This window comes from Mustela nivalis (genome assembly GCF_964662115.1).
Source record: "Mustela nivalis genome assembly, chromosome: 12".
Lineage (NCBI taxonomy): Eukaryota > Metazoa > Chordata > Mammalia > Carnivora > Mustelidae > Mustela > Mustela nivalis.
The window spans coordinates 65,419,628-65,491,716 of NC_139031.1; the positions used below are offsets into that span (position 1 = coordinate 65,419,628).

Consider the following 72,089-nt stretch of genomic DNA (forward strand, 5'->3'; position numbering starts at 1 on the left):
GGACTGACTTTAGACCCCTTGTACTGGAGGCCAAACTACATGGCATCTAGCCTGCATAGCTGGTAACCAGGGGTTGGAGTGATAAATAAGGGGCCTGAAGGTGAGGGAGAGGGGTCTGTGATCTACTGAGCAGAAAGCAGCCCCCTCCACTTCGTGCTGCTGCTGGATTCCCTCCCACCATGCAATGGTAGCAACTTAAAATCTGGTGATTGGTGAACGGCAGGTTTCTACCTCCTCTCCTCCTATCCCAGCCTAAGAGGTCTGGGATAATGCTTTTAACTTCTCTCATAGGACCCTGAAGGTAGCACAGTGTCTGCTCTGAAGGGATGAAAAGTGGGGGGCAAAACAACATAAAGAAGGGAAAAGGCCCAGCATGAGAAACCCAGGTGGGCAAGCCCAGAGGACTGTGGGACCATGAGAGTAAGCATTAGGCCTGTGCCAAGCAGCAGATATCCTTAGAAATGCCCATCTCCACAGTCACAGGTGAGTGAATGTGGTTTTGAGAACAAGGGGTTACATCCCCAGAAGGCAAGGAAGTTGAAAAACAACTTTTCAAGTCCTTGACACTAGGCTCTGAAACTAGAGATGAACAATATTATATTCTCCACTGTGACCTTTCCATCTGCTATTTTCCTTTCTGGCTTCCCTGGTTCACCTGTAATGATTTGTTTAGGGTAAAATGTTATGCAGTTTATGACAGAAGTTTCACCTCAAAAACTCGGGTGGGTCTGGTTGGCTGGATAATGCCCCCTGAAAATATTTATGTCCTAATCCCCAGAAACAATGTTGTGACAGATTTTGCTGATTTAAGTTAAGGGTATGGGGCTGAGTAAATCTTTAGTTGCTGCTTCAGTCACTTCCTGCTCTTTTCCCTTTCTTTGCTTTTCCTATTTGCTGGCACATTTTGGTCTGAAGATGAATCCTTTCCTGCTGCTTCTTATGGAGCTGTTTCCACCTTTGCAGGAGTAGGTTTAACTGACAATTTTGTTGATCTCCTTTTGGGCTTCTCCGTGCCTTCGGTGGAGCTGATCTTCCTCTTTGGCATCATGGTGGCAGCGAGTGCATGGACTGGTTCCTGTGGGCTGCAGCACACGACAGCCCATGTGAAGCTGGATGGCCTGGTGTCTGCCACCCCTTGCACTATTGGACGGATGCCTCTAAGAGGGAGGCGGGAGAACCAGAGTGAGTAGGAGATACTGTGAGGTTGGACTGACGCACTAAAGGACCTCTAGAAGCTGAAAAGGCAAGGAAACAATTTCTCCCCTGAAGGCTTGAGGAGGAGTGCAGTCCCGCTCACACCTTTATTTTAGATTTCTGATGTCCATGTGAAAAAATGCTCACTACCACTCCACATCAAGGAAATACAAATCAAAACCACAATGAGGTACCACCTCGCACTGGTCAGAATGGCTGCAATTAACAAGTCAGGAAATGACAGATGCTGGCGAGGATGCGGAGAAAGGGGAACCCTCCTACACTGTTGGTGGGAATGCAAGCTGGTGCAGCCACTCTGGAAAACAGCATGGAGGTTCCTCAAAAAGTTAAAAATACAACTATTGCTCTATTGTAATTGCAATATTAGCTATTTATCCAAAGGATATGAACATAGTGATTTGAAGGGGTACATATACCCCAATATTTATAGCAGCAGTGTCCGCATAGCCAAACTAGGGAAAGACCCCAATGTCCACAGATGAATGGATAAATATGTGGTATATATATATATAAATATATATATAAAGTAATATTCTAAAATTATTTTAGAATTTAGAATATTAGAATTTAGAATATTTAAAATTTAGAATTTTAGAATTTAGAATATTAAAATTCTAATATTCTAAAATATATATAAAGTAATATTCTATGGTATATACATATGTATATACGTATATATACATGTATATATGTGTGTATACATATATACATGTATATACATACATATACATATGTATATACATATGTACATATATATACATGTATATGTATATGTATATACATATATATATACCATAGAATATTACTAAGCCATCAAAAAGAATGAAATCTTGCCATTTGCAGTGACATGGATGGAACTAGAAGGTATAATGCTAAGCAAAATAAGTCAGTGAGAGAAAGACAACTACCATATGATTTCACTCATGTGTGGAATTTAAAAAACAAAACAGATGAATATAAGGGAAGGGAAGATAAAGTAAGATAAAAACAGAGAGGGAAGCAAACCAGACTCTTAACTGGAGGATACAAACTACATCTGCTGGAGCAGAGGAAGTGGGGGGATGGGGTAACTGGGTGATGGGCATTAAGGAGGACCTGAGGTGTGATGAGTACTGAGTGTTATATAGAAGTGGTGAGTCACTAAATTCTACTTCTAAAACCAATACTACACTAGCTATTAATGAACTTGAATTTAAATAAAATCTTGGAAAAACAAACAAACCTATTCTTTAAAAAAAAAAAAAGAAAGAAAGGAAACTCTCATACATCTCAAATGCCTTCTGCTGTGTATAACACTGTCCCTTGAATTTTATTTCTGGATTTTTATTTATGTAATTGCTTTGACTGGTGACTTAGATTTAATTCCTGCTGAACTCACTATAATGAAAACAAGATCCTTCCTCCAGCTCTGAGTGTATGAACTTCCATGACAGGGCAACAAGTGACTATAGTATTTAAAGAATGCAGAAGTTACCGGTGTAAATTAACCAGTAACTTCTGTTTTATCAGCAAAGCAGGATCCAAGACTGTATATAAGGCATATTCTCATATGTGAAATCAGAGTATAGGAAATAACTGGAAGGAAATGTTCTAAAATGTTAGCAATAGCTTATCCCGGAGAGTCTGATCATGGCTAATGTATACAGAACCTTCCTTAGACCTGTTTGAGAGTGGTCCACATACCACAGTCACACACAAACTTATTAAAAGCAGGTGTGTGCCCCTGTCACTCAGGATCTGGTGCTCAGAACTGGTACAGCACAGCCCATAACTCTTGACATTCACCTTCATGGCCGCACTGTTCAGACCCCAGGGAAATGCATTTTCACATCCTTCACCCCGTATCCTTGAAAGAAAAGGTGACAGGATGTGAAAGCAGTGAAGGATGGTGGGTTATGATGATGACATTGCTCTGGAATGCTTGCAGGATCTGAGAGGAAAAGAGTGCTGGGTTAAGAGAAAAGTCAGACTTGTGGAATTCATCCTCTAAGGTAAAAAATACCATTTCTCAATAATGTCAAGAATTCTTTTTTGTCTTCTGCTGTAATTTCTGGTTCCCGTGGTATTCACTTGGCACAGTATTTCATAGAAGTTGCAAATGGTGGCTTAAGAACATTTTGCAATTTTTTAAAAAAGATTGTATTTATTTATTTGACAGAGAGAGTGAGAGAGAACGTGAGAGGGGAAAGGATCAGAGTGAGAAGCAGATTACCCCCTGAGCAGGGATCCTGAGGACTTGATCCTGGGATTCCGGGATCATGACCTGAGCCAAAGACAGTCATTTGACCAACTGAGCCACCCAGGCACCCCAAGAACATTTTGCAATTTTAACATTTAACATTACTTCTCAACTTTGCATTTGTGTATCATACATGTATCCTGGTACCAATTCTTTATATTGGCAATTAGATGAACAATAGAATGTTTAAAATGTGAATGGTTTTATTTTTATAAAAATAATCAGATTGACTCTAAATGTTAATATGTTCAGTACAATTTTGGCATCTATTAATTATAAATTGTATTTTACCCTTTAAAGGTAATAGACAATTTTAAAAATACATATATATTTATATATTATATTATTTAAAATATTTTTATACAATACATATTATATAATATATATTATATACTATATATATATATATATATATATATATATATATATTTTTTTTTTTTTTTTTTTTTTTGGAAGTAGGCTCTACACCTAGCATGGAGTCCAACACAGGGCTTGAACTCATGATCCTGAGATCAAGCCCTGAGGTAAAATCAAGAGTTGATTGCTTACCAACTGAGCAACCCAGGCACCACTACAAATTTTGAAAATTTTAAAAGAAAACTTTTAAAAAACATATAAAATAAATTTTATAATTGATTTATATGTTCTCATAAATATATGTTTAATTTTGTGTACTTTGAATACAATGATTTTTAAAATACTTTAGATCATTGCTATGAGTTGGAAATTATCTTGAATTTGACAAATTAGTGATTTTGCTGAAATAAAAGCAAGAAAATTAATTTTGTGGAACAAATACATAATTCAGGAGTTATATAAACCTTCATCACTCCTTCAGGTATCACCAACCCATTGACAGATGAGCTGGATATGTACAATAATAATTTAATTTAACAGACTGATATTTTGCCAGACCTCAGATACATCAAAACCATTGATATATACATATGCTTTTGTTTTTATCATTATGAGAGTATATTTGTCAAGCTAGGAAGTTATAATACATTTTATTTACCAGTTTCTATGAAATCCCATCCAAGGTGCCAGTGGCAATAATTCCCTTGGGTCTGTGGTTGATGGAGTGTCCATTCATTCTCTCATGCCATACAGAATACAGATTAAAGCCATGATGGATTGTCCCCAGTGGGAATATCCCTGGCCTGTGGCAGAACAGGAAGAAGGTGGCCTGGAGGAAGTGACCGATTCACCCTGAAACAGTGGTTTCCCCGAAACAGAGACTTCCCAGCAGCTCCAGACCAGGATTATCAAGTAGGTTAGGAGCCAGACCCACTGGGAGAGGGCCAATTATTTCCCCAGACTGACATGGTAAGAAAGATTAGCTGAAAGATAAGAACCTGGGGGAAATTGAGCCCCCGCAAATAATGTCTCTTGTGGTGAGCTTCTTTCAGTTGTTTCCCTCAGCCCCAACACTCTGATATGTTTAAGATAAAAAGTGCTTGAACTTGACAGACAGCTAGGAGAGTACCGATTGTCTCAAGAGCATAGATTCTTTGGAAATGATAAGGTGCAAACACTGTCAAATGGCTCCCTTTGCATCGCACTGCAATCTCCAGCCATAAAGGCTGCCAGGACCAGCGGGGGCAAAGCTCCCGGCCATCCCCCAAACACCAGGCTCCAGCTGGCTGAGGGCTCCCTGGACTACATAATGACCTAGGCCTAGGAAACAGCCTGGCCCCGGGATGTGTCTGTTGGGGGAATCTCTGGCCCCGTGAATCAGAGGGAGAAGTGGCCCTAAAAGGATGTTGTGTGGTCCTGGTGGGGAAGGCTACTAAGCAGGGAAGGTCCAAGACGAAGCCACCCCTCCTTTCCTGTTCAGCCGGGTGGCAGGTTCACTGCTGCAACCCACTGGGGGTCCGGGGATTTGTATCTTTTTCTGGGACCATGCTGCTGGGAAATGCATCTCTTGACAGGAATGATGGATTTTCTAGACTCTTCAGGATTCCAGATTGTATGTAAGGTGGAGTACAACCTGAGGAGGTTCTCATCTCTTGCATTCGACAGCATGTGGCTTGAGAGGCTGGCATTAGTTAAGGTAGAGGACGGGAGTGTGGGACAAAGGACTAGATGCTTCTTGTACCTCACGAAGGCTCACACACTGGAGAAAGCCTATCATATTCCACCTGGAAGCACCATATACACATATTCATAAAATATCTGGGTTTTGGTACCATCATTGTTAAAATTCTTCATGCCTGTACCTGTTTAACAAATAATTTATTTAGAGCTAGCTATGTGCCAGAGGATTAAAATGCAGTAATGTGAATAATCCCAATTGGGTTGAGCCCTTGGATTTCTTCAGAAGTGTCATTCTCATCCAGTTGGACTAGTTAAAGTGTCATTCAGTTCAAAGAGGGCCTGGGGCACTTCAACAACCTCTCTATGCCCCAGCTCATCAAACCTATTAATTCAGTATTCTAAATTTTAATATGGAAATATGGTCTGGCTGGGTGCTCTAACTTGTGTTCCTGTTGCAATCCAATCCTGGAGCACCAGTCCCCAGCATAGGAGGCCTTCGCAAGTGAGGGTGTTTGAGAAGTATGTCAGCGGAAAGAAAGGGACTGAGAAGGTAAAGTGTCAGCAGACCCACTTTTGATGATGTATTTTCTTGGACAGATTTAACTAAGAAATAAAACTACTTCTCTGTGAGCATCCTCAGTTTTTGATGTTACAAAACGCATTCTACACGCAATTTTTCCACAGAAAGACTTGCTCTGGGCCCATGCATCCGTTTCTATGCCTTTGCTCACATGTTTGCACTACTTGCTATGAAATCTCCTTTCCCTGCTCAGCCCCATTTCTTGCTCTGGATACCCTACATACACCCGAAACCAGTAGAGTTTCCCAGTGGGACTGCTTTCTGATACTAATGATATAATAAATAAGTAAAAATGTGTAGCTAATTTTTACTTTGCTTTTATGTACCAAGTAATTTTCTGCCTCATTTATCTTTGCAATTTGTCAGTTTCCTGATGAGACGCTGTACCAGGAGACTGGTCCAGAGTCATGCTGCTAGAATGCAGTGCATCTGGAACTTGGTGAGGTCATCTCTCACCCCTTTCCAACGCTGTCTCCAGCATGTCCCCTTTTTTATTCCTTATATCATTGACTGTCTCCTCTTTTTGTTTCTTGAGGAAGCCAGTCACAATTTTTATCCATTTTCCAACTTTCTTCACAGAAGCAACCTTGACGTTGTTGATTTTTGTGTTATTTTCTTAATTTTCTCCCTGCCTTATTTCCTTCCAGCTATTTTCTTTTCTGTTTCGCTGTACTTTTTAACGTCTCCTGTTTGATGATGATGAGTTCATGAATCTTTAGCTTTTGTCATTTTGAACACTTAGGGAATACATTTCTAAGCACAGTTTTTCTACAAGGTTTGATATTAGTATTTTAAACAATTCTCTTCTGAGTAGCTTCTCGTTTCCATTATATTAATTCTTTGATTCTGTGAATTGCTTTTTAACTTACAGGTGTGCATTTTCAGTTTTCTTTCCTATGTCAACTTCTAACTTCGTTGTACCATGATCAAAGAGTACAGAATGTCTGATACTGGACCTTCCTGTCCCAGCTTACCTCATGGTCACTTTTCATACATTTTCTGTGTATTTCAAAAGAACGTGTATTTGCCAGTTGAGGAGTGCGGCGTTCTATGTAAATTCATCGTATCAAACGTGCCGATTGTGTTGGTCAGTTCTTCTACACACTTTGTGATTTTTTTTTTAATCTGTCGGTCTGTTGGTTGCTGAAATAGTTGTATTATTAAATCACTTACTGTAGTGGTAAATTTAACAATATCTCCTTTTTGTTTTATAAAATTTCCTTTCAACAAAATGAATCTATATTTCTAGGTTTAGATATATCTTAAATGGGTAGACCTTCCTAGTGAATTGCATCAGTAATCATTATATAGCAAATACCTCCAATAATACCTTTTTAAAATACTTACAGTTTATGTCTAATCTTAATATAATTACACCAGCTTTCTCTTAAGTGGTATTTGCCTGGCATATTTTTTTCTATCCCTTAACTCTCAACATTTTTGGTGAAATGTCTCTATGTTTTAGATGTGCTTTTGGGAGTGCATTACTGAACTGGGTTTTATTTTCAAATTCAGCATAATAGGAGAGTCTAACCTATTTACACTTATTTTGAATCGTAGTATGTTTAGACCATCTTCTCATTTGTTCCATCTTGTTATTTGGATTTACTTCTCCTTTTTCAAATGTTGCTTTCTGCGTTTCTGTCCGAATTTAAATTTTTGTTTCTTTTATTTTTTCTATTAGTATAAAAAATATACATTCTAGGGGCATCTGGGTATCTCAGTCGTCAAGCATGTGCCTTCGGCGCAGGTCATGATCCAAGGGTCCTGGGATCGAGCCCCGCATCAGGCTCCTTGCTCAGCGGGAAGGCTGCTTCTCCCTCTCCCACTCCCCCTGCTTGCATTCCCTCTCTCTCTCTCTGTCTCTCTCTGTGTCAAATAAATAAATAAAATCTTTAAAAATATATGTACACATTCTAGTTATATTATTTTAGTAATTTTAACAATATTAACATGAATAATTCAAGTCAAATTAAACTAATATCTTTATGTTTTTTCAGAATACAAGGTCCTTAAAATGCTTCCTTTCCTGACTCCCATTGCCTCATAAGCAAATGATATGCAATTGCTGTTTATTACTTTATTTCTTTAGCTTTACATGTTAAACATTTATCATCATTTTATATAGTTGACGTTTATTTAAATATATTGACAAGTTTGCATTTTCTCTGCTTCCCATGTCTTCTGACATTTTAGGCTTTCCTTATGGGATCATATTTTTTTCTTCTTGGAGTATCTTTTCTAGACAATTCTTTTTTTTTTTTTTTAAAGATTTTATTTATTTATTCGACAGAGAGAAATTACAAGTACACTGAGAGGCAGGCAGAGAGAGAGAGAGGAGGAAGCAGGCTCCCTGCTGAGCAGAGAGCCCGACGCGGGACTCGATCCCAGGACCCTGAGATCATGACCTGAGCCGAAGGCAGCGGCTTAACCCACTGAGCCACCCAGGCGCCCCTAGACAATTCTTTAGTAAGATGTTGATGGTAATTTTTTTCCATCTTACAATGATTTTACTTCCACTTTGTTTGTGAAAGATAATTTTACCAGTTACACAGTTGTTTCCTTCTTAAAAGATAATTTTGACTTTCTTCTTGAAAGGTAATTTTACTATGTTTTTGAAAGTTAATTTTATTGGATGTACAACTATTTTCTTTTAGAAATTTGTGAGCAGTATTTCATTCCCCTCTGACTTTATTGTTGTACTTGAAAAGTACCCCCTGTGTGAGTACTAGTAATAATAAGGATAACAAATAAGAGCTAAAGATTATAGTATTACAACATGGCAAAGACAATTTTCAGCTGTATTTATGTACACTATCATTCAATTCTCCTGTCTTTACTGTGAGGTATGCCCCACCTTTTTATAGGTGAGGACATCGAGGTAGACAGCTTATTTGCTATAGAGTCTAGGTTTGAACCGAGGTAGCCCCGTTCCAGAGTCTGTATTCCTCGATTACACCATGCAGACTCTGTGTTAGTTCTTCTCTTTGCCTTTGATTTTTTATCGTTCCACTGAAATATGTCAAAAAGTAGAACTTTTTATTTATACTGCTTGGTACTTGTGTAAACTCTGCATGTTACATGACCTGTTATTCCACAATTCTCGAAGATTCTCAGATGTTGTCACTTTAAATATTGCCTCTTCTCCATCCTCTGAAACACACAGTAGATATATGCCAAAACCTTTTGCTCAGTGCCCATACTTTTGATATTTTTTAATGTCTAAGATGTATAATAAATGTCTTTTCAGCTGGAGTTTTTATTTAGTAACTTTACCTTCATTTCTCTTCCTAACATAGTGTTTATTCTACTCTGCATCTAATTTAATTATTATATTCTTAGTGCCTAGAAATTTCATTTCATTCTTTTTTAAATTGGCCTACTACTTTTTATAGTATCTTGTGTTTTGGGTCATATTTTAATAGTCTCTTTCATGTATTTAAAATGTATTCCACACAGTTATTTTAAGTTATTTTACTGCATGACATAACAGTAAAATATGTGGTAATTTTAATATCTGTAGTCTTCATTGTTTCTGCTAACTTTCTAATACTGACTTATTTCCTCATATATTTTTTAGTCTTAATGTGAGCTCTTGTTTCTTAGAATGGTCATTCTTTGAAGCCTAGTTTAAAGGGAGTTTCTTCGTAGTTCACACTGACTTCTGCCCCTGCACATGTGCACCATTTTAAACTAAATTTGCATCTAGAACAATGCAAATGTCCCCAAATCCACTTGAGGGCAGGCTGCTGGTTATGAATTTTTAGAAGACATCTTTTACGACTTCTACCTAGAACAGAGAAAAAGATAAGCAAGTTTACTCACTTTCTTCTTCTAAGGAGTGTTTCCTCCACTCTTTACCCAATTTTAAGGGGTCTAGGCTTTACACAGTTAGTATCTGATCATAACTTCTGCCTTAGGTGTGCCCTTGATTTTGTCCCTTGTCCCCCATTACAGCCCTTGGAAAACTTAAGCTTTAGCCTCCCAAGCAACTACCAACATCCCTCTCCTCTCTGGACTTCTATTCTCCTCCATGAATTTCCTTTATGGTTTAGCCAGTTTAGCTACGCATTTAAAATAATTTTCTTTTTTAATAATGGCCAGGAGAGATGGGTAATGATCAGGTTACAGATGGAGAAATTACAGTACAAAAAAGAGATCCAGTTAGATTTAGGATCACAAAACATATCTGTGTCATGATTCTTATAATTCCCCATGTTGTGCTATTCCTGATACATTCCGGGTTGTCTCAGCAGTACCTGTGAAATGGGAGCCCATCTGACATTGGTTGGGGACTTTCTCTGGTGAAGTTGTATCACTTGCTACAAATCAATAAATTAGGATGAAAGGGTTTTTTTTTTTTTTGGAGGTGGGGGGTGCGCACGCTATTGGCAATATCCTAGAGATCCTTCTTAACACTTCGTTTACTGACCAGTGTTTGATGTAACAGGCAAGCGCAATTTTCAATTTGTAAATAAAGCTTTCACTCAACATTTATAAGCACTCAATTTACAAAATTGGCTAAAACTTTTTTTTCCTTTGAGATGTTCATAGTGTACTGAAAGAGAACATGTTAACGATTATATGGCAATGATATTAGAGCTAGAATATTAAAATATATCAAGGACCTTGTTATTAGAGTAAAGTGGACAAAGAATTAGAGTGGAGTGGGAAGGAAATCCAGAAGTCTTGAGAGTGCTAGAGGCCACGTGGATCCAAATGGGGATGGGGAGGGAATCAGGGTAGAAAGCTTGGGAGGATGCGGTACATATTGCAAATGCTATATGGCTTAGGCAGAAAGGAAAATGGAAGGCACTTGGTAAAGAACAGTTCTTGTGGAAAGCACCACAGACAGAAAAGCTTAAGTTTTGGTTAGGAGATGGTAAGAAAAATCAGTCCACCTGGAGAAGATGGTTTGGGAAGGGAAGTAGAAACAAAAGATGTTAGAAAGATAGAAGATACCTATATAGTACCTATATGGCGCATGATTCTTGAAAAAGAACAAAGATGCAGAATCTCCAGTGTCACAGGTTTATGATTTAGACCAATGCCTCCAAATATTATTGGGCATACATATTTGCCTTGGGATTTGTTAAAGTGCAGATTCTGATTGAGTAGGCCTGGGATGGGCCTGAGATCCTATCTCTAACAAGCTCTCAAGTGATGTCAATGCTGCTAATCCACACACGACACTTTGAATAGCAAACATTTAGAATTTACCAGTGTTTGTTCCAAGTCACTTATTAATTTTAAAGGTGGGTTCTAATGCTATCCACCAAAACTTATAGCATAGTACTAATACTTTCAAAGAACCTATATTTTAAAGCTTCATATGGGATGTTCCATATATATTTTATTGCATTTAAATCCTAGAATTCAGAGGAGGAAGAAAACAACTCCTTTATATCTTTCTCTTCTTTCAGGATGCATATGCTTCTGGGATCTCATTTCTCCTTTGCCAAATACAGCATCCCTTCCAAAAGAACATTTATTAACTTCTCATTTTATGAACATTTTATGTCTACCCACATAGTCCCTTTAACTACCCACATAGTCCCTTTAACTAGAAATTTTTTTAAAAAAAACTAACTAGAAATTATTTGAAATCTGTCACTAGATTTCAGAGACTTATGTCCTATAGTACCTAGCATAGGATTTTGAGCACAGTGAGTGCTCGTATCCATCTATTGAATAACCCACATATATCCCAAGTTGTTTCACAAGAATTTCATGACTATACGGAAATAGATTGTACACATAATCTTTTTGCCTCATGTTCATGTAAATTTTGCATTTCAAAATACTGGGCTTCCTTCATTTCCAGTGGGAGTTTTGCACACAGTCTATAAATTGTGCCGTTAAGACATTTTCCTTCATTATCCTAAATTTATCTTAATTTCAATCCAATTAAAAACTGTTTACTAGCATTTCCCCCATATAATTGAGCACAGTATAGTTGATTTTTTTAACTGTAAACATACATCTGTGAATAATTCCTAAATGCTGCAGTATATGGGAGATCTTGCAGCATAATGGAAGTAATTTATTTCCAAATTGCTCCCATTTCTCTTATGACTTGCTTGCAAACCTTTAATAAAATCAAGTCCAGCAGGTATGACAAGAGGTTGACCCCATTTCCTAAGCATTATGCATGCTGCCCACACAAAAGACTCCTAAGGCTTTTACATAGCCCATAAATCCATCCATCCCAAAATCTATGTCCCTATTTAGTTATCACAGCAGAGAGTAGTGGCCATACAGCATGGTATTTAGAAGCATGGAATCCAAAGTCAGACTTGGGAGGTTCCCATTCCATTTCTACCACTCCTCAGTCGCTTGACTTTAAGCAAGTTATTGAAACTTTCTCAGTCTTAGTTATCTTATCTGTCAAGTAGAGTGAGAACAATATCTACTTCACAGCATTATTGTGAGGATTAAATGAGTTGATGCATGTAAATAATGATAAATGTCTATTACTAGTTATGATTATAATCACTATTATGGGCAGTCTTAATTTCTATCAACCCCTATAGCAGCCAATTCCCAGGTAGTAGATGGAGTTACCACACAACAAAAATCAAACACAAGCATCTGCCAAATGATTATAGAAATCATTTCAGGGTCTGGCTACTCCAATCATCTTAGTGGTCATATGTCATTGATCAGCAGAGTCCAACAAACCCATTTTTCAGCAAATAACTTTTTAATAGTTCCTTAACCAGCTAACTGTGGTACTCTGTCTCAGACTTGCATTTTCTATACACATTTGAGCATGTGCCATTTGACCTGATTCATCAAATTGGTATTGAGCATTCATTTTGTGCAAGGGGCTAAGTTAAGCTGTGTGGAAGGATACAGAGATGAACATTGATGGCTATTAAAATGCCTTTCTATGTGCCAGGCACTGAGCTAGGTAATAAAGGTATAAAAGAGAGCAAGGTATGTATAGTTTTCGTCCTTGAGGAGTTTCTAGCTTAGAGGTGGAAAACCACAATTATAAACCACAATTATAATGATGTGTATATGCCATACTGGGGAAGACAAAGTGTTATGTGAGGGAAGAGCTAGATAAGGAGGAGGTCAAGATAAGGTCCAGATGAAAGTGGCATCTAGGGGCACCTGGGTGGCTCAGTTGGGTAAGCGACCACCTTCAGTTCAGGTCATGATCCTGGAATTCTGGGGTCGAGTCCCACATTGGGCTCCCAACTCCATGGGGACTCTGATTCTACCTCTGACCTTCTCCCCCTCATGCTTACTCTCACCCTCTCTTTCAAATAAATAAATAAAATCTTTTTAAAGAGAGAGAGAGAAAGAAAGGAAGGAAGGAAGGAAGGGGCATCTAAGCTGCGTAGGAGTTTGCCAGGTGAAGAGATAGGGAGATTACCAGCAAACAGCATAGGCAAAGGCTCAGAGGCGAAGGGCCCAGCAGTCTCCGCCAGAAAAACTAAACGGAGCTAAGTTTCTCTGGAGTGTATAATGAATGCATGGGTTAGAAGGGAGAGATGCTGGCAGAGACTTGTAAACCATGGTAAGGAGCTTGGATTTTATATCAGGGACAATGGAAAAATATTAACCGTTTTAAGCAGGGAAATGAGATGTTCAGATAAATCGGCATTTTAGGAAAAGCCCTCTGGCTGCCGGGGGGAGGAATGAATGGGCATGGCTTGAGTCAGGAAAACCTACTAAATTGTTGTGATGATAAAAGCAAGACCTGGAGGTGGCCTAGACTCAGACTGGGCAGTGGGAAGTATAAAGAGGTGAATGGTTTCAGGGGATAGCAAGACGAGAGAAACAGTAAGAGTTCATGATTGATGAGATATAAAGAGTGTGAGAGAAGAAAGAAGCAAAGATGACTTAGACGGGAGATGGGGGACTCGATCAAAGCCTCCTGTTCCCTATTGTGTGGAATAGGAGGTAGGATGGAATGTGATCACCGCCATAACAGAAATGCAGACATTTAAGAAAAGCGTGAGGGAATAAGTCCTTAGGCACAAGGGGCTTGGAAACATCTTCAAGGTTAGGAGGTATTGGAGCTGGATTAAATTTAGCAGGGACAGTTAGTTTGGAAAGCTGAAAGGATATTTCCATTCTTCAGTGATGTCAGTCCTGTAGTTTGGATCCTTTTCCGTGGCCGGAGTCCTCGGGGCAGGCCAGGCTTTCAGGAAAAAGCACTGATGGTCAAAAGTCAGAGGTACCTTGATCTCTTCATCAGGACCTGGAATTCCTGCCTGAAAATGTCTGTGGCTCCATGTAACATTTCTCAAGCTGCAGATATTTGAGGTCATGTCCAGGTCTTTGTCAGCTGGGGAATTGTTGCTCTAAAAGCGTACTTAGTGAAAGCCTTGCCAAAGTTGTCAGAAACAAATCATTCTTCCTACCCCCTTAACATTTCCTTTTTAAAAAGAGAGAGAGAGAGAGAGAGAAGCCAAATTTTGATGTAATTTTTCAAAGCTTTGCATACCAGATTTTGTCTTGGAGTGGAGTTTGATGTAACATCAGATCTCCAAGAAATAAGTGTTGCTCTCAGCCTGGAATCTAAACACTGACCCTTTCCGCTTCAGCCCTGCTAACCTGAGCCCTGCAATCAGAACTTTCAGCAGTGCTGTGAGGGCTCAGGGAAGAGTTATCCGGCTTTTTAAATTGCTAGACCGGCACATGTGGGATACATCTTTAACCACAAAATGTGTTTTCTTTAAGGCCTTTCCTCAATTGTGAAAACTTAAATTTAATAAGGACTGAGGAAGCCTATAAATCAAACACAATAAATTATTAAATTATGCACCTTAGTCCAAGTGGGGTACATATATTTTATCATTGAAAAGTGTGGGTCTGGGTATTCTGGAAATTCTGATTTCTCGGGCAGTCTGGGGGTTGGGAAACAAAGCTGCATTAGTTTTCAATTTATAGAACATGATGTTAGTGATTACATTAACTTAATCTAATATTATTTCCCATATTTAAAGACAGAATGAGAACCTTGTGTTTAGATTGTTGTTGGCTTTAAAATATAAATGTGCATGTACATGTGTGAGTGTGTGTGTATGTGTGTACATACATAAAGAAATAAGGGCCCGGCTGGCTTTCCATATAATAGGCTGAGTTATTAGTCCAGCTGCACATTCTGTGTCTCAGGGGATTAGAAGCGCAGCCTGAAATCTCATTTAATTACAGAGCATTGACTACCATGGACCTCTTGCATCTGGACCCAGGAATAATAGAGAGCATTTTCTTTGAATGGTTTGTAGTGTTCAGGATAGAAACACATGTAGCTCAATTTCTAACATTTGGTTAGGAACAAAAAGCAAAAGTTCACAGATAGTTAGCTCAGCTTATTAAATAATTTTACAAAAGTTCCTTGACTCTCTTCTTTTGGAAGCTTAAAAATATGGGATTCTATTCTCTCTTACATGTGGAGGTAGAAGGGCACAGAATTCCTCAGTTGACCTGTAAATGAACATAACGATAATGCCTACATCACAGGTTATCACGGGATGCCACCAGCTAATGAAAGGGAAAGGACACCACAAAATATCAAGTGCTATTCAGTGTTGGTTAAACACTATTTTTACTCATTCATTCCTTTGTGTATTCAATAAGAACTTTTGAGCACCTACTAGTTACCAAGCACTACTTCAGATGAGAGAAATAGAGTAGTGAATAAGAAAGACATGATTTCAACTCTAAAGCACTTTACATTCTGATGAGGGTAACAGATGATATGATTCCCGAGAGTAATAAATGCTGTGAAAAACCTGGAGCAGGATAAAGTGATAGACAGTGGCTGGGGTTTCTTTGGAAAAGTCCCTTTGAAAAAGTAACATTTAAACTGGAGACTGAATGAATTAAATAACAAGAAGCCAGCCAGAATGGTGAACCATGAGAGACTATGGACTCTGAAAACAATCTGAGGGTTTTGAAGGGGCGGGGGGTGGGAGGTTGGGGTACCAGGTGATGGGTATTATAGAGGGCACGGAGTGCATGGAGCACTGGGTATGGTGCAAAAATAATGAATACTGTTATGCTGAAAATAAATAAAAATAAATTAAAGAAAAAAAAAAAAAAAGCCAGCCAGAATGAACGAAACAACAAGAAACCAGCCATTGGAACAACATTCCAGAAACAGAGAAAAACACACACAGTGGCCCTACACTGGGCCTTTTTGAGGACAAAAGAAGACTACAGTGGCCAGAGGGTAAGAAAGTGGTACAGAGTAAGTCTTGAGGGAAAGGCCACTGCCAGCCTTGTAGGCCTTGCTAGAGTTTGGACTTTATCATCAGGCTTTTGGGAAGGCATTAGATGATTATAAGCAGATAAGGGACATGTTTTGGATTACATTTTAAAAAGAAAATCATTCTGGCTCCTGTGTGGAAAATGAATGAGAGGTGGGGTGGGTGAGTGGCCAGAGTTGTAAAGGAGACACCAATTAATAGGCTGTTAAAATAGCTGATGTGAGAAGAATGATGGCTGTATGTGGAGGGTTGCATGGAGACAGAGAAAAACCAGCATCCCAGTGGACATCAAGCAAGAAGCTACATCTGTGACTGGAGTTCAGGGGAGTGATTTCTATCAGAATTGTGAATATGAGGGTTCTCAGCAAACCAAAGGTCAATAAAGTCTTGGAAGGGCTGACTGTCACATGGGGAGATTATAGAGGGAGGAGAAGGGGGCCAAGACCCCACTTGGGAGTACCCAAAAATGTAGTGGAGGAGGAAAAGTCCGCAATGGAGCAACCAATAAATAAGATGGGGGGGGGGGTGGGAATTCAGGAAAAGTGTGGTGTTCTGATAGCCAGGAGAAGAAAGTATCATGAGAAGAAAGGCATGGTCTGTGAATCTAACGCAGTTGAAATGAAGAAGAAGTTGAGTAGGGAAGGAGCTCAATAGATGTGATGACCTTGACAAGGGGACACAAGCCTGATTACAGTAACCTACAAGCGGACTTGAACCTGAGGGATGCAGAGAATAATTTTAGGCAATTCTTCTGCAAGATTTTATTGGAAGGATCAAAGAAATGAGACTTGGATCAAAAAAAAAAATGGTTCTTTCAATAACTAATAGTAGGTACTAGCTACCATGTTTTGCTCACTGTGTACCAAGCACTGTGTACTTTATCTCATGGACATTTTTTTTTTTTTTTTTTTTTTTTAGATTTTATTTTATTTATTTGTCATAGAGAGAGAAGCGAGAGCAAGCACAGGCAGACAGAGAGGCAGGCAGAGGCAGAGGGAGAAGCAGGCTCCCCGCCAAGCTAGGAGCCCGATGTGGGACTCGATCCCAGGACGCTGGGATCATGACCTGAGCCGAAGGCAGCCGTTTAACCCACTGAGCCACCCAGGCGTCCCTATCTCATGGACATTTTAATCCTTAAAAAATCCATCAGATATTATAATTTCCTTTTACATGAGTCAACTGAGGCAAAGAGATAGATAACTGGCCCAAGACCTTGCAACTAATAACTAGAAGAGCTAATGTTGGAACTCACATCTCTCCCATTTTAAGGTCCCTGGTTTCTTCCATGAAACTGCAATCAATGGCTAAGTGCCTAGTCTCACCCACATTCTCCCTTGGAATGTGGTAAACCTGAAGATGAGGATATTGACTCAATGTGTTAGTTCATATTTCTTTATATGTATTTAACCATGCCATATGCTCCATTGTTTAAATCCAGAACAGACAGAAAACCTCTTGAGGCATAGAGTATAACCACAGTCTGCTTGAGTCAACTAGGACCATGTCCACCCCTTTATCAGTCACTGGGAAATTGTCAAACATGGATTTGTCTAGATGAACCAGAGCATTTCTTGGGAGTGCAGGCTCAAGGGATAAATTGTCAAAATCTGGTTCTATTGGGAAGGGGTAGGAGATAGATGTTGGACAGAGAATGCCCAGGATCTGACTGTGGCTACAAACCTATATAAGTCATCCATGAAGGGTCACTTTACAGATGCCGTCCCTGCAAGATCTTAGAGACTATATTAACATAAGCTTGGAAGTTACTCAAAACTTTGTCATATTCCTTTATAAGGTCTCTGGAAAAGGAATTCTGCCACATATGCCTAAGTTTGTTTTTATTTGCTATTTTCTCCCACTCTGAGATCTACAAAATTAATGAAATCTACTCTTGCCATTTTTTTCTTTTCTGTCTCAGTGGAATAGTTTCCCCTCCCAAGGCTAGTCCTTAAAGTTATGCTTTGACCTCCAACTAAGTGTTCTAACAAATCCACTACACCTCCCCTTACCAGCTACCAATGACCTCCCTTGCTGCTCTTCAGTGGATAGGTTCTGTTCTTAGCTTATTTGATCTCCATGAATATCTTCCCTTTTCTTAAAATACTTTCTTCCTTTGATTTCCATATGACTACTCTCCCCTGGCTTTCCTAGTGCACCCCTGTGCTTTCCTCAGTGTCTTCTTCTACCTACCCTGTAAGTATCCTATCAATCTCCATCTTTGGTTCTCTTCTTGCTTTACACATATTTGCTGAGTAATTCACCCATTCCTGTAACTTCAACCACTATAAATATCAGTGTTCCTTAAACTCTTTTGTGTTATGCACCCCTTTGAGAATCTGCGGAAAATTCTGGACCTTGTCACTAAGAAAAAATGTGCAAAAGCACAATTTTTTCTAAACCATTTTAAGAGGCTCATGCTTCAGACCCTTAATGGATTTTTCAAAAGGTATTCCTGATCTATACTGCCAACAATTCCCAAACCTTTGTCTCTATCTACCACTCTTGGTCAAGACTCATATATCAAATTGCCTAGTTGATATCTCTAATTGAATATTCCACCAGCACCATATACTCAACATGTTTAACACCTATGATCTTCTTCTTAAGACTGACCCTTACAGATTTAATATTTTTATCCTAAATAAGATTTGGTATTTTTCCTTATTGGGTCTTGCGCAATTCTTGTTAAGTTTATTCCCAGATATTTTGAAAGTGTGTAAGTTAGGAATGATATATATTTATACCATTTCTATTTCTAGGTGCTTACTGCTAGCACAAAATAAAAGCTATTTTTGTATATTTATCAAATATTCAGATACCTTATTAAGTTTTACTAGCTTTTTTACTATAGTTTCTTGAGTATTCTAAATAAAAATTCAAAGAATTATCAAAGAGCTCAGTTTTTTTCATTTTCTAATGTTCATCTGATTATTTGATGTTCTTATCTAACTGTATTTCCTAATCTTACTACTGAAAGTGTGGAATCAACAGCATGGGCATCCTCTAGGAGCCTGTGAAAATGAAGCATCTCAGCCCCATCCCTGGACCTACTGAATCAGAAGCTGCATTTTTAAAAGATCCCTAGATGATTCATGTACAGTACAGTTTGAGCAACATTATTACTATTATTGAGTAATAATGAGGATAGTAGGTAGCATTATCCAGTTCCTGATTTTAACTGAAATAGTTTCTATGTTTCACCAGTTATCATTTTGGTAAATACTTTTTATAACACAGAAGTAAGTTCCTTCTCTTGCTATCTTAGAATTTTTCATTTAGAATGATTGCTTAATGTTATCAAGTTTTATATATATGATGAGAGTCTAATTCAATTAGTTTAATATAATTCATCATACCATCAAGGAGTACAATTCATTATACTGACAAAGCATCTTTGAGAATTACTGGATCCTATTCCTAATACTTTATTTTTTTTCTATCCATAAGCAATAAGTCTCTAGCTTTCTTTATTAGCTTAAGGTATTAAATTATAGCTGGTTTTATATAATAATTTGGGGACTATCTTTATAATCTTTTTCAGGAGACTGGAACAGTGGTTGACAAACCTAGTTTGCACAAGAGAATTACCTGAGGAGCTTTAGAGATGTGTTAAAGTTTAGGCCCTGGTTTCTAGAGATTCTGTTTTGGGTAGTCTAGGACTCACCAGAAAACAATATTTTTTAATTAATATAACAACAACAATAATAATAAAAACAGCTCCACAGGTGATCCTAATGAATTTCCAGGACTGAGGAATACTGGTCTAAAATCCTCTAAATAACTTCAGAAGATTAAATGCAATTTAAGCATTCTCTATTTAGTTACCTTCTCAACGTCTTCTATGGTAATTGTTCCATTAAAGTTTCCCATTTCTTTTCGAATGAATTTTAATAAACTATATCTTGCTCTTTATGAGGTTAAGGACATTTCCTTCTATTCCCATTTTGCTGAGTCTTTATTATGAATGGCTATGCCATTTTGTCAAATGCTGTTTCTGCGTCCATTGAGATAATGATGAAGTTTTTCTTCTTCGGTCTATTAATATGGTGAACTGCATTGATTGATTGTGAACTGTTGAAGCAGCCTCCAATGCCTAAGATAAATCCCACTTAATTATGATATATTATCCTTTTTATATATTGCTGGATTCTATTTGTTAATATTTTGTTGAGGGGAAAAAGGGTGGAAACTTACCTTTGCTGGTCATTCTTCCCTTTCCTTCCCATATGCCTGTTATTGTTTACTTCTCAAATTCTTCAGATAGTTGCTTCATTGCTTTCTGTACTCTATCCAAATTTTCAGTTGGAATCAGTGGAAGAGATGGGTCATGGTAGGTTTCCTCCACCTTCATTAGCATCTGAAATCTGCTACTCTTTTTGTGTGTTTTTTATAAACAGCACATCAATCTATTAGTCTGTTTTTAAATGGGTGAATTCAGTCTATGCAGTCACACAGTTCACATTCTTGATTTTGTTTCATCTTACTTTATGTCTATTTTTTTTGTACTTTCTTTTTTGTTTTATGCTTTATTTCTGTTGTTTAATTATTCCCTGCCCCCATCTCCTGTTACTTAGGAATACTACTGCAATTTTTCTATTTTTCAAGTAAATAAATATTCACCTTTCCTTTCCTGGGACTCACAAGCAAGCATCTTTCACTCACTACTACCTGAAAAGTAGATACCAAGTGTTTTTTTCTCCAATAAGGCATTGGATTTTCATTTCTTTATTCCTTTATCCAGTAAGAAGAGCTCTTGAGAATATTCTTTCAAGAAGTCTTCCCCAAACCAAAAGAATCTTTTCCCATGTTTTTATGCCTCTTCTTTTCCTCCTGTTTTACACAGGTTGTAAAGAGATTTGATCCTTCATTTCTTTCCAGACTAGCATTATTTGTTTGTGGTATATGAGCTCTTTCCCCACATCATTGTCTTAGCCTTGGCAGTATAGGTAATGATATTCTTTTAGATAGATAGGAAGATACTTTATACTCCTTTGCTTTTCTCCATGTCCTCTTTCTTCATCTACTCTTATCTTGAATCTTCAATTCTCTGTTCTGCCTGATTTCATTTAGTTATAGCTCACAATTTTTTGGCTATTGTCTCTTTCCAAGTTTCCTTAGACTTTCATTAGACTATTTTCCTTAGACTTGATGGAAAGATAATATATTCAGTAATTCTTTGTACATTTGCAAACAACCTTTTATATATCCCAATAGATGAATCTCAGAAACCTAATGAGCAAAAGAAGTCAGACACAAATGAGTACATGCTGGATGATTCCACCTATAAATTTTAAGAATAAATAAAACTGATATATATATATAGAGAGAGAGAGAGACAGAGACAGAGAGAAAGGGAGGTAGATAGATATAAATATAGATATAGATATAGATATAGATATAGATATAGATAGGTAGATTTGTATATATACCTATATGTAAAAGTGGTTAGAATTATCGTTACTTTGGGGAGAGGAATGAAAAAGTCTACTGGAAATGTCTGTTTCTTATTCTATGGGGTGGTTATATGTGTTTATACATATGTAAAAATCACCAAGCAATATGCTTAAGATTTTTGTACTTTATTATATATGACATATACCTCAATTTAAAAAAATAGGTTTAAAGAAGATGAAAAACATTAATTAATTAACTAATAACTTAAGTATTAAAGAAATTTGAAAAGGAGAACCAAGAAGGTCTTTCCTCCATAAAAGGCCCCAGACCAAAAATTGCTAAGGGCAGTTTCTAGCAAAACTCTCAGGAACAAATAGATTTAATGCTATTTAAAATGTTCTGATTTTTAAAAATAAATAAAATAAATTAAAATGTTCTGATTTTTAAAAATAAAGAAACGAAAGATTCCCAGATCATTCTGCAACATGAAAAGATGACCTCATATTTTTGCCCTTAAATTGGACAGAACAAAGAAGCATCAAGCACTCACATTCTGAAGAAAGCTGCAAATAGTTGGAGACATCTGGGCTTGTTAGGAGTGGCTGAACTAGTCCTCCTAAAACAATCCTATCTCCTTCCATTTAATAGTGGTCAAACAAGGGAAAAGCTGACAAGGCAGATACGCCTCCTTCTCCCAACCCCGTCCTCACCTTCCCACTCTCCGCCACCCACCCCAGGACCCTTCAGCTACAGGTTAAGCTTGATCTGGAGGGAAACAGATTCAAACAATTAAGAATGGACATAGCTGACATCTATCCTGTGAGCTCAAGTTACTAGGATCTAAAATACCCAATTAGAATTTCCATCAAAGACTGGTCATCGTGTAAGTCAGTCAATAATCCATGAAAAGATTTTTTTTAATCTATTTAAAAGCCAGAAGTCAGTTGGGAAGCATGACATACTACTCTTTTACAGACGATAAACATGAATTTTAAGGAAAAGATCAGTGGAGACAAAACCAGTTTACGTCTATCCGGTTTCCTCCTATTAAAGAAAAAGCATCTTCTGTAACACGCTTACATTTCTTCACTAAGGGCCCGGTTTCATTCTTTCTTTTTGAACTCTGTGCAAATGAAATTTGTGAAGCAATCATTGCATTTGCTGGAGCTGAGGGTCTGTTTGCATTTCCATTCATCTCCTCATTGCTGGGTTCTGCATTCAGGCACAGAGAGAAAAAAAGCTAATAGAGCAGCAGGCCTTGGTCTGAAATCAGCACTGAGAGTATCAACCCACGTAGAAATAGATCTTTTTGTAAGGTTGAATGGGGCTGATAAAATAATAGATTGTCCTGCTGTGTAGAAGCTATGGGGATGCAGCTAATGGGACTGACACAGGTCCCCAGAAGCCACCTAGCAGTTGCAGCAAGAATCTGACAAAAAAAAGCAAGCTCTAAGTAAGGTGCTATGGGTAAATTAACCCAATAGGTAAAGTGTGTGTGTGAGAGAGAGAGAGTTGGGAGGCAAAATTAACCATTAACACACACTGGTCTGCATATCCAGCTTCTGTTGCAAGTTCTAGCAATGTTTTAGCAGTCCTTATAGAAACATGCCCCATGTTTCAACCCTACTTCTGCGGAGAGAACAGGTTCCCAGGGACATAGGGGTGTATATGCCATTAAAACCAATCAACTGCATTGTTAAATTATACAAATATTTCCATGCAGTTGTCAACAGAAATGTAATTTTCTTTTTTTTTTTTTTTAAAGATTTTATTTATTTATTTGACAGAGAGAAATCACAAGTAGTCGGAGAGGCAGGCAGAGAGAGGAAATGTAATTTTCTGAACAGTATCACACAAACAAAACATTTCTGGAGACGCTACAGAACTCAAAATGTTCATTTGGAGTCCCCAGTACTTGGACTCTTCTTTGTTATTTCTAACTCATTCAACATTGCAGGAGCCAAGCAGACATATTTTGCAGCTGGACAGTATCAGGGCAACTTCAGCATGTCCCCCAGGCTGACCTGTGGCTCTTGGCTCTGTCCCTCCTAGCCTGACAGACAGAAAGAATGCACAGGGAATGTCTCCTTTGGATTTGGGGGATCAAAGTGGTGGTAAAAAGAGTTGGAAACCATAAGATGAGTACATCAGCCAAATTAAATTGGGGGGGGGCAGGCACCTGCTCTAAGAGGAAAGAGCAAATCACTCTTGCTAAGGTATAAATAACTAAGAAATAATTCTCACAGTAAAGCCGAGTATGCACATGTTATTTTCCTTTTGTAGGATTTGTATCTACTTCCTTCAGCTCTTTTCATTTTTACCAAGAGTAGAATCTTAAGTTAAATGGAAAGAGCAAAAATGTTAGAATATGGAATCTTGGTCTTACTGAGCTAGCAAGGGGCACTGCCCTTCTGGGACCCTGAGGTGGGTATACTGTGTGACTTTCTTTACAGCCCTGAAAGTACAGCTACTGACTCTACCTTATTTCACAATCTTTCCAGGATACAGGGCTATGTGTGCTTCTCTGGTCCCTGTGTGAAGAATTAGAGTATTAGGACATAATGCAACTCCCCAGTGTAACTCCATGTAAGGTTCTGAAAAAGTCAAACGTTGAGGTATTTAGGAGGTAACTGGGGAAAACCCAGAAATACTGTCCTGTAGGTAAATATAAATTTTCTCTCATTCCTTGTATTTATCCATTTTCAAGACCACTTTCCATTTATTTAGTTCTCTTTTCTGAAGTGTTTCTGAGAAAAAATAAAAGCACATTTCCCTTGAGGTAGTCTGTTTGGAATGAATTATTCAAAGGGCAACCCAGCAATGTGTGGGCTTCCATAGGTAACATGGCCATTCACCACTTTAAGGAAACACAATATAAATAGATAAAGCAGTTAGCAGGTAATTACATGCATTAAAGAAAAAGTTTCCACTTTCCAGAGAATTACTGCAAGCTCTCACGTTGTACTGAACATGAATTTCAACTTTTAAATTCTGATTTGCCTAAAACTTTTCATAAAAGAGGCATACCTATAACAAGAATTTCTCCACTACCAGGATTTGGCACTGGCCTCCACAGACTCCCCAACTGGCTGCAGATATGCATTTCAAAGCCTTTTGGGAAATGCCAGTCCTACACTGAAAAACCTGTGTGAACTGCAATTAGAAAAGCCAGACCTAAGGACGGACATTATCGGCTAATTATAATGAGGAGGAGCCTGAGGGAGAATCTTCTAATCCGGAGAGATTGTATCTGCATTTGAAAAAGTGATGTCAGACCTCTCTATAGCTGTGACCCTCAGGTCTAACCCAATCAAAGGCTCCGTGATGCAGCTGGGCTTGCTCATTTGTTCTCCTAGATCTTATCAGGCTTGACGCCTTCTCCCATTAGAACTCCCCTTTCTCACTTGCTGCCTCAATTTTCCTCTCTTCACAAATACTCAGAATAGAAAGGAGCTTAAAGGTCTTCTAATCCACTAATTTTGAAACTTGGTTTTTGTTTTGTTTTGTTTTTTGTTTTTAAATCAAGGAATCCTTTCCTCAAATGAAGGCTCTCCCATAAACCCCAGGTGTAAAACAGAGCCACCTGCATGTGAGTTGCGAGGGGAGGGGAGCTGGGCCAGCGGCCCAACTGCAGCACTGATCTGCCCCCTCCCACTAAAGACTTCAAAGATAGCAATGCCACTTCCTCCCCAGAGGCGTGAAGAAACCGGAAGTTGGATTCCGTGTTTCTCCAGAGGGGCACTATTGGCATTCCAGGACAGAAGCAGCCTTCCTGTGTAGGGCTGATTCTGCATGGGAGTCCCTGAGCTTCCCTAGCTCAGTGTCCGTAGTGCCCTCCCATACTTGAGTTGACCGAAATCAGCTAGCTACTGAGGGGGAGTGATCTGGTTCCACCTGGGCTGAGAATCACATGACCCAGGCGTGATTGGCCCAGGGTTAGCCCGAGGGCAAGGCCAGGGTTAACCCAGGTTCTCTGACTCCCAGCCTAGTGCTTCCTCTTCAGTTCATGGACCTTCCTGCCTGCTACAGGTTTTCCTTTTTGAGCTTCGCCCTAACGGTGCGGCCCCTGTCTACTGACATTGGCTTCTACTTGTCCATGAGGCTGCCTTACGGTACCACTGCTGTTGCTGCTTCTGGTGTGGAAGCCAAGTAGGCTTTCCCACCTGAGACTAGTAGTAGACACACACACAAAAATATCCCCAGCACTTCCTCAGTTTATTGTTAGCACAAACTTAACCCCTGGCCCCATGGCAAATGCAGCTTCTCAGTGAGAGGTGCTTTTCAATTAACTAGCCCAGAAGAACTGATTTTTTTTTTTCCCTTCATCCCAAATTGTAGTGTTTGATTCTGAATCATGTATATATTCTCTATGACCTTGATTCTAGTAAATTATTTCTTGGCTGCCATCCTCAGCAAACAGCAAAGGTTTGGGAGCCAAAGAGCTCCTGGTTAGATTCCTGCCTCCTCCATTCATCAGCTGGGTGGCTTCCTAGAGGTCACCCCAGTTTTCTGAGCCTCAGTTTCCTCATTTGTAGACTGGGGAGAAAATTCCTCTTGCAGGATCCTTGTATGGATTCAATGTGATAATGCACATATGGTACTTAGTGCTCTTAGTTCCTTGCTTAGTGGCTGGCATCACTGTTAAGATGATCACCTTCACCATTTGTTCACCTTGGTAGAATTGGTTGAACAAAGTAAGTTCCCCTAAGGTGAGTTTCATAAGGTTGTCACATGGAAGTAGCTAAGGACACTCATTCTAGATTCCCTGCTCAGTTTCCCCTTGGCTTTAGAGCTTGCCCAGTAATGTGGGCTTATATTGGAGGAGAGTGGTAGACTCCCCTCTTCTTCCTACAATAAGACATCTCTGTAGTCATCCAAGAGATCTTATTTCCCACTGATAGAGGGGTCGGCAAATTTCCAGACCTTTTCAAATGGGTTTTTACCAACAGTCTATCAAGTCTCCAGAGGGAACTATCATGTCTGAGACAGCCAGGATCCTTTTATTACTGACAGTTTGAGCTATGTGGTTGAAATCATTTCTGACAAGAAAAAAACAGGCTCAAGTACAACGAAAGCACAGACCGTCCACAGTGACCAATTTTCAAAGTTCAAAATCTGCACGAGTGCTTAATTATGCCACACAAAAATTTCCATCGAAGTTTCATGTAAATTTTTGTCTTTTGCACTCAGTGCTCAAAAACCAGTTGAACAATTTCAAAAATCACAGCTATTAAGTCATCTAAACCAAGCACATTGTTCTGAGATATTTGCCAAAAGTTGTTTCCGCACACAATTTGCAATTAGTTTTTGCAAAGTTATATTTGTGTAGAGCATTTGTTAGATGCCTGTTTAAAACCTACCCATATGGTTAGTGTTTTAAACAATATGTACAGATGTTAAGTGTGTATATGAAAAAGTATGCATTATTGAAAATAGTTAAGACCCAATAAATCATAACAAATTCAATATTACATTCCATGTAGGGATTCTATTGATGAACAGATTAAGCAGCTCTTCTTAACAGACAGGCTGCATGTGTTTCTGAGGAAATTTTGCCCAAGGAAAGACGGACACAGATTTCCCAGCTACATTTCCTTGTTCTTTTTATTCTCAATGAAACAATAATTATTCAATTAATCTTGTCAACAAGTAGAGGCTGGTTTCATTTCAGTTGTTTACTAATTATTATTGGGTAGATCTTTAGATCCTTGAAAATGTTGTCCAATTGTGACAAACTACTAATGAAGCAAGACTTGGTTAATTAGAGAATAAGAGCAATTAGCTTGTCAGCAGTTAATTCCAACAGTCCCTAGAGAAATGCTACATTTAGGGATACGTACCACAGGAGCTATTGACCTCTAAACCTTCCTCCTTTTCTGTCACCGCTGTTTAATGGGAAGTCACTTATTTTGTCAGGCTAATAACTGAGATAATGAAGTAGCCTATGGCTCCAGCTTTCTACTCTGTTTGTCTCTTGCTAATTTTAGAAAGTTTAAAAATAGATGAATGGATCTATTTTGGACATCATTTAAAAAGAGGAAAACCAAGGTGGGACTTCACAGAATCCAATGAGGCCTGCTGACCACCCCCAAAGTTATCTGGATCTCATTAGTCCTCACAGAGGTTTCTCTGCCAAGAAAAGTTGGTTGTGAAATTTTTAAATTAAAAGGCTTTTATGATCCAAACCAGTTTTATTTGAAAGTTTGATTTGGTAGGATGATGGAGGATGATTCTGAAAGATATTCTCTTGTTTCCACATTTACTGACAAAAACTATCCTTAAAAAACAATGGTATTAGGTAATACATTTGTAGCCTTTTGTGTATGTCTGTGAGGGACAGGTGGGTGAGGTTTACTTATCATGATCATTAAAAATATCTTAGGATAACTTGACAAACTTGACTTTACTGAAGAATAATCCTTTTTTTTTTTTTTTGAAGATTTACTTATTTAGATTAGAGGGAGAGAGCACATGCAGGAGGGGCAGAGGTAGCAGAAGAAAGTGAATCCCAAGTAGACTCCATGCTCCATGCAGAGCCTGACTCAGAGCCCTTTCCCATTACCCCAAAGATCACAATCTGGGCAGAAATCAAGTGTTGGGCACTCAACCAACTGCGTCACCCAAGTGCCCTTCAAAGAGTAATAATTTAAGTTGGGTTGATTGTTCTAATCTTGGACCTCCCAGTTTCCGGGTAAATTCTCTGAGGAATATTCCCTCCACATCTAGACTGGTTGAATCTGGCTTAGACTCAGACTGAGATATGTCACTGAATCAGTTGTTTCCCGTTTCCCCGTTCTATCAAAAGGCTAGGATGGGAAAGTGTTAACCCTGCCTCTTGGAAGACCAGTCACTAGCCATGCTCTGTTTTCCCCATGGCATGTTTCAGAACTTCACTTAACTCATTTTTACTTTTCTCCTTTGGAGTGAAGGAAATGACAGTAACATGGAAATGGAAATGAAAATGAAAATGAGAGCAACCAATACCATCTTGACATGTAGTTTTGCTGAAGTTGTCACCAATTCTAAAGATAATGGTGTTGACCTTGTTGGAATTTCAGGGGCCCAATAAATAGCACCCCCTTTTCCCATCCTGAGTTTTGAAACAAGTAAGAAGTAAGACAAAGGGGTAAGATGGATAGGAGCCCATTTTATCTTGATTTTAAATTAACAGAGTTCAATTCAGATTGTAGTACATTCTCAAGGGAAATTACCTCAGTATTTTAAAGAAATTAACAAAATGCAATACTATTTTAAACATCAGATTAGAGATGTGGTTGCTATCAGAATATGGGTTTTATCACTGACAGGAAGTCTTCCTTGTTAGGAAGGCCCCAGACTAGGCCCCAGAATTAGAAAGAATTGCCCACCCAGTGTTTGGACCGGCAAACCATATCATGTGGTAAACCCACCTGTATGAGCAGAGCTGTGCTCCTGCTGGTGGCTGCACCCTGCAGAGGAAGAAGCTGACTGTGTATGTTCCAGCTTCCCTTTCCAAACTCAGTCATCAGATTAAGTCACTCCTCCTCCAAGGGAGCAGTAGGGAAAAGCAAGAGTAAAAGTGTGTTTCCTGAGTAGGATTTCCTCCATCTAAGTAGGGAAGAACTCTTCCTTTCAACAGCTATTATAGACATTGGTGTTCCACATGGTGAGATTGTAAATTTCATTACAAAACTAAGAGCTCAGTAAAATTTGAATTAAATGTCATTAATTTAAACATTAAGGTGATTAGAACTTCTGCATTGTCAATGAACAAAGAATATAACAGTGTCCATAGAAGTTTCACGGGATTATTTTGATTTCTTAAGAGAGTGTACTAATTTTAATATATTTCAAAATGCTCTAATAAAAAAAGGACCATGATAATTATAAAATATTGTTATGTGTTGATGTATCTCACATAACATATGTATTTTGTTCTTGTTAGAACAGTGGGTATGCAGAACAAAACTAACTCAATTATTTTTATTTTACTTCTTGATATGCATATTTTCTACCAATATGCTCTACCCTTCAGTACACCAATGAGTAAAGAAAGACTGAAAGGAAAAGGAGTTATGGGCTGCCTTATCTTTTCCTTTCCTTTGGTCATTTTCAGCATGAGTGATTGACATATACGGGGATAGTACAAGTAAGAGAAAATGTGATAGGGTTCCCTATCCCTATGTATGTCTTAGAACACTATTGCTTTCCTCCTGAATTTGAAACAAATTATGGTGGTTTTTTTGGTTGGTTGGTTTGTTCATTTGTTTGTTCATTTTAGAGAGAGCTTGCACTCGAGTGGGAGGGGCAGAGGGAGAATAAGAGAGAAAATCTTACAACCCTGAGATCATGACCTTAGTCAAAATCAGGAGTTGGATGCTTAACCAACTGAACCACCTAGGTGCCCCAAAACAAATTCTGGTTTGAACAGAAAGCATGGTCTTTGGGGGCTGTTTTTAGTACTCTGAATAACTTTTTATTCAGTACTAGATGCAACATGCTTCCTTTGTACTTGCTTTCAGTGTTGCTCAACTCTCATGCATTGTGGTTTCACCCAAATTCCACGCTCCTGAGGATATTGTGCATGCTATCTGCAAATGGGGCAGCTGGGAGAAGAGGGAGCTATAGTACACATACCTTAGCTACTCAAATGCATGCTTTGTTGTTTCATCAGACATCATGTATGAAACACAAGTTCAAAGACAAAATTACTAAGAATTTCAAAATAGAGACAGCAGAGAGACAAACCAAGTGTGGGGCACTTTTTAGCATAGGGTTCTGGGCAGTGGCACAGGTCACATGCCCAGGAAGCCAGTTCTGGGTAGAAGGTTAGACCTAAGGGAATTCAAGCCACAGAAGGGAAGGCTGAATTCCAGGATAGTGAACTGAAAATGAGGAACAGGAGGTGGAACAACCCCCAATTCTTGCTGTAAGCAATTGCTCTCACTTTTGCAAGCAAGTAAGAGTACTAGCAACAAATGAGCCCTGTACCAACAGAACACCAGGCTGCAGGCTATTGCTGGAAAGAGTATTAGAGGTGACTTACCCCTCAATAAATACAAAGTAATTCTTCTTAAGTTGTTATTCAGCATTTTATGGACCCAATTTAGCTTTTGTGCTAAATTACCTTCCACTAAGCACAAAAGTATGTGAATTTTTGTTTCATTTTTGTGGGCATCTGGCAACAACCAGTCTGGTTAAATAAAAGTTTATTATAATTTTTCAACTGACTTAGTAAAATTGGTATAAATATGTAGGTTTGGTAAATTAAACAGCTTTCAAAGTCCTTTAAACTCATTACATTTGCAACCACTTTAGAATTTACAAAGTGCTTTTTACCTACAGAATCCCCGTTTAACCCCCATAATAACACTGTGAGGTAGAAGAGGCAGACATTATTATCCCTGTGTATGGGTATGTTTACCAGACCTCTGAATTGAATTCCATGGACCTACATCTCTCCATGGCCTCGGCTGATTGGAAGGTGGAAGCATTTAATACAAGGAAATCAGATGTTAGCTAGACAGCAAAGGACCTTGTGCTACCGGACTCTAGAGGTGAACTGAGTCAGTTGGGTATATCTCAGCAGAGGTAAGGCAATTTGTCCAATGCAGACCCCTTTATACAGCTCATAATTTGTCTCAACATTTCTAAAACAGATTTGTTGAGACATTTTCTCAAATTGCCCCTTTCTCATTCTTTTCCATCTTCGTAAAAGGCACTTCCATCCAATATTTGCTTGGCCAACCCTTAGGAGTTAGCCTTGAGTGCTCCTTTTCCTTGCATCCAACCTATCAGCAAGCTCTACCAGTTCTGTTGATAAATTTGGTCTATCTGCTTTTCATCACTGCTACCCACCCCCTGGTCCAAGCTACATTTAATTCTTACCTAACTTTGCAATAGCCACAAAGCAGGTCTCCCTGCTTTGTTCTTGATCCATTGTAATCCATTTTCCACACAATAACCATTTATAGAGCTTTATAAAATGTAATTCAAACCATTTACATGCTTAAAAATTTTTAGAGCTCCTTCGTAGTTCAGGAACTCATTTCCCTGGCTTCCAAGGGTCTGTGTGATCTGGAATTTGCATCCCTCTGCAAACCTGACTCCCAGCAATCTCTTCAGCCACACTCGCCTTCTGTTAGTAGCTGGAGTCCATTGAGCTCTCTCCCCCTCAGGGCTTTTGTACTTGCTAGTCCCTCCGCCTGGAATGTTCTTCTGCCAACCCTTTGCAGTGCTTATTTTTGAAATTATTGGGGGTGTGAGGGGGGCGTGTTAAATGCCACCTCTGCAGGGAGGCCCTTCAATGATCTCCACATCTGAAGTGATTCTCCTCCCCCAGTTCTGTATGCCCTATCCAGCTCCTATTTATTCCCATCACAGAATGTTTGCAGTCTTTCCTATTTATTAATGACTTAGTTTATTTATTGAACTTTCCCCCACCAAAATGTAAGTTCCATGAGGGTAAGAACTTGTCTCAACTGTTTATCCTTGTGTCCCTAGCACATAGAACAGTATCTGGAACCTAATAGGCACTTAACAATTTTTTTTTTAATTTAAATGAAGAATAGGAGGAAGCCAAATAGATTATGTCAAAGTTGCCTGAGGTAGTGGAGACTGGGGCAACCTGACATACATCGAAGTCTATGTACACATGGAGGAAATAAAAATTATGCGTAAGTAAAAGAGAAAGGGACATGAACAGGACTGCAGAAATGAGCCAAAATCTGAAAAAGAATGAATACAGGCCCTAGAACTGCCTTCAGTGAGAGCAATGTCCAAGTTTTTAACTCAGCACAGGCGTGTTCTGACAATAAACTCTTTTTACCAGACACCAACCAAAGTCCCAAGTTTTTTAAAATTAGAAAACTGAAGGCAATTCTGTAGTCTTGTCTTCTACTGCTGTGGTTTTCGTCAATATTCTTTTAGCTACAAGTACCAGACATAAAATACAAGCTAGCTTGAAGAAAAAGGGGACTTTTATTGACTCATAAAACTAGGAAGTCTAGGGACATAGTTGGTTTAGTCATGGCTGAACCTAGAAGCTCAAATTATATCATCTTCTTTCTCTCTTTCTTTTTTGATCTCCTCTTTGGATATACAGATCAGATAGGTAGATAAATTGAGGTAGATATCCATCCCCATTTCTTAAACTTGCTTCCCTCCGTGCTACAGACTCACTCTTAGACAAATTCTCACCTTTTGGAAGAAAACCAGCCACAGTCACACCCAAGCCCACATTCTTACAACTCTTGATCAAGAAGGGAGGGATACTCTCCCTCTCCCAAAGAATTTCACAGGGATCTTTTACCTGACTCAGTTTGTATGAGTCCAGAAGGCTACCTCACTGTGAATGGTCATCCTGGATGACATGTCAAATCTTTTGGCCAGTAAGCCAGACAGAGTGACAAACAACCCACGAAGACCCCATGGCATGGGTGATGTGGGCTTCCCCAAGGAGGAGACGCTGTCAGACAAAAATGGCACATCTACTTCTGTACTCCCCCCACCTCCCAAATACCTTACAATTCCATGCCCATGCCATGCTCTTCTATATGACAGGGGTTTGCCTGTGCCCCTGCCTTCGATTACCTTCTTTCTCAGCTGCCTGCTCAACTCAGGATGAAATGTTTATTCTAAGAGTACTCCATGCACACCTCCATGATAGCCAGCTCACTGCCTTGTGTTCTCGATCTTTGTTTACATGTGACTTTCTTTGTCAGACTCTGAGAGTCTCAACTTCAGGGACAGTGAATCTTTGCTCAACATAATAGGGGCTCCATAAACAAATGAATGTGAGACTACTTCACATTCAAAGGTCACACAACTAATGAATTCTTCAAAACTAGTGTGGCATTATAATTGTAAAAGACATAGGGAGCTATGACTTTTTCAGCTATTGCAGAAATGCCTTAGTTTGGGAATTAATGTTGAAGAGAAGCAAAACTGTTCTCTGCTGAATAAATACAAAAGGCCTTAGATTGCTCCCATGAAGTAACTTGTACCACTGGAGTTTTGGCAACTCAGGGAACTTTTCGATTCTTGAGTTCTTTTCACGGTCTTTCCAACAATCGATAGCCCAAGCAAATATTTGTCCAGCGTGCACTTAGTGGATACTAAATAGGAGTCTGACTACACCAGTGACTAGAGACAGAAAGATAAGTGAAACATGTCCCCTGACATTGAGGAGATATAGTCAATAAAGGGGTCAGACACAGTAGTCTATGTGATCCTTTAAGATCAGGTAAATCCTGCCACCCTTCTGTTCAAGACCCCCAGTGGTTTCCCTTCCCCATTGTAATCTCCAGACTTCTCACAATGACCTACAGACCCTCATGGTGTGTCTTTCTCCTACCTTTCTGACCCCATCTTCCACCACTTCAGTACAACCAGGTTTCTGCCTGAAGCCCTTGAACTATTTCTCTGCCTGAAATGTTCTTCCCCAGATAGCCATAGTCCAATCCCTCACTTCCTTTAGATCTCAGCTTAAATGCTTTCTTAACAAAAATTGAATTAAATGGAATTAAAATATAAATAAATGCTTTCTTTTTTAAAAAGACTCTTTTGAATATTTATTTGAGCAAACAAGAGAGCACATGCACAACACAGGAAGGGCAGAGTAAGGAGAAGCAGATTCCCTGCTGAGCAGGGTCTCCATCCCAGGACCCCCAAGATCATGAGCTGAGCCCAAAGCAGTCTTTTAACTGACTGAACCAGCCAGACACATCAGATAAATGCTTTCTTAACAAAAAGGACTTTCCTGTCCAGACTATCCACTACTCAGTTCCCAGCACCATTCCCAAATCCCTCCACCTGACTTTCTTTTTTTTCAAGCACTTACTGCTAACTGATATATGTTGTGTCCCTCTCTCTCTTACACACACAATCACAAGCTCCATGAAGCAGGAATTTGCAGTTTTATTCATATTCAACAAGTAGATGTTGAGTTAATGAGTGAATGAATGAGGACTTTAATAAACTTTTTCAAGGTATACTGTACACACTATAACATTTATTCTCTTAAACTGCACTGATGATACCTTTTACTAAAGAGAACTGAATCCCGGGGCCTAGCTCTAGCTGGTAAGGCTATTTCTCATTTCTAGAGAACCATGAAAACCAAGACAGCGAACTAGATGATGTGAAGGGCTCATATAGGGTTAAAATAAGACTCAGATTGTAAGGAGACTTTGACCTAGTAGAAGGAAGAAAATTCACACCTAATCATACAAATGTAGTTAGCAGCAGGAGTCCAAAGACACAGCACATCATGAAGTCTCAGAATAGAGAATTCTTGCAGGGAGGATCAGAGATTTGAAGGTTGAACTGTTAGGAAGTAAAGAATAAGTAGACACGTGGGAAAGAAAATTACCCACAGAGGAGACTTAGAAAACAATGTTATGAGGCCACAGGAGAAAGTCCAACCTTGACTAACACTACTGGGTATACAGGAGGAAAAGATAGGATGATTCATTGAAGACATAGGAGCCTGTGAATATACTGGGTCGTTTAGGCTGAGGGAGGCAGGTGTGTAAACCTGTGTTCAAATCCACACTGGTTCTTTAGCAAAATTCAAATATCAGTACCTCCTTATCAGTTTCCAACAAAATAACGTATCTAAAAGCACTGCCAAATGTTATATTTCACTAATACAGTTTCTTGTTTGCTTATTGTTGAGAAGATACTGCCTAGTTGTTGAAGTAGTTTGAATGAAGGAATGACACAATTAGAGCTTTTCCTTATCAAATTACCCGACAGATCTGGTGTGATTTGATTTTCATTTGGTGTGTCTGAAATGCCAAAGATAATTTTGGTACAACACTATTACCCTATATGTCAACCAAAGACATAATGACAACATTAGCCTTTTTCTTACTACATATGCCACAAGACAGAGCATCTAAACTTAAACGTTCAGACAAAATCTGAAAAAGCTGTGAAGTGGTAGAGCCCGACAGCAGGTTTGACACTGCCTGTGCAATGGCTGTGTGACTTTGCATGGGACACTTTACTTCTCTGGGTCTCGTGGTTTGGTGCCATGAGACTTAAATAAGATAATGTGTTTAAAATACTTAGTATAGAGCCTGGCATATAGGAAGTACTCAATAAATACTAGCTATCATGATGTCATTGAAGTTCTCTTAGATCCCAACCTGATGAAAATATAAAACTTTGTAATTTGGTTTTCCTGCTCTTTGTTAACTATACAACCTCTAAAAGTTGGAGTTTTGAACAGTAGTAAACTTTCATAAGTTTGATAGATATGAAAAATTGGACTTCAGGAATGCCTGGGTAGCTTGGTCAGTTCAGCATCTGCCTTTGGCTCAGGTCATGATCCCAGGTTCCTGGGATCGAGTCCTGCATCAGGTTCCGTGTTTGGGGGCGGCAGGGGAGCTGCTTTTCCCTTTGCCTGCCACTACCCCTGCTTGTGCTCTCTCTCTCCGACAAATAAATAAAATCTTAAAAAAAAGAAAAGAGAAAAATTGGACTTCATCCAATTAAAGACTTTTGGGTATCAAAGGACATTGTGAAGAAAGTGAAAAGACAACCCATAAATTAAGAAAAAATGTTTGCAAACCATACATCTGATAAGGGCTTAATATCTAAAATATATAATGAACTCTTACAATTTAATGACAAAAGACAAATAACCTAATTTCAAACTGGACAGAAGACTTGAATAGATATTCCAGAGAAGATATACAAATGGCCTACAAGCACATGAAAAAATATTCAATGTCGTTAGTCATTAGAGAAATGGTAAATCAAAACCACAATGAGATACCACTTCATACCCACTAGGATGGCTATAAAAATTAAAACAAACACACACACAATTCCCAGAAGATAAGTGTTGGAGAGGATATGTATCTTGCTAGTAAGAATTTAAAATGTTTCATCTGTTGTGGAACACAATTTGGTGATTTCCCATGAAATTAAGCATAGAATTACCATAGGATCCATCAATTATACTCCTAGGTACATACCCCCCAAAGAATTGAAAACAGGGGGCACCTGGGTGGCTCAGTCGGTTAAGTGTCTGCCTTCAGCTCAGGTCATGATCCCAGGGTCCTGGGATCAAGACCCGCATTAAGCTCCCTGCTCGGTAGGGAGCCTGCTTCTCCCTCTCCCCTGCTCGTGCTCTCTCTCTAATAAATGAATAAAATATTTTTTTAAAAAAGAATGGAAAACAAATACTCATATAAATGCATGTACATACATGTTGATAGCAATACTATTCTCAATAACCAAAAGATGGAAACAGCCCAAATAGCCATCAGATGATGGTTAGATAAACAAATCGTGGTATATATATGTAATGGAGTATAATTTGGTCATAAAAAAGAATTAAAATATGGTATGTACTACAATGTACTACAGTAGTAGCAGTAGTATGTACTATACTGTGGTTGAACCTAGAAAACATGCTAAAGTGAAAGAGGCCAGACACAAAAGATCACGTAGTGTATGATTCCATGTATATGAAATTCCCAGAATAGGTAAATTCATAACAGAGACAGAAAAGAGATGGGTGGTTGCCAAGCCTGGGAGGAGAGGGAAATGGGGAGCAGATGTTTATGGGTATGGGGTTGTGAAAATGTTTTGGAAGTAGATTAAGATGGTAGCAGAGCAACCCTGTGTATAATCTAAATACCACTCAATTGTTAATTTTTTTAAAAAGATTTTATTTATTTATTTGACAGACAGCGATCACAAGTAGGCAGAGAAGAAGGCAGAGAGAGAGAGAGAGGGAAGCAGGCTCCCCGCCGAGCAGAGAGCCCAATGTGAGGCTCCATCCCAGGGCCCTGGGATCAAGACCTGAGCAGAAGGCAGAGGCTTTAACCCACTGAGCCATCCAGGTACCCCAATTGTTAATTTTTAAGTAGTTAATTTTATGTTATGTAAATCTTATTTCAAAAATATATGAAAATACAAAGCTTCTTTCTGTAATGATTTTAGCAATACAGCCTTTCCTAATGAATCGCTCCTGTTTTATACACCCATAGCATCTGTCTCCTCCATCATAGCGTGCTGGTCCATGTGTTCTATTGATTTACATACATATCTACTACAGGGGTCCATAAACTGTGGCCCACAGGCCAGATTCAGCCCCCTGCCTGCTTTTGTGTGGCCCACAAGCTTAACATTTTTAAATAGTTGGGAAAAAAGTCAAAGATAACATCTTATAACACATAAAAATTATGTGAAATTCAAATGCTAGTGTCCATTCATAAGGTTGTATTAGAACATGGTCACTCTTACTCTTTTATGTATGTCTATGGCTGCCTTCATTCTACAATAGCAAGGTTTAAAAGTTACAACAGAGATTATGTGGCCAACAGAGTGGAAATATTTACCATTTGCTCCTTTACAGAAAACGCTGTTGACCCCTAACCTACTAGATTATAAACTTCTAAGGGGGAGGGGGTATCTCCCAAGCACCCAGCCTTATAGGAATCTATTCTAGAGGTTTGATAAATGTCTCTTACTTTAACACCTCTGTAAATGTTTTAGTATTCAAATGTGTGCCATGTGATTCTCTATATGCTAATAAAATTGAAAGCACTAATTTCTTTTTATTTCTACAAAATTTGACACTTACTTAGTTTGATATTTAGCATATGAATTCTACAAAAGATTTTTTAACAGAAACTCCATGCTTCAATAAGAATTTATCATTCCCAAAAAGAGAAGTAATTTTGCAATCTTTTAAAAAATATATAAAATAGATGTTCATGTTGAAATCTTGAAAATTACACTAATGTACCATTCAAACTTTAAATGTCAGTACATAAAACTATGTTAGTTTTTCTAGCACAAAAATAAATTAAGGATTAAAAAGTTCTGATCCTTAGCATTGCTTCTCTTGGGGATAAGTTCAGAACTAGTATAATGCTAGTTTTTTAAAACTTCTATATTTAATATTTAACTTATTGGGACAAATGGAATTTTATAATCAGTTTTACAAAGTGAGACTATAGGTAAAGTAAGAATATAGGTTAAGATGTAACCATCAAACATTCCTGGAGTAGATTTGGGGGGAAAAAGAAAAAAACAAAAAAACACAAACTAAGTTTTTCTCCTTGATTGTAGGTGACAAATGAGCCAGATCTTCGTAAGATGAAGTGGTACTAAGCAGAACTTACATTTCTCAGACTTTTTTTTTTCTGTCTCTGACTTTTAATATCCTTCCTTACTTGTATCTTTCTGCTTTGCTCAGAAGATTCTCTGGGTTTCATGGAACAGTCAGTCTAATCAATCAAGCAATCAATTCAGTAACATCGATGTCATATGAAGAGTAGCTTCTTGGGAGTTCAGAGATCTCAACTGAAGCCAAGTGACCTTGGGTCTGTTCTTTGAAACTTTCATCATCCATGACAAAAAAGGTCACTCCATGGTCTCTGAGAGTCTTCCATTCTAACATTCTAGGAGGCTAAATAATAAGTTACATTTATTTTTGACATTCGTGATTGACAAGTTATCCAGTGGATTTGGTCAGTCACATTTTTATAGCAATATATAGATTTAGGCCTTTGTATTTCTTATTTCTCAAATATTCTACATGCACCTATAATTGAAGTAAGTTAGCATTAAATAAAATCTCACGTTAGAGCTAGAAGGGTCTAGAATTCACCTATGTGACTTTTTTTCATTTCACAGATGAGAACACTGAAGGAGGTCCAAAGAGAGGAAGTGCTTTTCCATTAATCCATGTTGCCCTATTTATGGTGAGGAATTGCATTCCAAATCCTTGCAGTTCCTGCAATATTTGCCTATATTGGTTTTCTCAATTATAACTTTTCAGGCAATCGTCTATTTTCCCACACTCTTAACTTTCCTGTTCCCATGGCTTGATTTCAACCTAGTCTGTCTGTCTGAAAACATTGCCTTCTCTGTTTGGGCTTATCAAATAGTGACATCTAAGTAGTGTATTTATATTTCATCCAAGCAAGAAGTATATAACTGATTAGAATTCAGGGCTAATAACTAAGATGAAGAAAAAGAAACAAAGATGAAGTAAGGGGAAAACCTTTGCCTTATTTGGACCATTTTGATGTAAGATTTTTCTTCAAAACTATGGTTTTGTATAAAGGGACATAAATTAACCTGTCAAATATCTTGTTGACCAAAAAGAAAATCAGCAACAGTAGTACGATACTCCTGCAAAATCCATTCGTTCAGACATTCAACAAATATTATCAACCTGTATAAATAGCAAGGCATGGTAAGAAATTCTGGAAAACACAAACAAGAGCCCCTTCCTTCCTAGGAAGGAATTGAAGAAATAATGATAATGACCCACCCTTATTGAGTTCTTACTATATGCCTTGTGCTAAGTGTCTTATATGAATTATCTCCTCTGATTAATCTTTTATATCCTATTTGATTGATGTCAAGTTTAAATGAGATCCTGGATAAAGCTTCTAGGACAGTGTCTACAGCATATTAGATTCCCACAAAATATTAATTACTTCCCTGTCCTCCTCTTATTTTACAGAAGACATCACCATTTTTCCTTCTAAAAAATATACAGTGGATTTGAGCTGAATGAATGATACAGCCAGAAAGAACTAACTAACTGATCATAAGAAAAACCCCCAAATCCAAGGTGCAGCTTGAGCAGTGGAATGAAGTTTGGCTGAAGGCAGAAATGGATGTTCATCTGAAGGAGACAAAGGCTGATCCCCCAAGAGATGCTTGGAAATGGAAGGTAAACATAGTGGCTGTTCCGTAGAGAGTTGAGACAAGAAGAAGCCTGGGCTCTGCTTAGTCATGGAAAGGCTCCTGCAATCGGGGGAGGCCCAAGTCCAAGGAACACACTGAAGAAAGTGTGGGCAGAGGCACAAATGACAGATTAAAGTCTGTCTCATGATGCCCTAGCCTAGAGCCTTTACAGCATGGCTTCCAGAACCACAGCAGACCAACACTTTCCACAGAGATGGGGAGGAAGTTGCTAGAACAAACACTACCCTGAAACTTGCCCCAAATCTGAACCTAATCAAACCCCAATGTTTTCTTGAGGTCAGAAAAAGCCTGGCTTAGCATTTTTAAAACAATATCTATTTGCCTTTTGTCTCCTATTTGCAGCCAGAAGTGGAAGTTCTAAAAACCCATTAAAAACTTTGGGTTATTTTGTATTTATTTCTTTACAATACGCATTGCCTAGCCAAAACCAGAAAATGCTGGAATGGCACAAGTTCATTCTCCTGAGATATCTAGATCAAAGTCATTTGGAACTGCCTTGGCTAAGCAACTGAATTTTTCCATTCTCATCCAAACCAATGCTTTAATCCCTCACAATTTACTCATATGCACCCACCTTCTCAAGTGTTCTGAGGTATTTCTTTCAGCACACACGTTGGCCTTCAAAGGGTAACAAGCAATTGTGTGCTGGCAAAAGCTACATTTTCAAGTTCATACCTCCTTACTATTGTCCAACAAAGAGAACAGAAACTTCTGGCAACTTTGTCCACTCTCTCTAAATTCCATATAGAGTGAAAATATAAAAAAGGGAATGTCGAAGACCGTCTTGCATAGAGATTTATTATGTTTACAGTACGTTTTACACTGCTTAATTATCCTCCCTCTCATGTTTAGAAATCACTTTGACCAAGTAAAATTTTAAGACAGGTCATGTCATTCGACCAGCAAGTTTACCAGAAAACTGGTCTTGTTTTTTTTCTCAAGGTCTTAGAGCAATATCTCTTGGGTGGCATCCAAATCTGCCTTATTTGAAAAGTATCGTTTTTGTTGGGTAATCAGCAATTTACATTTATTTCCCCACAGGTCACCTTAATTCTAAGTGACTTTGATCTATAGATGCATTATCTTTCAGGAATTATTGAGAAAATAATGTGTTACATGTCACAATCTTAATCCTGCCTACATTAAAAATTTTTCAGTTTATTCACGGTAGGATTTTGCTATGTGAAATGTTTTTCCCCATGCACTATAAGAGCAAACTAGAGTTTGTCTAACCAGAATTCAATTCTTGGGATTCCTGGGTGGCTCAGTTGCTTAAGTGTCTGCCTATTGATCTCAGCTCAGGTCTTAATCTCAGGGTCATGAGTTCAAGCCCCACACTGGTCTCCACACTGGGCATGGAGCCTGCTTAAAAAAAAAAAAAAGAAGAAGAAGAAGAAGAAGAAAAAGTCAATTCTCAGAGAACAATTCCATCATTTCAATAAGATAAAGAAAATTTACAATGTTGTCTTCCTCAAATCTGCTGAGAAAACATTATAGTAATGCCCATTCTTGCCAATGACATATTTTAGCCTCAGCGCCTCTATGGGTAAGAGTATTTCTTCAAGGATTTTATACAGCCTTTCCTATTCCAGTCTGTGTATTTGAAGCCCTATTCATTAGCACAATCTTTTCCTAATGCCTAATGAAAAACATGTTTATGATCAGATAGATGAACTTCTTAGGTCAGCAACCCTATCTCAATTTCTGATGTTTCCAAAATATACAAGTGATTCTTTAGCTTTATAAACCTCCACCTGCTTCTCCTTTCATGTAATTTGCCTTTGTTCAGTTATTTTGTGCCACCCCTGGAGTGTTTTCAAATATATTTCAAACCCCCAAGCAACCCCATTTCAGCTGATTGACTTCAGAGAACTCTAATGCTGGCCAGGCATTTTGCTGCAACCCCATTTAGACTCAGCAGGAAGAGCAGATTTAAAAGGCAGATTACGTTTTTAGCTTTTTAAAAACTGCTTTATTAGAGAGGCTAAAAGCCACAGTGGTGGTAAGCTGAATTCTTTTGAAATACAGGCAACTTCAAGACATCTAGGGAGCAGTTCCTCGCCTGTGGAGCTCCTCCCTTTGGGTTTCAGTGATGGCAGGACCAGCTGATTTCAGGCATTTTTCTTAAGGGTCCTTGTAACTCCAACAACAGAATTCATAAAAGCACCAAAGAGGTTTCATTTAAGGGTTGGAGACCTTTGAAAAGCAGCTCATCGAGATTCCCACCCCTGGACTTCTGGCAGGCCACTTTGTGTGAAAGGATTGGTTATATACTGGCCTCCATTAATTATAGGGGCTGGCCAATGGATAGTAGGCAGAGAACCATGGTGAAGATGTAAAAAGCCACTTGGAGAAGAAGAGAAAATACCTGCAGGTCTGATTCCTACGGCAGACAGCTAGGAGTCTAAATGGATAGATACATAGGTTGGTAGAGGAGATAGATATGTGATGATAGATAGATAGATAGATAATTGGGGGCACAGTAGTGGCAGCTGCTTCACCTGTCATTGTGTGTGTGTGTGTGTGTGTGTGTGTGTGTGTGCGTGTGTGAGTAAAGCAATAGAAGTTTATTAAGTGAAGATGCAGAAAAAGTTCTCAAGAGTGAGAGGGGTCCCGACAGGATTGCCCTTCACCTGTCATCTTAAAACAAGTGCTACAGCTTCTCGGTACCTTCCCTTTCACTTATTTAAACTACACCAGGAGCTGCTCGCAGGGTGGTTGAGGGTCCATGAAAAGAAGTTGGGTGTAATCAGATTTCTAGACTCAATGAGATTCTATATAGAAGGTGTGTATATAGGTTTGGAGATGAAAAGAATGTACTGGGTTTCGAGAATGTTTATAGAGAAAGTACACTAAGAAGCAGTGGATGCTACTTAAAGGCAAGATGCAGGCTTAAACAGAGATAAAACTAATCAGAGAGGACAAATATTTGGCATCTCTGCTACCACCCACTCCCTCTGTGCCCAAATGGGACGTTATCAACTAACCATCACTTCTATGCCAAATCCAGACACAGCCTTAGAATCCTTCTCAGCAGGCTGTTGCAATCTGGATTAAGCAGGCAATATTCCTAAAGATGTGTACGGATCAGATGTACATGGATCAACTGAAGAAATTCCCATGGGTGGGGAAACAGGTGACAGGTTGAGTGATGCTGGCAGGCTGTGGACTATCAGAATGTCAAGTGCTTGCCCCATCTGAACAGGACAGCAGGGACTCAGATTCAGACTTTACCCCACAGGACTTTGGGACCAGTGCCACCAGATTTTTCAAGAGTAAATAGAAATCCAATTTTGACTTGGACTATCTTTATTTTTAAATGTTGGATCCAAAAAGAGGGGAAAATTAATACCATGTGAGCCAAACCAAATACACATGCAGTAAAAGTAAATTAAAATACACCTGTAGGACAATGTAGCCCCAGGTTTAGAAGAATTGGGAAGATTCCAGTTTGCTCTTATCTTGCCTGAACTACTTTACTATCATCCATGGCTTAAAAATAAAAGAAAACCATCTCACCAGGGCTTGAAGAGGGCATGTGACAAATTGCAGAAAATTATAGCCAACGTTTTGTGGTTGCTGATCTCCCCTGGGTTACATGCTAGCAGAGTCCTGAAAAAATAGGCAAACTTCAAAGATCAAAGTTTCCACGGCTGCAGAGGGGACTTATAAACCAGCTTGCTTTTGTCCAGATCCTCCCCCACCCCAACCTCTTTTTGTCAATCACAAAGCAGTTGTCTCAAAGCTCAAATTCTGACATTGTCAGAGGCTAATGACAACATCAGAGGCCATTTGCTTGATGCTTATTTCAGTATTCCAACCCTCTCCTCTTGGTCTCCCTTTGGGTTGTTTACATACAATTTCCTTCTGGGTGGAACTTTGTTTTTCCTTTCCTTCTCTTGAGGCTGTTGTTTTTTCTTAAAATAGGAGGTCATTTCAGGCAGAGATGTGTTTTCGTCTCCATGCTTCCTCTATGGCTGGGACTAGGGCCCTTTTGGAAAAGAAGGAAATTTCCACTTTGTTTATAAGGAGGGATTGGTTTTCTTTGGATATCCCATTAATTTGCTGGGTAGGGAGTTTGGAGTTCCTAGGATTATCAAAAGTGATCAGGAAATTCGTTTTAAAGGCATTTGTTTGATTTTTAAAATGTTATACATTCTGCTTTCCTTATTTTTTTTTTCTCTAACCAGTTCACGTTTTTCCAATGAACCTAAACTTCCCATATGTCTGTCCCTGCATTTCAGCTCTCTACAATGTCTTCCCAAGATCTTTCAGCTTTAGTTGTCAATCTGGATACTTTGACCAACATTCTGGACCAATTCCAGCATGAGTCATAGTTTTATACTTTGAGTTGGAAAAGTAATTTTCCCTTTCCCTTTAAAACGCAGCCATGACCCATTACTATTACTGGAAAAGACAGACTTGATCATGCATAACTTTCTCCACCCCATCCTCCCATCTTCACAGGCTACATCTGTCAATTATCCATCACTCACATCAAGTAATGTCAGTATGCACCCAGGTGGGTATGGACTGTGTTAGGCACCATTGAAAGTTTACCCTGAACCTCTGAGAGAATACATTCTGTGTTAGAATATTAACAACAACAAATAAATTCCAAGCATTCCAAAGCCAAACAGAAAAAAAATCCCTCTAGGTGAGTCTTGTGATGACTTTAGTAGGTTTCATGCAAAAAAATTATTAATTTTAAAATAATTTATTCAAGGCCACTCCCAATATGTGACTTATCTAAATGACCATGTTCACTAAGAAATAATACTCAAAAACCTCAATTAAATGGATTCAAGCATTCAGATCTCAATTTCGATTGTTCAATACCTTCCCATTCTATAAATACTTATTGTTTATTCTAACCCTGAGAACAAAAGTACATAATGAAAAATAAGTTACTGATAAGAAGGATTGAAATCAGAAATAAATAACCGAAGTAGCTTATGTTGGTGGTTAGGAACATGGACTTCAAGCCAGGCAGCTGTGGGATAGCTACTTGGCCACACTGGTACTAGCTAAGTGGCTTCAGGCAAGTCACTTACTGTCTCTTACTCAATTTTCTCATCTGTAAAATAAATATAGTAATAGTGCCTGCTTCACAGAGTTGTTATGGATTAATATGTTAAAGACATAGAAAGTGTTCATCACCACAAATGTAGCAAAATCATTCTAACCTTTATAGGGTACTGGCTATGCGTCAGACACTGCCTTCACTTGAATAACTCTATGAAGTAGATATTATTATTCCTATTCTCATTTTACAGATGAGGACATTAAAGATTCAGATAAGTCCAGGGCCATAGAGCTACCAAGTAATGAAGCCAGGATTCCAATCCAAGTGAGCTGGCATTGAAGCATTGAATCTGAATCCTTAACCACTATGTAGCTAACATCTTTTTAACTGTAATGAGTCTTCATTATTCCAGGTGATGTCTGAGGTTCTTTCATCTTTAACTCAACTTCTTATGTTGCTCGTGACTACATATACAATGTTGAACACTGAACAGAGATGTTCAACATGGCAATTCTGTTCTCCATAGCAGAATCAGTCTTCCTCTCTCTCTCTCTCTCTCTCTCTCTGCCACACACACACACGCACACACACACAAGGATTTAGTTACCTTCCCTGCTCTCTACTTCCTAAGTCAGAGGAGTAATTGATATATTTCAAAAATATGTTCTATAGTATAAAAAGAGAAAGAGAAAGAGGTTTCTAATGCTTTTTTGCTTTTTTTTTTTTTTTAAGATTTTACTTATTTGACACACACAGAGAGAAATCACAAGTAGGCAGAGAGGCAGGCAGAGAGAGAGGGAGAAGCAGGCTCTGTGCTGAGCAGAGAGCCCGATGTGGGGCTCCATCCCAGGACCCTGAGATCATGACCTGAGCCAAACGCAGAGGCTCAACCCACTGAGCAACCCAGATGCCCTATTTTTCCTTTTTTAATTAACCAAGAACTAGTAATCTAAAACTCCTTGTTCCACTTAACATTCTGGTTAACTAAGTTTTTCTGTATAATAAAATAAATACGCATGGCTGAAATTACAAAGTCAAATAGCTTCAACTCCAAAAGGGACAAACTGCTCCAATTTATCTAGTTTCTTAAAACATAAACATTTTAAAATAAATTGTTAATGAAAGTCCAAGTGACATTTTCATTGTTCTGAGAAATGAAATTTGAGAACTGAAAGGAGTGGGAGGGTATGACATATACATATAAAACAGGGCCAGAAGTTTGTCACAGTAGTATATTCTAGTAATCAAGGAATTAACATATCACATACCACAGACCATATTTGCATTTTATAACAATACACTGGTTTTTAATATAGCTTCCAGTTTCTTTTATATTTTACTTTACCATTCATGACTTCATTTGATTTGCACAGGAGAAATAATATTTACTATTAGATGAAGTAGGCATTAGAAATAGTATCAATTCATTTTATGTAGGAGGAGACTGAGGCTCAGACATCCTATGGCTTGACCTAGGTCACACAGCTAGTAATTTGCAGAGCCATCACTGATCATGTCTTGCTACTTCTACTGGATCACAATTCCCACTGGCACTTTTGCTAAGCTTCATTTGATAGTTCACTTAGACCAAAATGGCTGTTCCCCAAGGGTTGGGAGCCAGGAATGATTTCTGTGGGGAAAAGCCCAGAAAAAGAGGTGGTTATGCATATGGGTATGCCCCCCACCCCCGCCAAACCGCCTCAGAAAGCCCTAGGCAGCGTTGGAGGAAAAGAGGTCACTGGCAGAAGAGAGAGAAGTTACCATAGCAAATGTCCCAATTTTCCCACATTTGGCTGTGCTCATCCCACATTTTATTTTGTGTTAAAAACTACTAGCTCTCCAGCTGAACTGCAGTGATGGAATCCTGGTTCCACTATTCCCTAACCTCTTTATGCTTCATTCTTTTGTTGGTAGTATGGGACTTATGGTAGTACTGATTTTATAGGGTTGGTGTGAGCATTCCACAAGAGAGCCTATATAAAAGGTTTAGTGTTATAACTGACTCATGGTAAGTACTTACTGAACATTAACTATTATCATCAAGGTTGTTTCATGCAGAGATATAAGTGGCAGAGAGGATTTGAACATAGCCAACCGAACTCCAGAGACTTAGTTTCTTAACCACAAGCCCATACTGGCTTCATACTTATACTGACTGTCCATCTGGAAAGTCCTTTCCCTAGATACCCATCAGCATGGCTCACTTCCTCTCTCTATTTAGGCACCCGCTCAAATGTCACTTCCTCTTAATAACCTTTTCTGGCTCTTTGATCTAAAACAGTGTTCCTTAGTACTATGCCTTTAATCTGCTTCATTTTTTTCATAGCATTCATAGCAACTTGATAATATATTGAATATATTTATTTGATTATTCCTGGATTATTGCTTTCTCCAGCATTAGAAAGCAAGCTCCATGAAGGTAGCAGCTTGAGTGTGGCTCACATTGCTACCCTATTGCCTAGTACACACTCAATTGTTCACTGCATCAATGTATAAATTAACAAAAGGAACCAAAATATGAAGATCTAGTTCCTTCTCTAAAGGACTTGCTCCTTAGCTAGGAAGAGCTTTGAAACAGTCAGCAGGAACACACCTAACCACCATGATAGAGTATGCCCAGGTTGAATGATTGGTGCCAAACCTCTTGGCTCTCATACTCTGGGTCTTATCTTCTTGCTAAGGTGCTGACTTCTCCACCAAATCATTCTGACTGTTTAACCTTCCCTAATGAAATGTTCTAGAAGCACATCTTATAAAATCAAATGATACAATTTCAGAAAACCATTTCAAGAGAATTTAAATCTCAACCCCACTATCTCTGTAAATCAGACATAGCATTCTCTTGAGGGTGATAGTCCCCAGAGAGTTTCAGAAAAAGCACATTAAGTTCTACTCGAAGCACATTTCTTTTTGGTATAATCTACTCCCAAGGGTAAACTGGGGAAGTAGATACTTTACAATTGTTAAAGATCATGGGAGAGTGAAAAGCAAAATAGGCACTCAGCCTTATTCAGCCAAACTACTGGACTGTGTCTCCTGTGTGTGAGTCATTAATCAATCCCATTAAGTTATAATTCTTTGCCAAGCTAAGAAAACACGACCCAAACAGTAGCAAACACTTCCTCCCCTTGCTACTTACCCCTCAATGTGAAGAACAGCCTTCTAAAAACTTCAGTCTTCCTGAGATTAGCAGGTCTGCAAAATGTCCATTGGATTTGTCCAGAGCGAAAATGTGCCAGATTTGATGAAGTGAGAGAACACTGCTTGATTCTGACCACTCACACTCAAAACTATTTCCATAGCCCAGATAAAACAATGCAGAGCTACACAGGATGACATGACTGAAATAAAACAAATCATTTACAACATGACTTCCTGCTGCGCAGTGTTCTAAGAAGTCCCATGGTGGATAGTTGTTAGCTAACACAGAACAGACCCCAGACTCTTGAATAGCAAATCCTTTTATATGACAAATGACATTGTGTGTGTGTTGATGAATGGTGACCGCAGGAAAATGGCATGACATAATAGAAACATCAGTGGTTACAGCTGAGGAAGACTACACTGTACTTCATCAGAGAAGCCCACCTCAATTAGTTATGATAGACCAAAGGGATAAATAAGCCACTGGGGCGGTCAAATCCACATTCATAAACAAGGGCATAGCAAGTGCCCAGTGTGCCTTATTTAAAGGGCAACACAGTGCAGCATACTTAATCAAGTATCTGGTATATGTACTATTATGGGCTAGGGGTTAAAGAAATTAAGATGCACAAGACACATTCCTGCTGCTAAGGAGGAGGAAGGTACTAACTTAAATGTGAACTCATTTAATTTGATTCTCATAAGATTCTAGTTAGGGGGACAGAGCAGTTTCTATGAAACCCCATTTTATAGATTAAGAAAGCTAAGGCTCAAAGTAGTAAATGATGTACTCGGGTCTTAACACGAGTGAGGTCTGGAACTTGAACTTGACCTCAAGTCTTGGGCTCTTACTATATCACCCTGCCTCAGGCTCCATCTTTAGACAACCGAAAAAAGTAAAGTCTTTCTTCAAATCACTTCAATATATCATTGCAAACATTATTTCACTTTCTTTCAGAAAACCATGATATGTCTGCAAGACCAAAATAGTCAGATGATCTCAAAACTGAAGCTCTGCTTCCCCCCATAGTACACTTAAAGACTTAAGGCTGGAAGGCTAGATGTGAGATGCTTGGGAAGATCAAAGGGTCCCGAAATTCTGATTTTGCTCTGGATTGGATCCTACACTGTAGAAGTGGTCCAGAATTAGTATGTTTACTACAACTTACAGTTAGGGCTGTCTTTCACCTCTTTCACTTGGCTTTCTTTTAGTAAGCTCTTGCACTTTTGGTTCAAATGCCACTTCCAGACGTTTTTGATCATCATTGTGATTATGGTGGCACTTTTACCTCTATTTCTATTCTAATGAAATAATGTTTTCTACTCTGTATTATCATTACTTGTGTATATTTTTATGTCACCTCTGAACTTAAAAGCCCTTTAAGACAGTATTTATAATCAAATATCATCTCTGCTAAGAGATAACCAGCATGAAGTCTTGAATTTGATAAGTATACAGTTTGTTGAATATATAAATGACTCTTTCTCTGGTTTCCGCTCAGTGCTGATTATCTTCTTCCAAGGACTTCTGCTTGACTTCATCTTGACTATAGTAGGTCCGTTTTTACCAGTTATCTTTTTATAGTTCTTGAGTTCCATGGTATTTTGTTCTATTTCTGGAGCCCATCTTGAGGAAGAGTTCATAAAATTTTCAGTTCTGTCAAAAATATTACTGGTGATCCAGCCAAACCAGTTTCATCATGGAGGAAGAAAATTTGCTGATCAGTATTACGGAGAGAGGTGCTTTTCTTTTCCTCACAGCCTTGAAAGGTCCCAATAAGTAAAAGTGTTAGATTTCTTCCAGTTCTGAAATCTTTGGATCTTCTGCCAAATTGGGCATTCCTGGCAAAATATCTTAAAGAGAGAGATTGTAGTTGGAAGAGACAGTAGATCATGCAATTTAGTTTCTTTATTTTACATAGGAAAAATGGAAGCCCAAAACGGCAATGTAATTTGCCTGAACTCACTTGACCACTTAGTGGAAGGCCCAGAGTAAACCCAGGTATTCTCGCTACTGGTCCTCGGAGGTATTTTTTTTTTTTTTCTGTTTTTTTTTTTTTTTTTAATTCCCCACCAATATGAACTTCATTTCTTAAAAAAAATAAATCCTACTGATACTTGAGTTCCTGTTTTTGTTAGATTGGTTTGGATCCTTGAATACTCCTCCTGTCCTCCTGACTATCCAGAGAACTAGGCCACTCTGAACTAAGAGCTCAGACTCCATGGCTCCAAGAAGCCACCATCAAGAGATAAGGCACTCCCAAGTGTCCATCCACTGGTGAATAGTTAAAGAAGATGCAGTATATATACACAATGGAATATTATTCAGCCATAATAAAGAATGAAATGTTGCCATTTGCAAAGGCAGATGGAGCTCTAGGGAGTATTATGCTAAGTGAAATAAGTCAGTCAGAGAAAGATAAATACCACACAATTTCACTCACACAAGGAATTTAAGAAACAATACAAAGAAGAAGTGCATAGATGGCTTAGTCAATTAAGCATCTGACTCTTAATCTCAGCTTGGTTCTTGATCTCAGGGTCATGAGTTCAAGCCCACATTAAACATTAAACAAACAAAAAAAGGTACCGATACAAATGACCAAAGGGAGGAGAGAGTGGCAAATCAGGAAACAGATTCTTAACTATAGAGAACAAACTGATGGTTACCAGAGGGGAGGTAGAGAGGGGTGTTAGGTGAAATAGGTGATGGGGATTAAGGAGTGCCATTGTGATGAGCACCAGGAATTATATGGAAGTGTTGAATCACTATTGTACACCTGAAACTAATATTACACTATATGTTAAGTAATTGGAATTCAAATAAAAACTTAAAAAAGAGAGAGAAACAGAAAAGGCACTTATCTCACCCCCTGGGCAGTGCCACTTTCCCTAATTAGACAGAGGATACTTGTTTTAAATCTGTCAGCCTAGAGTCCTTCAATAACTGGAACTAAGAGATATGCCTGGACTTAACCTTGGTTGGTAGAAACCAATCTACAACCCACGTGGTGCACGATATTGCTCTCACTTTAACATATTGATTTTAGAATCAAATAGTTTTGTTAGAATCCTTTGTTATATTACCACTTTAGCTACCTCATTTTCTAGTACTATCTTCTATTTTTTTCTACCTCTGATCTCTTAATATTTTGCCTTTCTCATATTGATCTTCATATTTATTTTGAGATATGATTATTTTGAAGGATATTACTTGAATTTAAAAGAATAAACAAAAAAATCCATTTATATAAAAAAGATGAATTTATCAAATGCAATGTATTAGAGCAAGTTATAATGGAAAAAGCCCTGGATCTGAAATGGAGAAGATCAAAGTTCAAATCTAGCCTCTCACCAGCTCTGTGATGGTTGCAAATAGCTGAACTTCTCTGAGCCTCAAGATGCCCACTTGTAGAATAGAGATAATAATCCTATAACATAGGGGCACCTGGGTGGCTCGATGGGTCAAAGCCTCTGCCTTTGGCTCAGGTCATGATCTCAGGGTCCTGGGCTCCAGTCCCCGCCTGGGGCTCTCTGCTCAGCAGGGAGCCTGCTTCCCCTACTCTCTCTGCCTGCCTCCCTGCCTACTTGTGATCTCTGTCAAATAAATAATATTTAAAAAATAATAATCCTATGACATAGAATCTGGGGAGAGCTGAGCAAGAAGTCCTTACATGGGTCTGGTGTGGTGCCTATTGTGCTACATAGGTTCTCACTACAGGTTGACTTGATCTGAAACTGAAAGATTTTCAGGAACGTGAGATCAACTTTGTTTATCAGAGTTTCCTTCATCATTGCTCTGGTTTCTCTTTTTTTATAGGGTCAGCACTTTCTATCATGTGGTTTAGAAATGCCAAATTAATTTTTAAAAATCAAATTTAAGTGAAATGGATTGATGTCATGGTGCACATTACTAAACTAATTATTACATAAGTACCTCTTAAAAGTTAGAAATATGCAGAAATAGAGAAGTAGATTAAACAGTTGTTAAATTCAGGCAACATTGCACTTGGGAGGACAGCAGTAGAACTAAGGATGTCACCCAGAGCAAAATATTAAACAGTTTGAATTTAAGATCTTCCAGAATGTACTAGAACATCAGAAACCTGCCCTAAATTAAACACTGAAGAGGTCCTGGATTTTTCCTCTTTTTTATGGAGATCAAGATGGCAGTCTGAACAACTATTTTTTAAATTGAAAAAAGCAACAGTAGTGTTTTTACTTGCAATTCCAAAATAGTCTTAAAATTAGTTAAGTTTTCAGCAAGCACACAACCCCACAATCCAGGTATTTTCTTACTACATTTTACCTTCCACATAACACAAGTTTCAGATAGGGTGCAATCATATTTTGAATTCTACTAACTCTCCCTTACATTATATTATAAACATTTTCCATTTATTTAAATGGCTGCATAATATAGTTCACCAAGCTGCTGAATCTAAATTTAATCAGCTCTTCCCCTGATCTTAGGCATTTATTTGGAAGTCGAATTAAATTCTGTGATTAAGAGGTTTTTAAATAGCTCCTACAGTTTTCATGTCAGAATTCCTTTGCATTCCCAGTCCTGGGGCCATCTCAGTTATGCAGAGTGAGACCAGCACATGTAGAACCAAGAGGTTTGGAGAAGACGACCAAGGCCTCCAAAGTACTCTTATGGGCCAGAGGGGACAGTGAGGAGCAAGGGAGGCACAGAAACAGCAAAAACACCTTGTTTTAATGTTTGTCTTTAGTTTTTAGATGGAATGACTACTTGGTTTCCTTAAGTTATTTTCTTTGACCAGCAACTTATTCTAAAGCTTTATTTCCTTTGGTCAAGTAGAGACAGCCTAAAAACAGGGGCAAGGAAGAATTCTGGACATATTTTCATGGCTATATGCATTATTTTATATCCTGTCTTATTATAAAAAGGATGTAAGGCAGCTCACTTTGGAGATTTTTCTGAAGGACTGAAAACCCTTTATCAAAACTCGTTTCCCCACCATTCCTAGAGCATTTCCATCAGTTATAAAAGTTGCATTCTATTTCTTAGAGTTTTACTTCATATTATAGGTATATAATATCTTCATTCCTTTTTATTTTACTTTCTGTAGCAACCAATTTGATATGAACAGTTTATATCAGCATTCCGGGTTATTAACAAATGGTCTCACATTTGTCTTGGTTATATCTTTTGTGTAATTACAACCTGGATAGAGTATTATTTGTTCAACCTTCTGAGGTCACAGAGCAATCTTTTCTGGTTCATATCTGGGCTAATCAGCTAAGAAACCATGGGTTAAGTTATGGAAAAGCTAAATGTTGGAAATTTCTGAAAGCAGTCTTTACAATAACATGCAACTAGCTGTGCTTTGGAACCCCAGCTATCTAGGACTGGGAATGTCCCATCAGTTTGCTGCATTGTGAAATCATCTCGTCACAAAGTTTGCTCAATAACTGTATGATTTTTTGATTGCTCATGGGTTGGTTTTTGTTTGTTTGTTTTGTCTGTTTGTTTTTATATTTGCTCCGTGTCAAATTTCTGAATTTTGGGCAGCGCCAGAAGGCATCTGGGAAATAAGAGGAGAAGAATCTGATCTCTAACAAATATAAATCTTTGCTCTCTCTGGAACTTTAAAACTGAAAGGCTGTCTTCCAAATGCAACCCTCACAGCAATACAATGAGATGGGACAGGAATGATTATCCCCATTTTATAGGAATGAAGCAGAAACTTGGGAGTTTGTGACTTACTCAAATCCATTGCAACTAGAAGTTGGAAGACACTGGATTCAAACCCTGATGCTCCTGTCTGTGGTCCAACCTGCTTTCCATCATTCACAGCCACAATTAAAACATTTACGAAGTAATTCCTCCCTTTGAGGGTTTTCTGTAATTCCTAGTTGCAAATTTGTTTTACCACAATCAAAGTCCAGGAGAAATCTGTGCTTGTGAAATGACTTCTTCCTTTGATGTGCTTTCACTCTCCATGGAAAGGCCCCAACAGTTAGCTCTCTTGCCCACGAAAGAGCTCATTTTATTTGTCGTGATGGTACCCAATAGAGAGTGAGACTTCTCAAAGCGGCTCACAGACTGGGGCTTCGTATTCCACATGTTGAGGGACAAGAAACGTTGACCTCCCTGGCTAGTGGTAAATCTTCAACAAACCCAGGTGGCTTGTCTCCTGGGTTCCCATGTTTCCTCTCTTCCCTCAGCCAAAGTCCACATTCCTTTCCCTGTCACCACACACAGGTTGACCCCAGGCCAGGGTGGTAGCTTCCTCCATCCCTTTGAGGTCACAGCCAGTGCTGCTCTGTGGACTCCCTCGCAGTGGGCATTTGGGGACAGCTGCTGCTGGAACCTTCTGCAGCAGCCCCTGCACCTTCCTTGACAATGGCCTTGTGTTCACTCTGGCTCCCTGGGTGGAAGACCCATCCTGCTCAGCCCAGGCCTCCCACCAAGTGTGTTACTTGGGGACCTCAACTGAAACAGGACAGTGGTTGACAACTGGAAGTTACTTAACCACCATTACCTCCTCATCACCTCCCAGGTGCTTCATTCAACTAACGGTGTCAAGATCCCACCCTAGAGAGGTTTGGGATTGTGGTGAAAAAATGTGAATATCTTGTAAGTCTTCTCCACCTCACCCCTCATATGTTGCTTGAAAAAATGAGAGAGGTGCCAAGTGCAAAGATATTTTTCCATCTAGCTTGGGGAGAAAAACAAAACAATCCAAACAAAAAACCTCGCCCTAATATCTGAGAACATTTTTATGAAAATCTGGTATGAACCCAGGTTGATGCCCCACCAGCAAAGAAGGAGAACAACAGCACCGTCTACTGGACAGAGGACTAAGTTAATTGGTGGTGTTCTGTGTAGTGGCCCCAGGAAAATATGGATGACTCTGTGGGTTAGTGTACAGAAAGAAAAGCCGTGAAAGAGGAACCAGCCATTTCCACACTCAGCAGATCCCTGGAGAGGCCACTGCTAAGGGGCACTGTTTCCCAAACAAATCCGGTCTTGAGAGTCAACCTTAAAAAAATTAAACAGTTATTCCCTATACATCCACACCACCCCCCATCCATCTACTGTAATTTTTATGAGGCTGCCTCCACCATCAACACTTATTAAACACCCTCTCACCTTGACACCCACACATTCATTCCTTTATTCATTCATTCAGCAGCAGACCCTGTGCTAGGCAGTAGGGACGAGTAAGACCCAGCATCCTTGAGCCATTCTGTGGGCATCCAAGACTGGGCCTGGGCAGGAACCTCTGTTCCCACACTTCCTCTACCAATTTCCTTTCAATTCTTGTCCTGAGTCTTGTTTCTACTAAGTGAGATATTGGGGGTTAACCATATAAATTCACCTGGCTCTGTTATTAACCAGGCAATGTTTCTTCTCCTATGTAAATTCAGACTCTTGGGTTCTTAAGAAAGCTATTCAAGAATAATCCTAACCTTAAGTTCTTTAGGCAATTTGACAGATAAACGCAGAGGACAAAGGGGCTGCTGTGTTAGATCTCCGTCCCTCAACCAATCAGTTATAGTCAGTGGCTACCTTTTTTTTTTTTTCTAAGATTTTATTTATTCATTTGACAGAGATCACAAGGAGGTAGAGAGGCAGGCAGAGGGAGGGGAAGCAGACTCTCCACTGAGCAGAGAGCCGAATGAGGGGCTCGATCCCACAACCCTGAGACCATGACCTGAGCTGAAGGCAGAGGCTTAACCCACTGAGCCACCCAGGCTCTCCTACCTTTTTAATTCATGCAAATATCAGCTCTGGCGAACAGAACACAAAGAAAGCTCAATTCCCTTAGGAAGAATTATTTGGCATGAATATATCTTTTTAGAATTTTTCGTTATTAATGAATGTGTGTAAAAAAATGTATAACCAAGTCTTTAAAAAAAATCAAGTAGGCTACAATGTTATCAGGAAGACAAAATAAATAATGTTAATATTGAGGTGGAATACCTCTTTGTAGATGTTGGAGAAACTAAGCAAATAAATACAGGAGCCATATCTATTCGTCATTAGAACAAACATTCTTCTCAATAGAGATTATCTGTAGGATGACAGAGGATAATTGCCCAGGGCTTTCTAACACTGAAATGTGGCAAAGCCCAAAGTATGGCACAGACTCAAGGGACTGAAAAAGTTTTCTGGATCCCCTCCTTCACCCTCCTTGAAAAGCCAAACCAACCAGCAAACAATCTTATTATTAACAGTGTTGGGTGGGTGGGGGGGGCAGTCCTAAGACCACCCTGCCCTAGGCCTGCAGGGTGGGTGGTGTGGGGTGGGTGTCTTTGTGATAATCACCTGTGACCAACAAAGAATAACCACACCCTAAAAAGGAAGTAAGCCATTGAAGGCATTATCAATAGAGATGTTAAAGGACTTAAGTTCCCTGGTTAGCTTTCTATAAAAGACCAACCCAGGCCCTTTTTCGCCATCCTGTCTGGACTCCTCTCACTCTTGAGAGCTTTTTTTGTATCTTCATTTAATAAACTTCTTCACTTTAATAAACCTCACTTAATAAATTTCTGTTGCTTTACTAAATAATAATAATAACAACAACAATAATAAAAATGTTTTAGGGAAATTGATATTTTTTATAATCCCATCACACTAGTTAAAATATATGTGTACCCCCCCCCAAGTTTTTCTAACATCTAATTTAAAGTTCTGGATTAAACTTAAAACTGTATTCTGGGGAGAGAGAGTGGAAGGGAAGTCAGAGGGGGTAGAACAGAGGTGGAAAGCAAGAATAAATCAGACTTTTCTTTGTAATAGCACTTGTATTCTTAAAGCTCATGTCTATTTCCATTTATAAATATTTCTTTTCCATTACAAGCAATTCTAGATCGGTAGGTTGATTGACATGAGCCATAATCTCTTCAAATTTTCATGAAGTGTGTTAATCTCAACTCACAGAGGTATGGCAAATTATGATAATAGAGACCTTCTTAGGCTTGATCTGTTGTCCTTTCTGTTTATTCAGGAGAGAATGATGGGTAACGTGAATATTTATAGATAGCTGTTAATTAACCCTTTTGCTAACATCCCTCATTAAGAATCCTAAGTTTCAAACTAACCCAGAAGCCCTTGGTTTATATTTCTAATTAATAAAAAAGATGGCCAATTTTGAAATAATGATACCAGTGTTCCTAGAATAAGATTCTTCAGTCACCCATGTATCTTGAACAGTGTTTATTACACAAAAGACCAGTTGCTGCTGAAAGTAGCTCCCCCATTTGTCATAGGATAGGTTTTCCTCCTGTCCTGCACATATTGTGTCCTCGACTTTGGACATAGGAAGGAACGCTCATTCACACTGATTCCTGCTTGCAACTTTAACTTTCTAGAGATCAAAGTGACTCTCTTGTCTATGTTGTCACCGTGAGTGACAGGCCCGCATTGTGTTGTGCAGGAGATCAATTCAGAGCACAAAAATAATAGTACTTTTTCTTTAACTGGTTCAGTAAAATCAAAGTGATGGTCTCAATTTAATTTCATCCTTCAGAGGCAAGTCATTCTTGAGCCTACCGTTACTTAAAAGAGGGATAGATTGTGGTATAATTGCTTCCCAGTTAAACATTTTACTGCTATCCATCAATTTTACCCCATTTTTGTAGGCATCTAGACATCATTTTTAAAATGTGGGTCATGTGAATATTTTAAAATGAAAGAAGACAGAGGGATATCATTCCCAGTGAGCAAGGGAAAGGAATCTGTATTCTTTGAGTTTCAAAATAATCATGAGCCTTACAGACTCCCTAATGCAGCTAAAAATACACTCATGGGGTTCCTAGACATTTTTCTTAAATGAGTTCTAGACAATCATTACTCCTTCCAGAGGATTCAGTTTGGTCATTTACCAATAAAAACAAGCATTTTAAAATCAATTTTAAAAAGCAGTTTTCTAGTGGAATACCAGACGGCACATTTTACTAATATAGTTATAACAACATTTGTGATGGCCAATATTATAACTATATATGTGTGTACAGTTTGACCAAGTTCTACTTTAGGAACTATATTCAATTGAAATAATTGAATACATACACTAAAATATATGTACAAAGATGTTCATCACATTACTGTTCATAAAAATGAATATTAGGAAAACTAAAATTCCATCAATGACCAAACTGATGATACATGCATGAACTGGAATATTCTGTAAAACCACTGAAAATGAAGAAATCGATCTCTAAGGACAGTGAAATATGTGTGTGTGTGCATTTTTTTCCAGGATATATATGTATTCAGGAGATCTATAGTTGTATAAACAAATGAATTTATTTTTTAAAATAGTGTTTTATGTGATGTCTGAGAGATTATGCATAGAAAAATGTGAAAATGTTAGCAGCAGTAGTACCCAGGTAAGCCTGAGATCACAGGTGAATTTATTCTACTTTATATGTCCTATAATTTTTCTAGTAAGCATAATCATCTTTCATAATTTCTTAAATATATTTTCATTTTGGAGGGAAAAGTATCTCTTAACAACAGAAAATAGTTTATCAGGGTTTTGTTTCCCTTAAAGGAAACCACTCATGCAAGGAAAAGATTCTGCGCACAAATATAGTACATTTTATTTATCAGGGGTGCGTAAGGAACAGGATGTTAGAGTTAACTGAGAGTAACTATATGAACTCTATGTGGGTACAGGCCAAGGGCTCATTAAAAGAAGTACTACAAAGTGGCTTTCATCCAACCTTTTAAGACCTTCTATTTTTAATGACTGGACCTAAACCAGAAATGGGCATCTCTGGATCCAGCCGTGGTCACTAACCCGCATGGCTTGGCTGTAAACAGACCCAGCTCCTCCTCCCTCTTCTCACCCACAGACTCTCCCTTACAAAACGACTTGAGGGACTCTAGCCCATGGTATTAATGTTGGGTTTCACAAAGGTACTGACCGGCGCTTGTCGGTAGAAGAGAGAGGAACTGAGGTCCGATTCTTCCACGTTTTTAATCCTGGAATAATGCATAAAGCATCGTTTGAAAGAGGGGTTCTATGGCAACAGCAGCAACAACCAGTTGTGAGACTCACTCTCATTTTCCAGATAGGGAACTGACGCCTTAGAGGGAGTAAGCCACTTACTCGCCAGGATGGAGATACCAGGGCCAGAAGGCAGGTTTCCTGACACTGTTCTGTTAGCTACTGTTCTCACAGAACCTGGGCTCCTCACAAGAAACTGTATCTCTCAGATAAACCAAAAATCAGACCCAGTGAAAGAGGAATATGCTCTCGTCCCAAATCTGAGGTATTTCGTTTCTGGCTGAAAAGTAACTAATAGTGTTTCAAATTATTATGGCTCTTACGGAAAGCAGCAAACCAAAATGTAAAACTCTTTAAAATATCCAGTGTAAGACCTCTGAACAGCCATTGTGTTAAATGTCACAGGAGATTTTCATCTTAGTATTTAGTGGCTGGCAGGAGATGACTCAGGGCCATGGAATTTAATTTTAAATTGTTTTCAAATAAATTCACAGGGTCCAATAACATGAAACTTTGGAAGGTGACAAGGTGGCTTTGGAGATTTGAAAGTTTTTAAAGCCATATATCAAAGGCTACCTCTGACAGTTACGGGGATTTATCGTGTTCTCAACCCCCATTGTTTCTAAAAACTCTCAGCCATGCTTCTCTGTGCAGGAGAATTAAATTTGAAAAACTTGCCGTCTTCCACTGCCTGGGACCTCAAAATCTCTAACCTCATGTACCTAGAAACGGCTCAAACATTCTTTTTTGGGGGCTGTCATTAAATCCCCATTTTCTGGATGGGGACACAGAGGGTACACCATTGGTCAAGGTCACCCAGTGAGTCAGTGGCAAAGCTGGGAATGCAACCCAGACTTTCTGACTCCCTTGCCTGTCCTCTGACCATTAAACCACACGCTCCTGACCAGGATGAAACAAGCTTGTCCGTCCCAGCATTGGGAGGGAGCTGAGAGAAACTGCAATTTCCCCACTTCCCTTTCAAGCGTTCGTATTCCATTTATTTCATCAGCAAAGAGGCAGATCACTCCAGATCATTTTTCACTCTAAAAAACTTAGTTGTATTAATTTTTCAAGGAAACGCTGTCTTAATTTGGAAGAGCTAGAAAGACAATTTTTTTTTTTTCCATTGTATCACATTGTGTAACACTGGCAGTGTGGCCACTTCAAAAACCCGCAGAAGCTGCTTCTTTTGCTCTGCCCATGGCCGGTTCCTTTGCCAGCTTCTCCATGTGGCCTTCCTTGTACTGGGGTCGGGCGTCCCGTGGTTTCTGGCAAAGGCAGATCCCACGGACAAGCCAGGCCTTGACGTGGCTGTTCCTTCTCCTGCTTTTTTGAATGCTCCTTGACCACAAGAGAACCCAGTTCTCCCGCCAGCTACACCCCACATGCCACTGGAAATGTAGTTGGTGGTGAGGATCCAGCAGGACGCCAGCCAGAGTGCAGAGCAACTTTACTAGGGGCAAGGGAAAAACAATGCAACCAGTTCTCCTGCCAGTGAGTACCATCTCCTGCCAAAGACCGTGGGGGGAGAAAGCTTTTCGGTGCTGAGCACTGGGACCAGCCTCTGGGTAAACTCTCCCTCTAGTTCCTACAGCCCGTAAAATTGTTTCTCCCCGTGTTGTATGCCTGTCACGTTTGATCATAAATAGTTCTTTCTCAAAATTGTGAACACAATTTCTCAAAATTGTGAACATAATTGTTTACTCCTGTTGCCATTTGAAGGACAACTTTACAAACTCTGGGTAGGGGTTTGTGACCTGCCCACTGCGCGCCCTCTCCTTGTTTTGGCCGTTTGTCATCATGCTTGTGAGGACGTTGCTCCCAGAAGCTGTTAGCAGAAGCCGGAGCCCCAGAGAAATGGGATCAGGGAACCACAGGTGTGTGTCACCACAGTGCTATCCAGACTCCTCTTTCTCCTCCCTGTGCATGCTTTGGTCAGATGGGATTACCCAAAGTCACCTCAAAATGTCCCCCCGGGGAAGGACCACACCTCTTTCCATGCCCAGCCATCTAGTCTCTGCTTGGCCAGAGACTTGAGGACTCAGGCTCTTTCACTGCATTTTGGAACAAAGTCCCCATCGACACACAGGGTGGCCCCAAATCAATTTCCCTAAAGGTCTGAAAATCACCGATACTTAAACAGCTGATTGTGCTTATCTTTCCCCTCATACATGGCCTCCAACACATCCTATTATTCTGTTCTCCAGCTCTTTCTGCACGAGCTATCAAGCACTGTATTCCCAGGAGAAGGAATAAGTTTCTTAATGTGACAACACTCGATGTGCTCCAGGAAGACTGACAACATAATTTTGTTTACTATTCACTCCAAGTTTTAAAGAAGTAAACTTCATTAACTTTTCTGATAAAACACAAAGACTCTATTATTTGCCGTACCCATAAAATTAAAAAAGAAAAAAAAAAAAACTTTGATGTCCTCAAGAAGCAGATTTTATTGAAGTTTCTTTTGCTCTACCCTGGTGATGGAGAGGCTGATACCGCTTTGGTTGGCCTCTGACCTCTGATGGGAACGCCCAGGTCGGCAGCTCTGTGCGGTACTGGGCATTGGCTTGTCTGCCCATCCATGTATACTTAATGGTCCACCCCACAACTTGACCGGTAGAACAAAGAGGTGATAGATCTCTGGCTAATGTTATATGGGTTTACAATTTTCCTTCCCAGGGTAACAAAACTAGGAATGTAGATACCTTATTCAAAGTAGTTCCTCAACCAGAAAATAAGAGACTTAAAAATATAACATAGCCCAGGGCACCTGGGTGGCTCAGTGGGTTAAAGCCTCTGCCTTCCGCTCATGCCATGATCCCAGGGTGCTGGAATCAAGCCCCGCATCAGGCTCTCCACTCCGTGGGGAGCCTGCTTCCTCCTCTCTCTGCCTACTTGTGATCTCTGTCTGTCAAATAAATAAATAAATAAAATCTTAAAAAAAAAACATATATATATATGTGTGTGTCTCTGTATATATATATATATAATAACCCAAGAAAGCCTGACTTCAGTCACAGATGGGTTTAGAGAGACTGAGGCCCCAGGAGGAGAAAGTGAGGAGGACAAATCAGCCTGCACCTCCAGCCTCTGTATTTGGTAGAAGAGGTGACAGGCCCTGTGTAGGTCCGTGTCCTCTTGAGTTTCTGTCCACCAGGTGGAAATCTGCTCTTAGGATGAAAATTGTAAGGAAAAGTATCTGGAAAAATAATTTTTAGAAAACTGTTTCAGTTGAAAAAAAAATTAGCTAGAAAACCAAACCAAACCCCCAAATTAGATATTGGAGCAGATTACCTTATTTTTTTATGACTTTTTTCTGCCAAAAGGAAATGGTCATGTGTGTGATTGTGTTAGCAAGCACAGGCCCCAGCCTCCAACTGCTCACAGAAATTAAACTGCTTTCAAAGGGAGTAGCAGGCGAGACAGCCCAAGAAAAAGAGTTAAGGCCTTTTGCATTCATTAAAATTTATTTGGAGCATGATAAATCTTCCATATATGTCAACCGGTCGTCTTTTCTGCTTTATTTTAAAAGCAAGCATTTGAAGATCTGAGAGTAAACAACGATGTGAAAGTTTCCTTCACAAGACTTTCTTGTTCTATTTTTCCTCCCCTAATAAAATGGTGTTTATGGCTCAATATACAGAGTTAGAAAGAATGCAAGTAGGAAGGTATAAAGTTTTAAAAATCTAAACCTCCAAGTTTTTTTATACTTAGAGTTTTAAAGAATCTAAGTTTAGCACTGTTTTTGGAGGTTGAACTTTCAAAAAAAAAAGGGGGGGGGCAAACTTTATTTTTTAATTTAATTTTGTATTGTAAATATATATACCATAGTGTGCATCATTTTAGCCATTCCTAAGTGTACAATTCAGTGGTATTAAATACATTCACAATTTTGTGTGATCATCACCATTCTCTATATCTAAAACTTTTGTCCCCAATAAAAATCTGTGCCATTAATAAGTCTCCATTTCGTTTCTCACCCCCCCCCCCGCCCCTGATAACCTCTATTCTACTTTCTTTCTATATGAATTTGCCCATTCTGGGTATCTTATATTAAGCTGGAATCATACAATATTTGTTCGGTCTGACTTTTGTCTGATTTATTTCACCAAACATAATGCTTTTAAGGTTCATCCGTGTTGTAGCGTGTATCAAAATTTCATCTCTAAGAAGGACAAAATTTCAGCATAAACAATCAGAATTTTGACCTATTTTCTTTTGTGCAGCTCTTGTGATCTGGAGTTTGTTAACTCTCCACGGAGGAAAGCAGATGTCTCTGATCTTACTTGGCTTTGCTTCACTTACAGTCTCCTGAGCACTTGGAAGTGTTTTCCTGTTGCCTGAGAAGTCCAGAGAGATTCTGGGTTTTGTTTTTATTTTTCTTTTGGATTGTCTGGTATTGTGAACTGACAAATTCCAGTTTTAAAACCAAAGGACTGAAAATCTTACGTTGAGACACTTATGGTCAACCCCAAAAGTTGTGGGGTTTTATTATTATTATTATTATTATTATTTTGGCCCTCGTTGACCTGAATACTTATTGTAATTTTCCTTCAGTTAAACTGCGGAGAGATACAATGTATAGGCAATGAACATTTAACACAACCCACATTCATGACTTCTTTTTTTATTACCTTTTTGCCTAGTGTTTCACAGCCCTATTGGGCTTGACGGCACCTTTTAACAAATATTTTGTTAAGTCCCTTTTAAAATCCTAAAATGAAAATACGCAATATAACCTGTATACACCTATTTTTTAAAAGTCAAGATCATGCCTTAAGCATGACATAAATTAGAAATAAAGGGAGAATGATTTTTTAATAAAATTACATATATTCCAATAATGTATATTCTAATTTGCTTGGGAATAACTACACTGAAAGATATAATGAAGTAGTCAGAAGCTGGCATTAGATAGAGAACCACCTTTGACTTCAACAGCTATAAACACAAACCAAGACAAATGTGTTATATAGACAACTAAATTCCCTGAGCAATGTTGCAATTTTCCAACATTTCCATAAATTTCCAAAATAATGAACAACTTAAAAAAAAAAGTTCAGAGCAAGGCATAAGGTTTTATCCCTAGAAAACTTAGGGTGTGTTAAAACTGTGTAATAAATATGTTGTGCTTATATATAAAATGGAATTAGATTTTTAGTTGAAAAGATACATGGGCTTGTCCAAATTCATGACTGTCTATTCAAAAGTCATGTACGGAACAATTCTTCATTGTGCAGGACTGTCCCAAAGGAAATATTATTTTCTGTACAGCTTTGTGCCAGGACTGTCTTGCAACATGTCAATATCCCTAACATTTGCCCGGTAAATGTTAGTAATGGTCCCCAATCAGTGTGACAATCAAAAAACAAAACTCATGAATTTTTGAAATGACCCAAAAGTAGAAGAATAACTTGCCTAATCTTTTAGAGGTGGGAAGCCAGCAGATAATTCGAAGTGCCTTTAACAATTCGCAAGTATGTTTACACACCTAATTTCCTGAGTGGGATATGGAGAAAGAAAGGCTCGGACAAATTAGGCAGGGAGGCTCCTTGTGTCCTGGCCCATGCCATGGGCCTGAGATCTTATCCTCTGCCTTTTTTTTTCCAGACATTCTATCCACCACCACCTTTGCCAAGCTTCATAAAGATAGGAAAGTACATAAACAGTTTTCCTGTGGTGTAGTGAAACCTCTGGGGTTGAACATGCAAATTATGTCGTTACAGCTTCAAAAAAGGTTCAGGTTCTTTCCTCCATTTCATTTTTCCCTTCTAAGCTCACCCTTAATTGCAGCCTCCAGACCAAAGCTGCAAGTCTTGGCATAGCTCCCATACCATTCAAAAATCTAATAATTCCTTTCTATATGTGTCTCCAATTCCACCTCCTACTTGGTTCCTTGCCTACAATGTTCTCGAAGTTTGCCTGAGCTAAACTTGGTGGCTTCCTGCATTCTGTGCCACAATCACCCTGGAAACTGAGCTTTCTATTCTCCAACATTTTAGTGTTCTGGGTCATCTTTCCTGAGTGGCCAATCTTGCCACATATCAAAAATATGTTCTAGGGGCGCCTGGGTGGCTCAGTGGGTTGGGCCTCTGCCTTTGACTCAGATCATTATCTCAGGGTCCTGGGATTGAGCCCGGTGTCGGGCTCTCTGCTCAGCAGGGAGCCTGCTTCCCCCCTCTCTCTCTCTGCCTGCCTCTCTGCCTACTTGCGATTTCTCTCTCCGTCAAATAAATAAATAAAATCGTTTTAAAAAAAAAATGTTCTAACAGAGCCGATGCCTTCTATGCCTCATAGACTCTAAAATTTTTCTCCAGCTCTGATCACTTATGTTGCCTACCTAGACCCCAAGATAATCCTACAAAATGGATTGAGAAGGTGACATCTTTTCACTAAGGTCACTGAGATGGGACAGATTGACTTGCTAAAGTTCCATAACTAATAAGTAGCAGAAGTAGGGAACGAACACAGATTTTGTTTCGCTTACTTGATTTTTGTCTTTATTTTCTTACTTTAATTCAGTAGGCTTTTTAGGGGTTAGTTCACTAACCCCATTAAAATAAAAACCTCTTCAGTGAACTATTTCATGTTTACCCTTTCCACTCTCCTTTGAGATTGTGCAAGTCTCTCAAAAAGCCTTCTTGCTTTGCTTGCTGTCAGTCTGGCAGAAAACCCCTCATTTCCTAGTCTATCATCACATCCCCAGAAGTGCCTCTGCCCTTTAGATGGTTTAAGGTGCCCTTCCTTTGACCCCTTCCCCCCCTTCTTATTTTTCCTGGACACACAGAATCCAGATTGCCACTAAAAAACATGTTTGCCCTGCCTCTGGGTACCAAAGGTGTGCTAATATTTGCTGTTTTATTTCTGAAGCATATTGTAGGCAGGAGAGCACTTTGGACTTGGGACTTTTCAGAGCAATCATTGCTGTAGGTTCACCAGCTGCTGAGGCGCCAGCTTCCTATGGGTCTTCCTTTGCCCCTGAACCACACTGCTCTTCGGCCCCTTTCTGCCCTCAAATTTGACCCCATCTTTAAGGCCTTGCCCACATGCCGCCTCCTGTGTAAATCTTCCTTTAAACTTCCAAAAGAATTCCTCTATTTCTCTCATAGAAAATCATCTAAAGTCCATTTAGCACCTGTTTAATTCTGTGGGATATTATAGTAAAATGCTCACAAATATTTGTTTTTCATTCTTTCTTCTTTATGCCTGGCATTACATTTCACTCGTTTCCTTGCTTATCGTTGTTATCGAACCTCCTGCTTCTCTCTAGAGTTGCTTCTTTCTAGAGTAGACTCTCTCTGAGAGGATCTGTGGATGTTAAATTTCTTGAGTTCTATATGTTTCAGTTAAGAAATTTTGGTCTACAGGTAACACAAATCCCTGCTCAGATGGTTTTAAAAATAAAGGAATTTAATTATCTCACCAACAGCTCCCAAGATAGGGCAGCTGCATGCAAAGATATCATCTGAAGGAATGATTCTTCTCATCTCATGCTGCTAGTCTCCACCTTTCTCATTTGCTCTGGGATTAACTCCCTTCTTGACCATGGTCGCCACAATCCCAGATATCACAGGCAGACATGATAATGTCCAAGGAAAGAGTACGCTGCCTCTTTTCCTCTGGACCTCTTGGAAGGGAAGGAGAACTTTCACATAGTCCCCCAGCACACTTCTCAAATCGAATTGGTCAGGACTGAGTTACCCTGCCCTTTCTATACCAACAAATGTCAAGGGGAATGGGATTACTGTGATCTAAGATCTACCTTTTCTTGAGGGCCAGAAGATGAGGGCAAACACCATTACCATCTTGTGATAAGGATAGCACTTGGCTTGTTGGACCACATTTATAAGAACGCCTTCCAAGAACGTACTTAGTCCCCACAAAGAGTTATTCTCGAGCCTGGCGAAGCAGGATTCACAATGGGTTATGTCCTAGGACAGAGAGCTCATGGCTGCACTGCTTTAGCAGGCTTGAAGAGGCAGCAGGGATACTTAACCAATCCTGCAACTGAAAACTCGGGGCAGTGGCCTTTCTGGTGAGAATATGTGGAAGTGGGACAGTAGTTACCTGCAGTTTTCTTTCCAGCTCTGGTGTCAGCTATAGACTTCATAGGACACCCCACTGAACCAGCTTGTTGCTAGGTCTGTAAGAAGGGGAAAAGAGTTCCGAGGATGTATGATAAGAGTTTGTCTTGCCTCATCCCTAAATTGCATGGAGAAAGAATGAACACTTCAGAAAAACAGGGCTCTCCCTGCAAGAGAGAAAGTTTCTTTAGAGAAGGCTATTGAGTGTGTTCTATACCTTGAATGTTTGAAACCCTCACCAGCTGTGGCTGAGTCTTAATTCTAGACCCAAGTTCTTTCCCCTTCAATACTCTGAAGATTTTGCTTCATTGTTTTTTTTTCATCTAGGATTATAGGTGAGAAATCTGTGAGTAATCTGTTTTGATTCTTTAGAATAGTTTTTGCATTTTTTTAATCTTTAATGTGCCAAAATGTCATAACTTTATGCAAATATGTGAAGTTGTTTCATCCTGTTTGGCGCACAGTACTCCCTTTCAATCTAAGATGGTGTTCCTTTTTTTTTCAGGTGTTATTTCTTTAGTCATTTGCTTGAGGATTTCTTTCACTTTCTCTATTTTATTCCTTCTGACTAACCCAGGAGACTCATGCATCATTAAACACATTTTCTTTCTTTTTTTTTTTTTTTAAGATTTTATTTATTTATTTGACAGACGAGATCACAAGTAGGCAGAGAGAGAGAGAGGAGGAAGCAGGCTTTCCGTGGAGCAGCCAGCCCGATGCGGGGCTCGATCCCAGGACACTGGGATTCTGACCCGAGCCGAAGGCAGAATATCTCATCCAAGTCTCTTAAGTTCTCTTGCTCACTTTTCCTCTATTTATTCTTTGTGCTCCCTTCTGTAAGGATACTTGCTCCATTTTCAGCACACTATTTAGCTCTTTCATTTTTATTTTATGCTGCTTAGCCCTCATTGAGTTTGTTTTTCTAATAAACGTCATTATTGAAATATAACACACTTACAGAAAAGTGCATAAATCCTAAGCATACATGTTGATGAAGACTCGCAAAATGAACCCTCATCTGTTACATCTGTGTAACCCTCCCAGATGAAAAAGGAGGACAGCACCAGGGAATGTTGCCTTTGCAGCTTTAATATACAGGACGTATGTTTCTGATATGTAACTTAGTGAAGTGAAAGAATAAAGAGAAAGTGGAAAGTACTGCCAGACTCCTCTTTAACTTAGCTTGCAATTCCGGCCAAGTATTTGTTCTGCTAGAGCCGCCATTCTGGTCCTGGGTCAAAGAAGAGTTTTGTTCCCACGAGATAAGTATGCGATCCTCTTTCTCTATAAAGATCTAGTTTACTATGATATTGCTGACAAAAGTCCTAATTATTTCCTCTTGTTCATATGATCATTCTCCTCACTCTTCCTCTCTGTGATATCAGCTCATGGGTGTCTATGGCCAAACCAAACCAAGTGGAAGTTTTTCTGAACAAACCCTTTCCTAGAAGTCTAAGGATGGATTATTATGCAAGGGCCCATATATACAATGGAATATTACTCCCTGATTGGGAGGATTAAGAGGAAAGGGTTATTTCTTCTCAGTAAGAGATATATGGAAATGACAACTCTCCCTGGACCATCAAGTCAATGTAGACTGGCCTGCTTATTGACTCAGGAGTGATCTGGAAGGGGATTCTGGAGAGATATGCTATCTTCCTTACCCAACGTTCTGCCTGCCACTCTCAAAGTTATTGTCACTCATTCTCCTTGTGGAGGACTCTGTTTTAGCAGATACTGTCGTGGGAGAAAAATCTCAAGAAATGGATCACAACTTGCAGTTCTCATATAGGTCCAGTGAAGTCTCAAAAAATGGGTCATAGCTAGAAACTTCTGTGACTCATTAAATCCAATAGATGTTATTGAGCACCTACCATTTTTTAAAATTCAGTCAACATCTATTTATTGATCAACTACTATGCATCAGTCTCTGTTTTAGGAGCCATAGTAGACACAGGAAATAAGATGAGACCCTGCTCTGAAGGAAATCATAGTTCAGTTCGAATGGAAAAGCATATAGAAATCACAAAAACCAATGGCAGAAAAAGACATTGCCCTGGAGCAGTATAAACAAATGACACTGGGAGAGTAAAGGGTAGGTCAAAAGAAGATGCAGATGTAGTGAAAAGAAGGTGTACATGCACCCCAATGTTCATAGCAGCAATGCCCACAATAGCCAAACTGTGGAAGGAGTTGAGATACCCTTCCACAGATGAATGGATAAAGATGATGTGTTTCATATATACAATGGAATATTACTCAGCCACCAGAAAGGATGAATACTCACCATTTGCATCAACATTGATGGAACTGGAGGGGATTATGCTAAGTGAAATAAGTCAAGCAGAGAAAGACAATTATCATATGGTTTAACTTATTTATGGAACATAAGGAATAGCATGGAGGACATTAGGAGAAGGAAGGGGAAAATGAAAGGTGAGAAATCAGAGGGGGAGATGAACCATAAGAGCCTATGGACTCTGGGAAGCAAACTGAGAGTTTCAGAGGGGAGGGGGTGGGGGGATGGGTTAGCCTGGTGATGGATATTAAGGAGGGCATGTATTGCCACAAGCACTGGGTGTTATACACAAACAATGAATCATGGAACACTACATCAAAAGCTAATGAAGTACTGTAGGTGACTAACATAACATAATTTTTAAAACATTTTTTAAAAAGAGGGAGCTCACACTCAGATCAGTAAACCAGGAGGGCTTTGTGGAAGATAATATTTAAGATAATCCTAATGGCTAGGTAGGAATTTGACAGCGGGGATGGAAGGAAGAGCATTCCAAGAGAGAAAACTAGAAAGCTGCTTAAGAAAGGGATGGAATTAAAGGCAGACAAAGTATTTGCGTGTGGCTGGAATGGCAGCAGAGACAAATAAGCAGAGGTTGTTGTTTTTTTTTTTTTAAAAATAGAGGTTGGTCTGTGGGCACCATACTTATAGATAGCAACTCTAACCAACAGCCAATGGAGAGTGTGTCATCTAAAACAAACTATTTTATAGAAAAGAATAGGGTTTCCGACCGAAAATAAATGGTATTTTTGTTAATCCAATATAGTCTGGGTTGAAAGCAAAGTGCCAAAATGACCCTTTCCTTAAGGAGTCCTCTTTTTCATAAATGGATTAGAGGAACCAAAAATTTGCCCAGTTTCCCTAGCTAAAAAAATATGGGTAAGCTAAGGTAAACATTATTAAAGAATTAGTTCCAGCTAAAAGGAACATGGAAAGCTTTCTGGAAAATGCACATTTAAGCAGAGTTTTGAATGGTGGGACAGGGGTGGAGAAGATGGATCTGGGAAGATCAAGCTCCCAGTTCTATTTGTAATGCTCATGGGGCGTGGGTGCCTATGGAATCATTTGCCCTCCACAGACATAAGCTCCCGAAGCACTCTGACCCAGCCAATGAAGTGTGGGTATCAAATGAGCTTCTCATTAGCATCAAGTGTTATGATGGATAAACATTTTATGAATCCTGTGCAATCCTCTAGGCATTTAAACAGGGGCTTTTTTTTATCTTCTGTAATCACTATTACATAATACCATGTGTGGCCACTATCCCCACAATCTGGGGGGATGGAAAGAGAAGTTGGGGACGGCTTCTGGGAGAAGTGGATGGTGAATTTAAGATCTAAAAGTCGAGATGGAGGGAGAGGGAGAGCATCCCAAGATGGAAGGTAAAGGGGGCGAGACAGAATTTGGTGGACTCAAGAAATGTCCATAGTTCTGGGGCACTGAGGTAGAGGAAGACTTTTTTTTTTTTTTTTTTTTTTTTTAAGATTTTATTTATTTATTTGTCAGGGATAGAGGGAGAGAGAGTGAGCACAGGCAGACAGAGAGGCAGGCAGAGGCAGAGGGAGAAGCAGGCTCCCTGCCGAGCAAGGAGCCCGATGTGGGACTCGATCCCAGGACGCTGGAATCATGACCTGAGCCGAAGGCAGCTGCCCAACCAACTGAGCCACCCAGGCGTCCAGAGGTAGAGGAAGACTTTAAGTAAGAGGAGTATGAGCCACATCTAAGGCCTTGAATACCACCGTAAGAAGGTTAGTTCTTACCCTAAGGGCGATGGGAGTCATCAAAGCGTTGCCAACAGGAGCAAACTTCTGCTTTAGAAAAACCACTCTGGCGCCTGGGAGAAAGAATTGAGCGGTAGGAGGATGGACGGCAGAGAGTGGAGCCCAGCTTCCACCACAGTTTCCCCAGCCAAAGCAAGGTGGGCCCGGATCAGAGTGTAGTAACTAAAACTCACTTTTAAGAGCTGCAGAACGCACTCACTTTTCTGCCGCCTGGTAATGTCATTAAGGTCTCTCAACACCCCTTGTTTGTCAGAACATTGCCCAAGCCAATTTTTTAAACCAAAAGGCTTAGGAGTAAGAATATCACATACACTGAGGAAATTTTAATTTAACTTTCCTGAAATTGG

General features: G+C 39.1%; 1 long non-coding RNA gene across 1 annotated transcript; it reads left to right on the forward strand.

Annotated features, from left to right (window-relative positions):
* The first annotated feature begins 3,031 nt into the window (after positions 1–3,031).
* LOC309845526 lies at positions 3,032–41,943 on the forward strand. Its single transcript, XR_014301327.1, has 3 exons — positions 3,032–3,206; positions 40,173–40,385; positions 41,736–41,943. It is a non-coding gene; the product is annotated as an uncharacterized lncRNA (long non-coding RNA).
* The last annotated feature ends 30,146 nt before the right edge of the window (positions 41,944–72,089 follow it).